The 72,089-nt window shown below is 39.1% G+C and overlaps 2 long non-coding RNA genes across 2 annotated transcripts; both read right to left on the minus strand.

The window, feature by feature from the left end:
• Positions 1 to 10,583: 10,583 nt before the first annotated feature.
• Positions 10,584 to 27,974, minus strand: LOC149319693 (uncharacterized). Its single transcript, XR_016279892.1, has 5 exons — positions 27,927 to 27,974; positions 27,088 to 27,289; positions 24,219 to 24,297; positions 21,563 to 21,669; positions 10,584 to 10,747 (listed from the first exon to the last, which is right to left on the minus strand). It is a non-coding gene; the product is annotated as an uncharacterized LOC149319693 (long non-coding RNA).
• Positions 27,975 to 31,563: 3,589 nt separating this feature from the next.
• Positions 31,564 to 37,635, minus strand: LOC149319694 (uncharacterized). Its single transcript, XR_016279893.1, has 3 exons — positions 37,531 to 37,635; positions 32,639 to 32,753; positions 31,564 to 31,652 (listed from the first exon to the last, which is right to left on the minus strand). It is a non-coding gene; the product is annotated as an uncharacterized LOC149319694 (long non-coding RNA).
• Positions 37,636 to 72,089: the final 34,454 nt, after the last annotated feature.

Below are 72,089 nucleotides of genomic sequence, written 5' to 3' on the forward strand. Positions count from 1 at the left end.
CAGGTAAGCACTAACTTTGCTATTCAATCATGTCAGCATATACATTTAGACAGCACATTTATGCAAGGAGCTAAATAACTAATAGCTGATCCACATCCTGCTTAAATCAAAGTACTTGGCATTTAGCCGATCCATGTGCTGTGAGTGACTTCAATGGAACTGAATCAGCTTAAATGTGAATACTTACCTGGACTGGATGGATCTGGCTGAAGATAGGTAGGAAAAGATTGCTCACAAGCATGCGGACTCTTAATGTTTCACATAGCTGTTTATCACTGTCATATCTCAGTGGCTCCTGTATCTAACTGATTAGACATAGCAAATTATACCAGTGACCCTTGTTGAGATTCTTGCTATATTAAAATCCTCAGACTGCTTTACATGAAACTTATATATACCTTTCTGATAGGGATATTTTTCCTCAGTGATGTAAGAACTTAAAGAACCTAATGTACTGAGCACAAAGGTATAGACATGGTTCTGTAATTATGGCCCTGGACAGACCAGCCTGAAAGGTCCATCTGGGGGTAGAGTCAGGCGTCACATCCAGATGATGCATACCCTGACACTAGCATTATTGTGTTTTTTTTTTTCCAATGAGTTATGCCTTCTCATTATGTGGCCAAAGTATGAGAGCTTAAGTTTAATCATCTTGGCTTCTAGAGAGATTACTGGCTTTACCTAACAAAATACTCCCTTATAGTGTATTGTACTGTACTGTTAAATGTACCAGTTCCCTGTACTTTATTGAAGCATAGTCCATTTCTCCATTATGTATTAAGCTCCAGCTAGCTAAAACCATGCTTGGCTCATTGTTTAACTCTACCATTGTTGTTGCTGTTTTCTATGTTCCTCAGTAGTACTACTTTTTAAATGAATTCTCCAGCAGCAAAACTGTATCAAAATGTACCATTTGATATGTATAAATAAACACGCACAGACATAAAATTGCACATTTTGTCACTGGAGGATTCCTAATATAAACGTACCACCTCTTGTCCACATGTACCTTCCTACTGTGGAAGATTTTAACAAGAAATTCTTGTTCCTATTTTAGTCTGTTAGTTTCAGGAAAGATGGTTTAAAGAGCCATCTGATCATTTAATTCTCTTCAGAGAAATCCTGATCTCCAAAAGAGTACTTCAGTTTAAAGAGTGTATGTTTGTTTCTTTATCAACTTTGTACTAGAAGTGGGACAAACATTATGATGCTTCATTGATGACCAACCATGAAATAACAAGACCAGATACAATTAAATGGGTCGAATAAGGGCCATTATGTTGACCTAAATCTTATTTAATTAAATTTGGATGTGGAGATAAGCAAAGCAGGGCAGAACAATCTGATTCAGGTCCTGCTGAGTCCCAGTCATCAATCTTTGACCAGCTTTCCATTGGGCAAAACACCAGACCCCACGGAAAATTCAAAAATCATCCTTAGGTCCTGTCACTTGCCTGTCATTTACTGGAAAGCAAACCCAGGGGGTTCCCTCCCCATGTCACAAGACTATAAAAGAGAGTAAACTGCCAAGTCAGTCCCAAGGGCAGACTCCTTCTCCATCCCCCTCCAGGTCCCGTGACACATAGAGGTAGTTCCAGAGTTGACAATTCATCAAAAGGGGTGCCAAGGTGTACACTGATCTAATACATTCTACCCCCATAACCTGCCAAGGGAAAACCTATTTTAGGCATGACCCACAGCCAGTTCTCCAAGTCCCCATTAAATACAGTGTACGGTAGGCAAAAAAGAAAAGCAGGCAGGCAGGCTGGCCGGCTAGCCAGATGAGACACGAAAAGTCTTGCCCAGCCCCAAAGAAACCAGTTTATCTCACACTGCATTGAGGTCGAGTGGGTGGGTGCAAGAGAGCAAAGAGGACACACAAATGGCGAAGGGTATCAAATAGCCTCTGCTCCTTTCATGTGACCAGTGCTTGGCACCAAAGGCCAAGTGCAAGGGATTCTGGGCTCTATTCATGGAGACCATGAAATGCCCACGCTCCCCACAGTGTTCTCGCTGCACAGTCAGGGAAGTGCATTCTGCAGAGTGGCATACAGAAGCAAATTGTCTTATATGCTGTCCAGCCTGCCTTAAGAATAAGTCACCAGATTGTTTGAATGAGAGCCATTCATCTCCCAGTCAGGGAACAAGGAAGATGACATTTCCACCATCTCCCTCCAGCATGTGAGGCAAGGATTTTTAAGGTAGCTCCAAAACCCTAAACACAAACACCTAAAAGAATTGCAAATGATACCTTCCTAAGTATCATTTGTACTTCTTTTGGGTGTTTGTGTTTAGGGTTTTGTAGAGCTGCCTCTTACTTTTACTTATTCAGCACTAATCTCACTTTTGGATAAATTCAGGTTGCCTACCCTAGATTACAACAATACTATTTATAAACTATTTCATTTAATAACCTAAAATCCGTAGCTCCGGTCAACTGATGACTTTTCATTTAATAACCTAAAATCCTTAGCTCCTGTCACCTAAATATTCTCTCCTTATTTTCATTCAGCCAGACTTTTAAATAACTGACACATAATCAGGGCCACTTTCATAACCTAGAGTTAAGGATCCATAACTGATCTGTATTCAGTAGCTGGATCGGGGCCACAGCAACCGCATGCCATGGCCCCAACCTGGCCTTTCCAGGGTGCAAAAAGGAACCACAAATAGCAGCTCGTTTTTGTGCCCTGGAAAGGGCAGCATAGCTGTGGTGCCGCAGCTATATTGCACTCCTTCAGCACTGCGTCATATGGACGTATCCACTGCAGAGTGTGGCATCGGGCACCCCGGGGACAGAGTCAGGGCATGCATCATGTGGACGCAATGCCCTGACTCTGTCCCCAGGTTGGCCTTTCAGGCTGGTCTATACAGGGCCAAAGTCTTGTCTCTTGTCTCACTCACTGATGGGAAATGATGGAAATGTCATCTTCCTTGGTCCCTGACTGTAAGCCGAATAGGTGACTGATTCTTAAGGTGGACTGGTTTGGGACAGGAAAAGTTACTTCATTAAGAAGATGTAACTAAGTAGTCAATCTAGAATCCCAGCATGTGTTTTTAATGTTGCAGTTAGTATAAGTTTGATTTATTGTATTTTATATAAGTTCTTGATTTTGTGTTTATGGTCTAAATTAGGTTGGTGTGATTCTTTGTGGAAAGAGGCCAAGAGAACTTTATATTATGGGGCAGCATGCAAATGTTGTATATGAATATGTAAATAACTCTTCAGTGAACATATTCTTCAAGATGATTTCTATATAATGATTACAATCAGATCAGGTGGTGAGAATAGCAGGTCTCTACTGACAACACTGCTAGATAGCACATAAAATCAACTTTGTAGCTGGAACTGTAAGACAGTATGGAAAAGAATAATAAATGTGTAGGTACAGATGTGCAGATGTTTCCTCAGCTTCTTGCCTTTCACAGTCACTGTACAGTTTCTTTTCACTGGGTTTGAAATTATTATTGAATATTACCATTCCTGGTGTTTGTGGTCACTGACTGTGTCTCATGACAGTTTTGCATGCTGGTTGACAATGACTGAATTACTGCCATAAGAAAAACTGTGCCTTTCATAAAACAGGGGCATCAGAAGATGCTTTAAACCACAAGTGAAGAACAACACACAAAGCAATCTATTTTCCTGCTTTCCCTACTTCTTAGCATTCTCACGCAAATTCTAGGCCAAGAGTGGCTTAGTCACGGCAAATGAAAAGGCTGTCATTCGATGGTAGGTGGAAAGCCTACAGGCATAATCCTAACTCCTTGATCCATTGGTTGGAGGGGGTTGGGTGTGGATGCACCCATCTTCCAAAGAAAAGAACAAAGTTGAAAGCATAGCATATTTGCTCTAAAACTGCCTAGCCAATTCCTCAGAAACATCCACAGAGAAATATTGGTGGTGATATTTCAATTAACAGTATGAATGAAAGCTTGTAAGGAAGGAATTGGTGGTTGTAATCTAGGGTCAACTGAGCCTAAAACCAGATGAACTAGGTCAAAAGTCTGTACACTGCTCATCAGGCCCTACATATTCAAGCAACCATCACACTGAAAGCATTGGGAAGTGGGATTGTAAGAGAAATGTGGCTGTCTTCATTTACCCTGTCCAGCATAATCTGGAAGGTTTTTGAAAATGGTGGCAGATCTGCCAGTTCCCACCCAGGACTGATCTGCCTGTGAATCACATACTGTAGTCTTACACTGCCTACTCCGTATTACATCCCAACTATTATTGATTCTTTTTTTTAACTGTAATACTTCATTAAGCTTTCATCTAGTAGTTCTTTGCAGTGGTGTTTGTTTTACTCCACTCAGAACATTTTTACTACTTTTTTTCTTCATTTAATTTGTATCTGGTGAAAAGACAGAAAAAGAATGATTCATTAAAAATGAACAACTAGGACTGAAATGTTTCTATCTACAATTAGGTGTGAAGGCACATCTGTCATTACATATATTTCATTGTACTGTTGAATGGAATGTCTGTATGATCTATGCAACAAGACCAGGGGAAAAAAAGAGGGCAGGCAACTCAGTACATGGTTAAAAACAACTTACATTTTAATTTATCTTGCTTCTTCATCATGTTCTAGTAAAGGAATTATTAACATAATGCAGCTTATTGAAGCAAAGAGGCCCATCTCACACTTAACCATGTGAAAAGGAACTGACATGCTCTACAATTTGGGGTTGAATGTTTAAAAGAAACAAGTGCAACAACAACATCTGTTTAATCCTTGTTTGTGTCTTATAATGTGCTGTGACCTTAAGTTCCACAGCAATTTTGCCATCCTGGCAATAAACCTCAAAGATTTCTTTGAGTAAATACATAGCCATAGTGTTCTGATGGAGCCACATGAAAGAGTGACAGATGTTTCTGACTTTTTTCCCACACATGAAAATAATGTTCTCCTGCCTTATAAAATATTCTCCTCACTGACCTTATGGTGATACTAACAGAAAATAATGCTAATAATAATGCTAATAATAATAATTGTAGTAGTAGTAGTAGTAAATGTCAAGTATCTGTTGCATAAAAAATGTCTGATATATTGTTTCATTCACAGATATCCATCCGTTGCTGTTTATGTACTAAATCATTTATTGGTTTGTGGACTATGAGATACATGAAATGGAATGAATCTCCTGTATACAACATGGACAGAGAAAGAAAGTCCAATGGCAAATATGTGAAGAAAATAAGCATTACAAAAACAGATCTTTTATAAAGTATCACATCTAAATATAATGCTACTTCATCTTATTAATATTATCAGTAATGCCAAACAATTCTAGAATGACTTAGGAGTTGTAGCCTTCAATATTTTGCTTTAAAAATTTCTTGAGGGAGAGAGATCTTGAAGTTTCAGAAAACACGATAGCCATAGGAATGGGGAAATCGCTATGTTTTATTAAACTCATGTGTGTTGTTTGATTGTACATAATTTATGCTATGCTACTGTACCACTCACTGGGTTCTATGGGACTAACTATAATTGAATACTGCAAACACAATCAAAATTTCAGTACACACACACACTATAGCAAATTATATAATAAATATGACACATGTGCACCTTTCCAAGCATCGAGTGAAGTGCCCATGCAGGACCTGATTGCAGGACTCTTATGCCTAACTGTATTGCAAATTGTATTTGCATGCGAATCTTCAAGTCCTAACTAAGAAATATATAACAGGTGCAAATGCAGTATAGAAATTACAACACAAATATTTTACCTCTCCCCCCCCCCCCGTACACAACTAAAACTTCCACTATATTTTTCAAAATTAAAAGTACCTACTCCTTAACCCTACAAACTCCTGTTCTTTCCATCTCCAGCTCTTCTTCTGAACTAAATCAACCAGTATGGCCTCCTCCTTATGGTCTCCCCACCCACTGGGTCAAACCAATACTAATACGGCTTGCACTACTATTAAAGGCAATGCAGTGGCTCAAGTGGTTAAGACACTGACTGTTAATTGAAGATCAGCCAGTTGGCAGTTCGAGGCCCAGGTGCCATGTGGTGGGGCAGGATTCCAATACTAGTTCCAGCTTCTGCCAACATAGCAGTTCAAAAGCATGCAAATGCAAGTAGATAAATAGGTACCACTTCAGTGGGAAAGTACACAGCACTCTATGCAATCATGCTGGCCACATGATCACTGAGTAGTCAGCTTAGTAATGGAACATGATTTGACAACCTTGTCAACGGGGAATGCCTTTACCTTTAGCTACTAGTATTAAGCATGATTTATATGAAAAGAAAGATATGTCAGAGTGTAATAAGTGAAATAAGAAGAAATTATGTGGGATAAATGCATATCAAATGAAAAGGGCATATGTTATTTGTGATTCGCTAAAATATTCCTACTACAGGTTGAGTGTCCTTTATGTGGAATTCTAAAATCCGAAATATTCCAAAATGCAAAAGTGTCTGCATGGATGCATGAGAATGTGACACTGTTGTTAGGCATTTTCTTTCTTTTTTCTTTTCTTTTCTTTTTTTAATTTCACCTTTCTCCCAGAAAGTGGCCCAAGGCAGCTCACAAATAAAATCATTTTTTTAAAAAAATGATAAAATTTTAAAAGCAATTAAAATTTAACTAAAAATCATATTAAATGGCATGAAACAAATAACTGTTTACAAACCATAACTAGAGCACACACCCACATAAAAATGTCCTTGAATCAATTATATATTAAAAACCTACTTATGCCTGTCGGCAAAAGGAAAACACAGAGAGGGGCAGCCTGGCCTCCGGTTGAAGGGAGCAGTTTGACACACCACCCCAAAGGGGCAGCAGGATGCCACCCATTTCCTAGTAAGATTGGGACCACAGCAACCTCACACCATGGCCCCAATCCATCCTTTCAAGGGTGAAAAATGGAGACATGAAACATGGCTGCTTTTTGTGCCCTCAAAAGGGTGCCTTAGCTGCAGCAACGTGACTACAGTATATGGCTCTCCTTTGGCAATGTATCATATGGACACAGCACCGGATGAGTGCCATGACACCACATGCCATGTGGAGAAGAGCATGGTGTCATGGCACCCTGGGGGCAGAGTCAGGGCAGCCTTTCAGGCCAGTCTGTGCAGGGCTGGAGTTCCAGAGAAGGGGGGGAGCAGCCACTGACAAAGCTCTTTCTTGCGTCCTCACCCAGTGAAGCTGTGATAGTGGTAGGACTGGAAAAAAACTTTCCCCTATAGATCTCAGGACCCTTGCAGGTCTGTATGTGGAGATGACGGTCTTTCAGATAATATAAGTGGATAAACTAGACAAATTATTCATAATGGGTCAGGCTGAAATGTTTACATGCCTAACGTAAATTCTATTTATTTCACTGAGCCTACACTAAGAATAATAGTTGAATCATACATTCCAAATTTAAGTCAGTCAGTTTCAGCCTTGTATCCATAAGTGAGATTATGTACATGTGAGGAATGTATTCCTCTGATTGATTGATTGATTGATTGATTGATTGATTGATTGATTTTTTGCAGTATTATGTGTATACAGTTGCTCCTCCTAACTCGCTGATCTGGGATCTGCACCCTTGAATATCTACAGAGGGGTGACCTCTGCTATTTTCAATGGCATGCGCACCTAAGAGGATTGAATATGCGTGAGCCTCCATTTTCATAGGGGAGGGGGGTCTGGAACGGATCCCCCATGAAAATAGAGGACCAACTGTATATCATTACCATTCCAAACTACTTTTTCTTTAAGTAGAGATCAAACAATCTGAATTTTGTTCATCATCATCATGATCATCATCATCCAGAAGCCCTGGTGGTGCAGTGGTTAAATGCCAGTACTGCATCCACAACGTTGTGAGTTTGAACCTGTAGGGCCAAGGTTGACTCAGACTTCCATCTTTTCATAGGTTGGTAAAATGAGTACCCAGTTTATTGGGGGCAATTAGCTAACACATTTTAAACTGCTTAGAGAGTGTTTAGTTCACTAAAGCAGTATAGAAATCTAAAGTGCTATTGCTATAGGTATCATCCTCATTAAAGGTCCAAATCCTGTCCTATCTAATAACAATTAGAATTCCATCCAAAATTGTACTCTTTTTGCTCAGTGATTAAAATCATCCCAGATGGTCAAAATCATGGATTAACCAGCTAGCTCATTTCCTAATATTGTGAGTTAGAACCATTGCTCTCAAACTGACATTTTCTTATCAGCTAGAAGTTAAACATTACCTGTGACATCATCTTCTGTTCTGTATGTGAGCCATTATACTTTTCTTTTTCTTTTAGGTATTTTGCATATTGAGAAAAAAATAACATACTGTGTGATATGGTAATTCTTTCGTAATGTGGACCACGGATAAAATGCCAGTTGTCATAGCTTATAATGTTCATAGGAAACCATAACTTCTTGAAGATACCTGAGAGAAGTTGTAAAGCAGTCTAAAAGATTTTATTAGCTGCATATTATATATCTTGAGAGGAAACCATAAACTGTACAATCAGAGCTACTTTAGCTTACATAAAGGAATGAAGAAGATTCATTATCTTCTTGTTTTCCTTTGCAAATGCATTTGAGGTTGACCAAGCATGTTAAATAATTTGTTTTCCCCCTCTTCACTAATATAATTGTCTTCTTTCTTCTTAAATGAAATGAATGATCAATAATATGTACTGTCAGTGGAAATACTGACAGATATATATATATATATATATATATATATATATATATATTTGATGGGGGGGAGAGAATTTCACATATACAGACATAGACAGACTGACACACCAGCATATATTTGGTTAAGATTGATAGTTTTCTATCACAGCACTCTAAATGTGATGATGTTAATAACTGATTTGTAAATAAAGGCTATTATACCCTTTAGGCATACAGAGAAGAAAAACTTTGTAAAGACACAGTACAGTGGGCTCTTGGTATCCACTAGAGTTTGGTTCCAGGAACCCCCATGGATACCAAAATCCATGGATATTCAAGTCCCATTATATAAAATCATGTAGTAAAATAATGTCCCTTAATTTTTTTAAAAGGCAAAAATCAAGGTTTGACTTTTGGATTTTTTTTGGGGGAGGATATTTTCAAGCTGTGAATGGTGGAATCTGTGAATGCAGAATCTGTCGATACAGAGGGCTGACTGTGATTCCACTTACAAGTGGAAAGCAAAAGATGATTCTTTATAGAGAAGTAAAAATGAATTTATTGAATATAAAAAAAAGGTTCTCATAATAAGTAGACCCTTTTAAAAATATCACAGGCTATGCACTTTTTCAGTTATCACCTTCTTTAGAGATCAGAAGTGCTGTGAGGATGATAATAATTATAATAACTAAAATCATAACAATGTTAATATTCCTCATTTCCTCTAGAATATCCAAGGTTATTACACATATAGTATTTTAATGACCTTTACAAAAGTTTTGAAATTAGGGAAGTATTATTTTACTGTTGCACCTCCTGGTGATGGATTCTAGGAGTTGTCATGCCAAAGTGTGTGTTTTTGCAAGTTCTGAATTGTATCTGGGAGCCTATCATCTGTAAGCACGGATAAAGCTCAGTACTTCCACCTCTTTGTAGAACCATCATATATTAGCAAATCTTTTGAATTGTAGAGCTTCAGGCTTCCTAAAGCCATGTGAGATGCTTTGGTTAAAAACCAAAATACACTATCCAGATGTTCTGTCTTTCCTCCTTTGTAGATTCTCTGTATTAAGGGGGGGGGGGGAGATGGAAGGTGGGAAAACACAGGAGGTTTACACATAGAACAGAACTAGACCCATATAAAAGTTTGTCAATGAAAAAAAAATCTTGTTCAGAAGCAACCTTGGTGACTTGGCAGCTGCACCACAATTTGAGCCAGAGTTAGGGTTAAACTAGAAATTCACATTCTTTGCTGGTCGGGCATTAGCACAATGCACTTTCCTTAGAGAGCTTTGGGCCTCAGTAAACAGACTTGTAAATTAATCCTGTATTTACATTTCATACCTACTTGCCTATAGACAGGAGAGAGCACAAATCCACCAAATTATCTGAATCACTTCCAGTTGATTCATATTGATATTTTCTGCACTATACCACCATGAGCAACCAACCTTCATCTGATTTTGGAACCTAAGCAGTTTCACACCAGGGTCCCATTCAAACTACAGAATTATAGCACAGCTGGCAAAGAATCTTGCTTGAAAGCCTGGAGTTCTACTGCCAGTCAGAATTGACAGTGGGATAGATGTAGCAATGGTCTGGCCCAGTACAAAGCAGTTTCTTATGTTTCCATGTAATTTTATTTAAGAAAGCTGAAATTCTTTAAGGCATAGGCTGCATTCACACTGCATAAATAATCCAGTTTGACACCGCTTTAACTGCCATGGCTCAAAGCTATGGAATTCTGGGAAATGTAATTTGTTGTACCACCAAAGTTCTCTGACAGAGAAGAGTAAATGTCTCACAAAACTACAATTTCCATAATGCCATAGCATTAAAGTGGCATCAGACTGGATTATTTCTGCAGTGAGGATGCAGTCATAGAGGTTCACTATGGAAACAAAAATTACAAAAATAAAACCAAGAGAATAAATACCTTAAGTGTAAAAAAGTGAACAGCAGAGAGCCAGCTTGGAGTAGTGGTTTGATCATTGGACGAGGATGCTGGGAGGCCAGGGTTCAATTTCAAGCTCAGCCATGAAACTTACTGGGTGACTTTGGGCATATCACACCCTCTCAACTTCAAAGGAAGACAAGGGCAACCCCACCCTTGAAGAAATTTGCCAAGAAAATTCCATGATAAGTTCATTTTAGGGTTTCTATAATTCAGAAACAACTTGAAGGTACACAACAGCAAGAACAACAACAACAACAACAACAGCCCAAAACAGATGGGACAGAAAGAGAGGCATGTAGCTGCACCAGCACCAATCGCGCCGGGGCTGCAGCGATGGCACATACCCAGCCCTGATCCAGGTTGCTGCCACACTTCTAAACAAGGATGCTGGAAGGAGCAGATCCTATCCACCCCCTCTTGGCCCTGTTCTTCCTGGATGGCATATCATCAGCATGGCTTCTGGCCACATTCGGAGCGTACATCTGAACGCTATGCCCAGAATGTGGCAAGAATATGTATCATTTGGCCCATGTGTTTCAGGACTACATGAGGCATGTAAATAGTAAACCAAGTGAACAGGGTCATAGACTGACAGTAAAAGGAGGGATGAGAAAAAATAGAAACATTTGTAATTTCCTTCTAGTTCTGAAAGCTTGCTGAAATCCTTCCCTTGAATGTAACAGACAACTAAAGATGTTTGCTTGGCAAGTGCCTTTCTACAGTGCACTGGTACTTTGTTATGTATTATGATCTAGGCTGGTTGGTTAGTCTTGTGGGGATGAGGATGAAATAAATGGTTTTGTCTTTGGTAGGAGTTTGATTTTTGATTAGTTCTATCAGTGGCCCAATTTCTACATTACTGGCAGAAATAAGGGGATGATAACACACTGATTGCTTTCTGAAAATCTGATATATGCCCATGTATTGAAGGGTTGACTATAACTACTCTGAATTTCAGCACTGTACAGTTCTGGGACTGGTGAAGCTCATATTGCTGTTTCCTTCAGAAATTACAGGGGGGGGGGGGAACCATTCACCCTTAAGCTGCAGGATACTGCAGCAAAAATAAAACAATCAAGTTTATAATTCCATGACTCTGAGAACTGGTGAATGGCCAAAAGCTAAACTTCAGTTTAAAGTCTTTACTAAGACATGAAGAACAGCTGTTTGGAGCATGACGCCTCAGCATGAATTACCAAGAAAGGCATGCAGTATCTGCAGAGGTCATGCTGGGACAAAGGCCTCCCTTGACACTAAGCACTTAGGCCCACATATATATTTTCACCATCTGTCTCTGCCCACCAACAATAAATTCACTAGTTTATATTATGTATTGTTTATGTATGCCTAGTTCTTCTTAGTGGTCATATCACTAATGCCAGCTTCCACATTGACATCAATACAATGTTCTGGGCCAGGAGAAATGTGGTAGATTCATACCCACCTGTCTATGTCTAGAAATCGATGTTTCTTTATGTAACAGATACTACCACTCCACTTTGCAGTATATACCTATATTCTAGAAAATATGTGCCTTTGGAAGGCACATATTTATTTTCATGATAGGAGTTATTAGCTGAACATGAAAATATAGCCCAAACTCACATTCATATTAGGAAAGTTGCACTTTTTTTCTTAGTGCAAAAGGCACACTATTTTACAAGCTGTTGCATATCTATGCATACAAATATATACACAATAGATATGGGTTAATCACGTTCAGTTTTCACTAAGGTTCTCAATTTTCAGCTGGTAAGTTCTGTCTGACTGAATTCTCCATAAATTTTTAATTTTATTACTCTAGTTGAAAAAGTATATCAATTTTATCCATATTTTCAGTTATTTGTCATTTCTAGACAATGTTTTTCAATGTAGGTATTTTTAGTGTACTTTTAGAAATCTATGCAAAAAGCACAATTTGTGGAAATATACATTTTTTCTACACACACACACTTTTCATCCATTGTTATTCAAATATATGCAAGAATTGATGCTTTTATTATTTTATTTTATTTAGGCTACTTTTAAGTTTCAGAAAAGTATATCCAATGGTTCCAGTTTGTGTTCATGTTCAGAAGGTGCACCCACTGAGATGCAAACTGAATGAATTTTCACCCACATGTAAGGTGGAAGGTATCTCTGGAAGAAACAGTATGGTGTTATTAGCATCTACCAGAACCTACTTACATATAGCCTTGAAACTCAGCAGGAAGAAATATGGAGAGATTATTTACACCATATTGGTATTAGATCTCTGCATTCTTTACAACATATTTGTAATAGAAGTATCTAGAAAAAAATTGATGTTCACTCCCTGAAGTAATATCTACAGCAAAGTACTGATGTTGTATTTACCCATATTAAAAAATTAAGGCTCAGAAAGTATTTTGTATATCTTAATGAACCAGCAGATATGCAAAAAAAATTTCAATGAACAAACAACAATGAATTTATTTCTTCTCTAATACATTATTTCTTCGTAAATATAAGGAAGTCGAACTTCAGAAGACTGCTATTAAATCCACAATTAAATAAGTTTGATGAATTCCATATGCTCTATTTTTACCAAAGGTAAGAGATCTTTATGTTGTATTTAAACTTTCAGATTGTATCCACTTCAGGCATGTACAGCGCACCCATGCCAACTGCGGGCTTGCCCTCTCTAGTTTGAGCTTCTTCAGAGGGCAAGCCCTGGCTTTTTCAATGGGTGCATGTGCACATGGTGGTGCGAGGGGGAGAAAGAAAGGGACTTATGGCCCCACATTGGAAACAAAGGGACTTATGGTCCCACATTATCTGCTATCCACGGGGGGGGGGGGGGCTGGAGTTTTATAATTGTATATAAAATTCTTTAATGTTTTTTCTAGTTATGTAGTAAAAATAATCGTTGTCATGTTGAGTAATACATTTTTACTTTAAAATGTAATAATATAATATAATGTTTTGCTGTTTATTACCACCTTGAGTCTCTGTATTGGGAAAAATCCAGGATACAAATAATAATAATAATAATAGTAATAATAATGTTATTAATTACTATTGTAGTTCCAATACCCCTAATGTAGTTACCACTCTGTTTATATAATTTTTAAAAAGTACCTGTTTGTTTTCCTGTTTCTTAGAAGTGGAAAAAAAATAGAAAAGAAGGATATATTTGAGCAATTCAAGCCGCTGGCTATAGTATTCCTCATGCCCACATAATCACATCAGGAGATGTCCCAGAAACCTGGAGGAGAGCAAATGTTTTCCTCATCTTCAAAAAAAGGAAAAAAAGAGGATCCTAACAATTACCACCCAGTTATCTTGACATCAATAGCAGGAAAGATTATAGAGATCATTGAACAGAGCGTCTGTGAACATTTGGAAGGGAATGCCATAATCACAAAAAGGCAACACGGGTTTCTGAGAAACAAGTGATGCCAGACTACCTTGATCTCTCTCTCTCTCTCTCTCTCTCTCTCTCTCTCTCTCACACACACACACACACACACACACACACACACACACACAACTACCAGCTTTGTAGATGAAAGGAATGCAGTGAATGTAGCATATCTTGATTTTAGTAAGGCCTTTGACAAGGTCCCCCATGAGATTCTTGCAATCAAGCTATTGAAATGTGGTCTAGACATAGCAACTGTTAGATGGATTTGTAATTGTTTGACTGGCTGAACCCAAAGGGTGCTCAACAATGGCTCCTTTTCATCCTGGACAGAAGTGACCAGTGGGGTGCCACAGGGTTCTGTCCTGGGCCCAGTGCTATTTAACATCGTCATCAATGAAATAATAGAGGGCATGTTTATCAAATTTGCAGATGACACCAAATTAGGAGGAGGAGCTAATACCTCAGAGGAGACGATCAAAATTCAATTAATAGATTTCTATAAATAACTATTAATAGATTGGAAAGCTGAGCTAATTCTAACAAAATGAACTTCAGCAGGGAGAAATGTAAGGTACTGCACTTTGGCAGAAAAAAATGAAATGAATAGTTATGGATGGGGAACATGTGGCTTAAAAAGACTACATGTGAAAGTGATCTAGGAGTTCTAGTATACCACAAATTGAACATGAGTCAACAATGTGATGTGGCAGCTAAAAACGCCAATGAAATTCTAGACTGCATCAACAGAAGTATAGTATCTCGATTGAAGGAAGTAATAATACTACTCTATTCTGCTTTGGGCAAGCTTCACCTGGAATACTGTGCCTAGTTCTAGGCAGCACAATTCAAAAGAGATGTTGACAAACTGGAGTATGTCCAGAGAAGGGCAGCCAAAATGGTGAAGGGTCTGGAAACCATGGCCTATGAGAAGAGACTTAGAGAGCTGGATATTTTAGCCTGGAGAAGAGAAGGTTAAGAGGTGATATGATAGCTCTGTTTAAATATTTGAATGAGTGTCATATTGAGGATGGAGCAAGCTTGTTTTTCATTGTTCTGGAGAATAGGACCAGGAGAAATGGATTCAAATTACAGGAAAACACATTCTACCTCAACATTAGGAAGAACAACCTGACAGTAAGAGCTGCTTGAGAGTGAAACACAAGCCCTCAGCATGTGGTGGTGTCTCCTTCTTTAAAAGGTTTTTAACAAAGGCTGGGTGGCCATCTATTGAAAGTTCTTTAATCATGTTTTCCTGCATGGCAGGGGGTTTCCTTCTTTGGAGGTTTTTAAAGAGAGGCTGGGTGGCCATCTGTTGGCAGTGCTTTGATTCTGTGTTCTTACATGGCAGAGGATTGGACTGGATTGCCCCTTTGGTCTCTTTCAACTCTATGTAGTTTATCACAGCGGGGACTATTGGAAGTATAAATGGTGATTAACCCGTGATAATCCTGCAATTGCGCTAATGGTTTTCACACTTTATGTTCAAAGTGATATTATCCCAGGAATAACCCATTATTATCATGTAATTGCACTAATAGTTTTCTCACCATGTCCAGGTGAAATGTGATTAAAGTGCCATTAACCCATGAATAACCAGGCAAGACACAGCAGCAAATCATTCACAGGATTTTCCTGTGAATGACTTTTTGCTGTTTATTGCTTTGTTATTCCCTGGTTATTCACAGGATAATGGCTCTTGTGTTAATCTCATTTTAATCATGTTTTAATGTCAATTGCACAATTTTCTCAGGTTGATCACTGTTTAAAGTCCCAGTTTCCCCCCATGTGAAGATTGCTAATATTCTATGAGTCTATAAATCTACTGCAGGGCATTGATCTTTTAATGATATAATCATGTAACCTTAAAAGTAACTGAAAGCAACAGAAGAGACATGAAGTTATTCCTTAAATTCTTAAATTATAATCTTAATATAACATAGTACTTACGATATTAGAGAAAGAAACTAATTGCACATAATAGCAATTTACACCCAGTTACGTTCAAATGCTGGATTCTATTTAGCCTTTTTGTGTTATGAACTAAATGCTACTTATGGCTGGCATATTGTTAGTGACATCACAGACACAAGTCAACCCTTATGCCCATACTTGTATCTTTTTGATTAATGTAGAGCTTGGTATTCCCTTCCTGCTCCATATTGACCAAAGCCCCCACCCCAACCTTCTGTGGAATCACTGTAATTCTCTCCATGGTCATCCCATTCCAGGTGGTGGAGCAGTTAGCCATTCACCAACCCTTGGACCAACCATACAGTCGCTTTCACACACACACACACACACACACACACACACACACACACACAGCCCAAAGACACACCTTCTGTGCCTGGTGAGAGCAATAGTGAAATGAAAAATCATTTTGCTTGAAATGATTACAAAACCATGAAATTATTACTTGGGCTGGAATAGCTGGGCAGGAAAAAGCTATCTAAGCCATCTCTGTGATCTTATAGTGGTGTCTTGAAATCTTTATTTAAATTGTGGCAAGCATTCTGCTTTTTTCCCCCCTGCAATGCTTTGGAGGTAAGGGAAAAACACACACACAAATCTAAGGGAGGAAAGACTTTCATCAAAAATTCTTAATGCGGACTGGTGTGTGTTTATCTTAAAGCATGAAGTACCTTATAGTTTTTGCTCATCCTCTTCCTCTTTTTAACTATTTTTGAAGTCCTCCAGTTTGCATGGGACTATTTGAAAGTTTGAAAAAGCAAAAGAACAGCATGTGGCTCCTTCATCTATTTAAGGTAAAATTGAGCCTTCCCCTCCATAGCTCACTAAGAAATTTCAGGGAATTTGTCCACTTCCTTGTAAAAGAGGCAGAAAAACTGATACTCTTTTTCCTTCCTCCACTTCCCCTATTTTTGGGGGGCCTGGAAGGGAGAATTCTATATAAGTAGGAAGTGGAGATCTTCACAAGCTTCTGAAATGAAAAATGAAGTCACAGCTAGAACAAATGCATCACTGGATAGCTATAACATGGATATTTTTAACTAAAAAAAAAAAACAAAGGAAAAATTGAAGGAAAGAATCTTTTAAAGCATCCTTAAGGCTCAGGAGAAACTGAAGAGATCTGCCTTTACTGTATATATAGAGGAAGATGTCACACAGTTCAACTAGTCACATGTTTCCCCAATAAAAGGCTGGAAGTGAGAATAGAGTTTGGATTTCTAATCTGTAATCAGCCATCTACATCTGCAGCTTTGCTTTTTGTGGATTTGATTATTCATGAATTCAGTTAATATATTCTCTCTAGGAATCTCTTGGTTCTCCAGCATAACCCTATATGCCAGTGGTTCCCACCCTTATGGTCTCCATTTATTTTTTATTTTAGACTCCAGAACCCTTAGCCAATTTGGCCAACAGTCAGGCATTATGGAAGCTGAAGTTCAAACCACACAGAAGTCCAAAGGTTGGGAACCACTGCTATATGCAATGTCCACCAGAGGTCATGCTGAAGGACCCAGAGATTCCTAGAGAGAAAACTTCTCTAGACATTGGAAAGTTCTTCAGCAAAATTCTGTAGTCAACTTTCAGTGCATTTTGACCATATTGTTGATCTGGAGAACCTAGAGAGTCCTAGAAAAGTGTTTTGTCAGGTAAAAAAAAGTGTGTTTTTATTTGTGTTTTTTTCCACTTTCACTGGGGTCCTATGTCCCTAACCCTAGCAAATGTGGAGGGCCCATTGTATACCTCTTCATCAAGGGTTCTTAACACATAGACAGATAAGCTTATTGCACAGCACTTGGAGGAATGGGAATGGAACAGAATGGAATGGAACGGGGGAAACGTGTTACTGCATGGGAGAATGCCGCTGATGCTGCAGGGAGTCCCCAAGCTGTTCCCCAGCCATTCCCGATAGCCGATTTTGAAGGACCATTTTGAACCATTCTTCAAAATTGGCTGCCATGGAATGGCTGGGGAATGGCTTGAGGACTACCTGTGGCATTGGTGGTGTTCTCCCATGCGGTTTTCTCCCTGTTCCATTTCGGTTCCTCCAAGTGCCATGTGATAAGCTTAAGAGACACACACACAATGTATCTCATTTTCATCCACTCCCATTTTTAGTCTGAACTTTAAAAGCTATATCCAAGAAGCTACTTTTTGGATAGGCCTCAGCAGCTTCAATAGTTGTGGAGCTATAGATAGCTATGACAATTGATTTCTGCATCACGTCTTCTAAGACAGGGGCCACACCACCTTGAGTCCCTACATTGTGAAAAAGGTGGGATATAAGAAAAGAAAATAATAATAATATTTTTTTACATAGGAGATAAGGAAAACACTACCTCTGCTTCATATACAGATTGAAAGTGGCAGCATTTTCCACTTCATGCCACTTCCATGTCAATGGGCCAGTGAATCCAGTCCAGTAGTCCAATTTTGAACCTGTTATCTAAGAGACTACTTTAACTGCCCTGACTCCGTGCTAAGGAATCCTGGGAATTATAGTTTATTGTGGTGCCAGATCCGGAGGTAAATGTCTCACAAAACTACAGTTACCAGAATTCCTAGCATTAAGCCAGGGCAGTTAAGGAGGTCTCAAACTGGATTATTTCTGCAGTGTGTTTTGGACCTAAAATCCTGAATCCCTTTGCAGGTTAAGGTTGAAACACCTTAAATAGTACCTTTATGGTTTGCAATAAAACCAAAAGCTCATGATAATTTGTCACAACTGCACACAAATAAAAGGGCTCTTCTCCTTTGTTTTTGAGCAAAAAACCTATCAGAGTCACAGCCTTTTACAGGCACAGAATATTTCTCTTGACAGAACAGACCAAGGGGTACCTGTGCCCTCAGGCTTCAGACCATGCCAAGTGGCCCAGATTCAACAATCTGACGTACTATTTCAAGATAAGCATGAATATGTACATTTTTAAAAGGGCTAATTTTATGCACATTTGCAAATTAAAATGAGTTCCTCAGCCTCAGTTTTACAGCTGCTTGGATCTCAGCCTATCCAAGGCCACTTCACCTTTGTTGGCAGCCTCCAAGCCAGTGTCTCAGGTGAACACTGGGCCAGACAACACTTTTAATTAAACATGTATACTGCCATGGATAAATATATTGCTTCAGTAATCCCATTAAATTCAAGCCTAGATTATGTATTTTATTTTATTATCAATAGCAAGACAACACTGCATGTGACAGATGCAAACAGTGACACAATGTTTTTCCCCTTTTTGTGATTATTCAGTTTGCTGGTCCTTTCCTCTCTGTGTGTGGGCTTGTTTTCTCTATTCCTGGTCCAGAAATAGTTTTAATTTTTATACATTTTTAGACATGCTGCAGTGTCTAAAAACCAGAATATTCTGACACAAATTGGTCTAAATCCTACTGTTAGTATGTGGATCCACTGAATCAGTGGGATTCACCTGTGTGTGGATCATTCCATTATTGATGCAATGTGTCTATTTTATATGGGGCTAACTAACAGGATTATTCAAAGATATAGCCGTGCTAGTCTGTAGAATCAATACATAGAGAGATCTTGTAGCACCTTTGAGACTAACTGAAAGAAATTGGCAGCATGAGCTTTCAGAGACTTCAGTCGACTTCCTCAGATGCATTATGGTTAGAGGATTACTGTTTGACTCCTTCAAAATTCACACACACACACTCCAGATAAAAGGGGGACTACAGTATCCAGCCCTACCAGCTGTATATACAGTATTGAAATAAAGTGTTGGCTGTAAGACTTTTGAAACAATAGGAAACAAAGGAGGGCATGATTTGTTTGTCTTAAATAATTATTTAGAAAGAGGGATTCCAGTACATGTAGCTTCTCATGAACAGATGAAGAAAGCCAAGCCTATAGTCAAGAAGTTTCCATTTCTAAATTTAAGAATTCCTTATTTTGATGGAAAATTTAGATGGGTAATTGTCTCCCTCAGTATGCTGGTTGTACTCATAGGCTGATTACTTATCACCTGGTCCTGAAAGTCCCTCCAAGTAGAAATATTATGGACAGATGGTACTTTCAGTCATAATGAGATATACATCTCTTTTTGATTGCCTCTCAGTGCAATCTTAAGCATATCTCACTTAATTTAGTTTGGCTCAGTTCCAGCCAAGTGTAGGATTGCACTCATATTCAGTCAAATTCCCGATAGTCATGCATAGCACAGTTGAGTTCATTTGCATGACTTACCTTGTGATATTCTTTGAAGGAGGAGTGAAGATAGAAGGAAGCAACATTAACAACCTAAGCTATGTGGACGACACCATAATATTAGCACAAGATATTCAGGAATTAGAACAGTTAATAAGATGAAAGTGCAAAGTCAGGTCTGACGCTGAACATAAAGAAAACAGAAATAATGACCACAGAAGAAATACAAAAATTCAATCTAGACAATGAGAAAATTGAAATAGTTAAAGCATTCCGATATCTAGGATCAAACATTGACCAGAATGGAGACTGCAGTCAAGAAATAAGAAAAAGACTAGGAATGGGAAAGGCAACTATGAAAGAACTGAAAAAGATACTGAAAGACATACAACTGAGCATTAAAGTCAGAATTGTTCAGGCCATTGTACAGTGCACCCACATCATACACAGGCATCTTTTACATGACTTCAAGCTTATGCTGGAAGCCCTGCACCATTCAATGAATGGTGTGCAAGCCCATGGCACTTATGCCACCATGCTGCCACATGCATGTGCCCCATTATCCACAATGGGATTCGAGCATAGGTGGAACTTGCCTTACGTGGTGGGGTCCAGAACAGATCCCCACATAAGGCAAGGGACCACTCTATACCCAGTTACCATGTACAGATGTGAGAGCTGGACAGTGAAGGAAGCACACAGAAAGAAATTTAACTCATTTGAAATGTGATGCTGGAGAAGAGTACCTAGGATACTGTGGACAGCCAAGAAAACAAACAAATGAGTTCTTGAACAGATCAGACCAGGGCTCTCACTGGAAGCTAAGAAGATAAAGCTGAGACTATTGTACTTTGGCCACATAATGAGAAGGTGTGGATCACTAGAAAAAGCAATAATGCTAGAAAAGTTATGGGGTAGAAGAAAGAGAGGAAGACCACAAACCAGATGTATAGACTCAATTATGGGCAGGGGCTTGCAGGATGTGGGCAAGGCAATGGAAGATAGGGTTTCTTGGAGCTGTCTTGTCCACAGGGTCACCATGAGTTGGAACCAACTCGAGGGCAGCTAACAACAACAACAACTGATGTAGAATATCATCATTTTTGTCTAAAATATGAGATTACTACCTGGATTTGGAATTGATCGCCAGAGAGAACAGATACATTTCTTGGAGTGAAGGAGCCCTGGTGGTGCAGTGGTTAAATAGCTGTACTGCAGCCACTCACTCACAAATCACAAGGTTGTGAGTTCAATACCAGTCGGGGCTCCAGGTCACCTCAATCTGGAATCCTTCCATAGGTCACTAAAATGAGTACCCAGATTGTTGGGGGCAATTAGCTTAAACTTTGTAAACTGCTTAGTACATCGGTAAGTGGTACAGAAATGTACTTGCTATTACTGTTGTTATTCTTTCAATACTATACTCTGAAATACAAAACATATCACTCCTACCTGGATTTTCTATTTTCATTCCTTTTTAAAAAATCTCCTGGATAAATGATAAATAGATAAAACAACTCCTCATGCAGGGCTCTTTAAAGGTTATCTTTCATCTCCCCCTGCAAACAAAAAAGTTAGAACATTTACTATTTTGAACCTATTCCTGCTGGCCTTTTTAACAAGTAATGCATCAAGGTAATAATGAGCTCTTTCAAAACACAAACACAGAGACTGCATCTGGAAAAATGAGCCCAATGCACACTTGATGCAAGGTGGGGAATCTCCATGTAAGTCTACAAACTGCCCCATCTTATCATAAAACATCAGAAAAAGCTAATGAAATCATATCTCCCACAGCTGTAACTAGAGAATAAAAATTATAGGGAAGAAAATAATTAGGAAAATTGAAACTTGAAGCAACATTTACTAGTCAGAAACCTACATCACAGAGCAAAAATTAAAAAGCTTATAAAATGCTTTCTGGTGTCATATCATCAAACAGAGCATTCAGAAAAAGCTGAAGTCACAAAAATAGCAGAGCTCTGTGCATACCAGTATATATTCAGAGTTACTAGTCAATACATAAACAATATTCCTGTAAATCTTAAACTAGGTATAAAATAACACTGCTGCTGGGAAATTGCACTTCGAGAATTCAGGGTGAAGAAATCATAGATGAAAAGCTGTTCTTGGATAATAGCAATGATAGCATCATTGATCCTAATACTGAAGCAGAAACCTGCAGGCAGAACTTACAGAAAAGAATTTCCTGACCTAGTAACAAACTACTATGCATGTTCCTGACATCGCATCATAGTCAATCCACTCATGCCTAGCATAAGCAATTGTCATTTCTTAATAAATACTTGGTAAAATGAAAACAGATGCAGTTCATGCCATCAAACTTTAAATGTGTTATTGTGGAAAACAACAGGACTATATTGGGATTTCTCAGATGTATAGTTTCAGACAGGTGTCTGGAAAAGATTAGAGAAATTCTCAGTAGACGTTTCTGGGAGCAAGTAACAACTGGACACTTAATGTGATAATAATGAAAGGAAGTCTCTTTCCACCTAAATGGTTGTTAGAGTTGTTAAATGTTATCAGGATTATATGACCAGAACAGAGAATGTTTATTAGATGGACAGTACAGTCCAAAATGTTTTTACACAGACATACATCCCACTGGGATCGATGGGACCAACTCCCAGGTAAGTAAATATAGGATTGCAGGCTTGCAGCCTGAACCTTAGTACACTAAACTCAAGTTTGGCACACAAATCAATAGTATGTCTACCTTTCTAGTCTTCGAAGAACATTTAGGAATAGATCAAAACTAGCAGAAATATAATGGAGTCTTAATACAAGTTCGCTCTGTCTAGATTACTTTAAATGGGTCTATTACTATATTGTTGTTTTTTTCTACAGTGACTCCTTGATGGGAGTCTGGTACATGATAAAAGAGTGCTGCTGTTTCCTAAAGATTTTGGACAGTTTTTTTCTTGATGTCATAGTAGGTAACTTTCAGAAGGTGAGTCTTCTCAAAGCTAGAAGGAAACGATTCCTCATTTTCCCCTGCCCCAGTCTGAAGGAGAGAAAAAAGGAGCTGAACACACTTGGAGTTAAGTTATGTGGTGAGGAGCTTTGTGGTGGCTTCAGCAAATCATCCTTAGCAAGCTGACACACTATCAGAAAATCTGCTAAAACCTGGAGATAAACAGTTGGGTAAGGAGGTCTGTCTGTCAATAAAGATTTTCACATGAGGCTGTTAGTGTTCTTAAATTGTTGCTGAAACATTACTGTGTCCACTGTGTGAATGTAACTATTTTGAAATAGTTTTATAATCATTTATTGCTGAATTCTGATATATCAACGTTTTAAGAACACCAACAGTCTCATGTGAAAATCTTCAATGTTCCCATTATAGAATCATAGAATCATATTTTTTTGTGGGTTTTTCGGGCTATGTAGCCATATTCTAGAAGAGTTTCTTCTTGACATTTTGCCATAGAATCATAGAATCGTAGAGTTGGAAGAGACCACAAAGGACATCCAGTCCAACCCCCCTGCCATGCAGGAACTCTCAATCAATCCCATCAATCAAAGCATCCTCGACAGATGATCATCCAGCCTCTGCTTAAAGACCTCCAAAGAAGGAGAATCACCACACTCCGAGGGAGTGTGTTCTACTGTCAAACAACCCTGTCAAGAGATTCCTCCTAATGTTGAAGTGGAATCTCTTTTCCTGTAGCTTGCATCCATTGTTCCGGATCCTATTCACTGGAGCAGCAGAAAACAAGCTTATTCCCTCCTCAATATGACATCCCTTCAAATATTTAAACAGGGCTATCATATCACCTCTTAAACTTCTCTTCTCTGGGCTAAACGTCCACAGCTCCCTGAGTTTTTCCTCATAGGACATGGTTTCCAGACCTTTCACCATTTTAGTCGTCCTCCTTTGGACGCGCTCCAGTTTCTCAATGTCCTTTTTTAATTATGGTGCCCAGAACTGGACACAATATTCCAGGTGGGGCCTGACCAGAGCAGAGTAGAGTGGCACTATTACTTCCCTTGATCTAGACACTATATTTCTAGTGATGCAGCCTAAAATCACATTGGCCTTGTTAGCTGATGACCTTTTCTTTTACTTCTTGCTGGCTTCATTTACCTGGATTACCTACTTGCTGTTACATGCTAGATGGGCAGATGACCATACTCCTGTTTCTGTCTTCATCTTGGTGGATAACCTGTGATGGACATGAAATGGATTAATTACCCAACAGCTCTTGCACTCCATCCACCTGATAAAATCAAGTTTCAGCTTCTCATGATTAAATAAAACTATTGGCAGGTGTTTGTTTGTTTGTTTATATTTACTTACTTACTTACTTACTGCATTTCTCCCAGTACTGGGATCCATGGTCATTCACAAACATGATTAGAAAAATGTACAGCTAAAACAGATTGGCTGGGATCTTGTTGGTGTCATGTACATATGTAAGGCCCCCTATACATGCAGTTGTACTTTTTTGGCAACTGTATAATGGATTTATTCAGTTCATGGTTGCATAAGCTGAGTGCTACATGTGTAACCATTTCAGATGTTCCTAAATCTTTCTCTTTTTTTTGTCCTAACTAGGCTAAATATTTTGAATCAGTTGGATTTTATTATGTTTTGATTCATTTAATGGGACAATACGGTTAACTGACAGGATTACAACTATGTAATTGTGAGTGGTGCATAACTATTCTTCAGTTCTGTCAATGTACTGTTTATTCACTGGGATTCCAGAAGCAGCAACTGTGCATTCCCTATTTCATATTAGTACAATAAGTAGGCACACTGTCAAATACAGATGCAATGGGACAATTACATAGTGTCAGTAGTCAGCATATGTGGTATAGTACAACCATTATGTAATTGTCCCATTGCATCTGGAAGGGAAAGAATATTGATAAAAACCAATATAGAATCAAGACAAACAGTGAATTGATTTTTGAAGGTTCTTGTGAAATAATAGAAAACTCAGAATGAGTCTGACCAAAAGCAGGCTAACATATATCCAAAGGTGTATGGTGAGGCAATAAAGGTGATAAAAAGCCTTTCTGGCTAACAGTATTGCTTCTGCACAGAACTGTTCAGTAGAAATGTTTTGAGTGGCCAAGGGCGGGTTACGGGGTTGAGACGGCCATGGTCGCCTTGGTCGATGATCTCCGTCTGAGCATCGACGGGGGAAGCGTGTCCCTGCTGGTGCTCTTGGACATCTCAGCGGCTTTCGATACCATAGACCATGGTATCCTTCTGGGACGCCTGGCAGAGGTGGGGATCGGGGGCACTGCGCTCCAGTGGTTCCGCTCCTACCTCTCCGGGAGGTCCCAGATGGTGCAGCTGGGAGACGTGTGCTCCGACGAGAGGCCCCTTAAAACCGGGGTCCCTCAAGGGGCCATTCTGTCTCCCATGCTATTTAACATCTACATGAAACCGCTGGGAGAGATCATCCTGAGACATGGGGCGCGGGTTTATCAGTACGCTGATGATACCCAAATTATTTTCTCTATGTCTCCGACTGATGCAGTGACTGGGGATGGCGTCTCCCCTCTCGTGGCCTGTCTAGAGTCAGTAATGGGCTGGATGAGGGAAAACCGACTCAAGCTGAATCCAGAGAAAACGGAGGTACTAGTGATAGGTTCTCCTGGTCCAGGAATGGAGGTGGTTCCACCTGTCCTGAACGGGGTCACGCTCCCTGTGAAGGACTCCGTGCGCAGTCTGGGGGTGCTTCTTGACTCGTCGCTTCACCTGACTGCTCAGGTGAATGCGACGGTCAAGAGCACCTGTTATCAGCTCCGGCTGATTCGCCAGCTGCGCCCATACCTGGCCCAGAGGGACCTAGAAACTGTTGTACATGCTCTGGTAACTTCGAGATTGGATTTCTGCAATGCACTCTACATGGGGCAACCCTTATACCAAACTCGGAAGCTGCAAATGGTGCAGAACATGGCAGCCCGGCTGGTCACTGGTGCTCCCAGGACCAGCCATATAACACCGGTTTTAAAAGATCTCCATTGGCTGCCCATTCGCTTCCGAGCTCAATATAAGGTGTTGGTAATTACCTATAAAGCCCTAAATGGCTTGGGCCCAGGGTACCTAAAGGACCGCCTCTCCTCGTACATTCCGCCTCGCACCCTCAGAACGACTGGGCAGCAGCTACTGAAGGTGCCTGGGGCTAGGTTAGCCTCCACTTCTCGGAGGACGTTCTCCATAGCTGCCCCAGCCCTTTGGAATGCGCTGCCCACAGAGCTCCGCTCGTTTACTACCCTGGCCCAATTTAGGAAGGACCTTAAAACCTTCCTATTCCAACAGGCATTCCCCAAATAAATATCCTGTGGGCCTCCCTCCTCTTTCGTGGCCAAGAGGTTGGGCTATGGGGCTTTTTTATTGTTGGTTTATGTGTAGTTTATTTAATGTGTATTTTAATGTGTTGTATTTTAAAGTGTTGTAAGCCGCCCTGATCGGAGGAAGGGCGGCATATAAATAAAAAGTTTATTATTATTATTATTATTGTTACAATCAAGTCCAGAAGAGAATGTAAGCACCCAACAGCTTGTTCTGAAGAATTTGTCCACTATTTTGCAGATAAAATCATTTGGATTCACTCTGACTTAAGAGCTTATCATACGTGCATTTAACCTGACCACCTTAACAGGATGCGGGCAGGAAATACAGCATGTAATTTGCTGTTGATTCTGCCAGCCTAGTGCAGCTTGGCTGTAGCTCAGCTCCCAAACATGATTTGGAGGCCACTTTTCAAAGCTAGGAGCTTTCCAAGTTGGAAAAGCGGCCGCTGAAGCATATCTGGGAACCAGGATGCAACTGGGCTGCACTTTGCTGGTGGAATCAACAGTGAATTACATGCAATAATTCCTGCCTGCATCCCGCGTCCAGGCTACATCTCATTAGGGTGCAGTCAGATTAAATGTGCATGCAATAAGCTCCTTAGATGCCAGCATTGATACAGTTCCAGTCAATGTAACCTTGCCTCCACTTGTCCACTGTTAACGGATACTCTTCAGTCTGTGCAGTCTGATGATGTGGACAAGATCCTTGGAGAGATGAGAGACACCACATTTTTACTAGATGTATGCCTTTTGTGGCTAATTAAACAGGCCAGAGGAGAGATTGTTGAGTGGATAAGGGAAGTGATTAATGCCTCTTTCCAAGAAGTCTGGGTCTCAACATGCCTAAAGAAAGTTATAATAATGAAATTAGTTAAATGTTGTTTTCAAATTATATTTAAACAACCCTATATTAAAAACAACATAGGGATGTGTGTTCAGGAGTATAGGACTTCAATTTAAAAACCCTTTCCCAACAGCAGCATCAACTAAATGAAAAAGCAAGATTCCACATTGTGGACTGTTTGGGAAGTGAAGATCCTTTCACTTTTTTCTCTAGTAAAAATTGTTCTCATCTCACCACTACTCTGGGATTTGTTGTTGTTGTTGTCTGCCTTCAAATCATTACTAATTTCTGATGACCCTATTCTGCATTTTTCTTGGGCTGAGAGAGTGAGACTTGCTCAAGGTCACCTATGGGGTTTCCATGAGGAAAAGAAATCCAAATATACATAATGGGATATTATGACATTTTCAGGGATCATTCTTAAAATGGTATTTGTGGCTTTATAGCAGTCTGTTGTGTGGCTGCTTTCTTGTCAAAGCGAGTAACCATCTTTTATAGAAGTTAAAATACTTCTATACTTTTATAGAATTAAAAATACAATTCAAGTAGCAATGGGGAGGAGTCTGTTGTGCTATTGTCATATTTATTTTTTCTGAACATTAAAACCTTCTTTTATCCCCAATACCATTATGTTACCTTATTTGCTGCTTTATGTTTTTCTGCTGAATCATATTTTCCTCTTTTCAAATACTCTTTGTAGAAAATAAAAATTGTATTCACAGAAATACATGGTAAAGAAATAGTCGTTTCAGCTAAAATGACTAGTATTTTCTAGGTGTGTATAGTGGGAGGAGGGAATCATGATGTAAACTAGCTAAGATAAGGGGCAACTTAATTTTGGGTTAGTTGAGAGAAATTCAGAAGGGTACATTTACTGGCAATATTAAAAAACAGAAGCACTTAATTAACTACAGTTCCAGTCCATGTTACAACAGTAAAAGGAACTGTCCCAGCTTTAAAAGTAACTACATATTACCTTTTAGTTACATTTTTAAAAACATCTACTGTAAATGCTACAAGCTACTAACCTGTGATATAAACAACCTACTCCTCCTGCCCTCACTAACACCTTAACATCCATCAATACAATACAAGGTACAGCATGAACCAGTGTTTGATCCATATGATGTTTCTCCATGATACAATAAAAGCACACCAGTGTGGCCTTAATGTACAACTTGATAATAAAGATATAACTCCCATATCACCTGGAACACCTTGTTCTTTTTTTTGTGTGCAGAAAACTCAGGTTGCAATTGTTCATGGATATTACAAGTGGAAACATTCTAGACATAGTCAAACAAACATTGTTTGTTTGTTTGTTTGTTTGTTTTAAAACTTCAAGGAGGGAGCAGAATACATTTTTCCAGGAGAAGTCAATGTCGTGTGAGGACTGAACCCTTTCCTGCCTGATCTACATCAGTTTTTCTCTTCCCAGATCAATTATTGCCCTGCACAAGAGTATACTAGTTGTCATTTTAAAAATGCAGGAGAATATAAGTATATTGATACTGGAATAATTTACATTTTGAAAAAGATTTACACACACACTATCTAATAATAATAATAATAATAATAATAACAACAACAACAACAACAACAATACCACCACCCATATTTCAAACCAAGAGGTAGACTGGTGCTTCTGACAGGAATAAGGAAAAAAATGCCTACTGGACCTTCCTGAGATACCTCTTATAGGGTCAGAGAGGTCTGGCTAGAGTTGATAAAAAGGACAGACATTCAGTTATTTAGATATTAAAACCTGGCCTGACTCTCAAGGCCTAGTCATTTCCCCCTGTTCTTCAGTAGAAAATCTCAGTGCTGCTTTGAAATATTTTTAACTGCATGCAGCTGGCTCCTGTTGAGTAAGTGTTATAGACTATTTTCTTCCTGCATATTTCTTCTGCTGCCCTCATCCGCTCTCAGACTTGCGCAACTACAGATTGAACGAGAACTCAGCAGAGGTTGCTGCTTTGGGAATTAGTAATATTGCATTACAGGATCCCTGCTTTGTGGCTTTCCCTATCTTGCCATTAACCTTCCTGGCTCTGATCCCCACCTTCCTCACATTCTAAGTGGTTAAAGCCACAATCCAGTCTCCTTTCTTGGTCTGAGGTGCATGTGGGTTCTATCACTGTTAGCAGAATGCTTAGTGCAAGCATTTTGTTTCCACAGTTCTCCTGATTCATTGACTGATATAAACATTTCTATCCCACCCTATATCATGAGACTAGCATACAATAAAATCAGTTTAAGACAATTTGGGGGCAAGAATAAAAAATAAATAATTTAAGTACTCTGCAAGCATATTAATTTAATCATTTAGGGCAAATTAAAACTGCTTTAATACACTTGTAGAGATTTGTACAAAATTGTTAGACCCCAAACTTTGCTATCTGTACAATTTTGGTTTCACATTTTCAGTTCTATGTGTATATGTGGTTGTAGTTCTTGTTGTGTCTCTATGGTGGTGAGGAATTGTATTTTATAAACCTTTTCAAGACTAGTGTGACTTCCGTTGGGTCTTGGGGGTGTAAAATGGACTTCTGGCTCTCCAGAGCTTATCTAACACTGATGTATATGATGTTCCAAAGTTGTATCCAAGATTAAAACAGACCCTGGGGCTTAAATTATATTCTGGCAAAAATAATGACTGGTCTCCTTTCTTGTTCACGTAAAGGTGTAACTGCCAGTTTCAAATGACTACTGAGAATTTGCCAAACTGAAACAAACTCTGTAGAAAAGAAGCCTGATTGCTGCTGTTCTATTTATATTTGCCTTAACCATTGTCTAAAGATGCTAGAGCATATGCTTAACATCTTTCAGTTGGCAAATACATATAATAGCCAGGCAGCACAGGGGTGATTATTGCCTGACAAGATAAAAATGCCAAAAGCTGCTTTCCACTAGAATAGTAAACTGAAGAGCATCCCAAGACTCACATCAACAAATAAGCAGCAGGAGCTATGGATAAAATGAATCTTGCTTCCATAAAAATGGTAAAAGCAAAGATGAGGAAGCAATTAAGGCAGACTGTTTTTCCAACATGGTGCAAGGCAGCATGCATGGATAATAATCTTAAAAAGGAGAAAAATCAGATAATTGGGAAAGCTGCTAATATTATTCTATATAGTAGCAATAATGAATGCATAGGAAAAGAAGTAGCGTGAGGAAAAGTATACTAGTATAAACAATGTTGATCCAAACATTATATGAATAGGAAAACGTGAAATGTCATAGAAGAAATAAACTAGAATTTTAAAGTAATCCTGGGTCATATTTGGAAAATCTGTCCATCTCTCTGCCTGAATCTGCCCGAAATGAGGCATCAAGCAAAGGTGTTAAGAACTATACAGGGGAAGAAAAATGGAAATATTAGTCATAGACCTGTATTTTGTCAAGATGTTATTGTTGTTCTCAGTACAGATATTCTGGATGGGTATTCATGAAGGCAGGCCCCTCTTCCTCTGGCCGTATGTGTACTAGGAAATTCTTCAAGTCCAGGAAATAAAGTTTAAATTTTAAATAAAATTTAAATTCCATTAGCAGTGTAAAAAAAAACTTCATTTGAAAAATTCAGTGTTCTCTGCCTAATAAATTCAGCTTTCTCTGCCTTTGTAGCCTCACAAAGGATGATGATAAACTGGATCTCATAAGTGGAGCTTCAAAAGCTTGCAACATGTATATTGTGCATTTTATTTGTTCCAATAAAGGTATCACTGTTTTGTGGATTTTGGATGTTACTGTACCTTGCTATATGGTCAACATGGCTATGCCTGAATATATTTTCTAAAGAAGAGACAGTTAAAGAAGAAGTGTTAGGTGGTCAAAGTTTTGGACATGGAAACACTGAAAAACTGCATGGTGCTGGCAGTGGAAGGCACTCTGATTAAGAGACGAAGCAGAGCAGAGAACCATACAGCTAAGTCTAACCAAGGCACCCTTCTGTAGACAGTCACAGCCTGCTTTAGCTTTCAAGGAACCATAATAGATCCCCTAATGGCATCCCCAAGGTTCAGAGTTAAAGTGATGTGCTGAAATGTCTTCCAGTGTCATCACCCCACCAAAATATGTAGTGATCTAGGCTGGCACAGGAAATATACATTTTGTGGTCATACATTCCTCCACTTCATCTCATCCACAGTTGCCCACATAAGTTTCTTATGGATGTGGGAGACTGAGAATTTCTGCTAGGTAACTCAGTTCCCTCTCCATGAACAAACTCCACTTACTTTCTACTCCCTTTACCTCACATCTTGGTGCTTTCCTCCTCTGGTTGTGTTGGATATATAATCAGGCTTTTCCTTGTTTGTGCCTGCATTCAGCTTTCTTAATCAGCCCAAATCACTTTGCACGGTGCTGTTTCAGTAGAGAACAAAATTAGAGAATATGGAGGCAGGGAAGATTATTTGTTAGAAATACAAGCCTCCAGCTTTACCCAAACATTATGTTTTTCAACAGAGCTCAGAAATATGAGTTAAATGGACATATTTTGTATATCATTTTTTCTGTTTACATATATCTTCCTTCACTCTTCCTTTAATTATTTTATGCCCATTTATAACGGGGATAACAAGGTCTATATGAGGTTCTTCCTAGATAGCACAAGGAAGCAGAAGCAATCTTCCTGACTATGAATTGCATCTAAGATCCTAGATCATCTTGATCATCATCATTAGTTCTCCTAGTTGATTTATTTTTTTAAAAAGAAAACACCTTTTACAGAAATCCATGTCCAGGCTGACCTATGGGCTATTGTGTTCTTTGTTCTCAGATTATTAATTTTTGCTATGTTTCCAATTTATGCCTGTCATAACTTTGTTGGTGAGCTTGATCCATTTTTAGGGGAAATGGATACCCCTTCCCCAGATGTGGGCATCCCATGAAGTCATCTTAGAGGTGAAGACTTTCAGAAACATGTCCCGCTCAGGCACCATTGAACTTCCTTTACTCCCAAATGGCAAGCTACCACATAGTGGTTTGCACTCACATGAATCCCATAGCCTGCCACGCCTGCCTTCCATTCCCTTTGCAACATGAGGACTTTGTTGCTGTAACCAAATAAATAAATAAATATTCTGACCTCCCCCCTCCAGCCATGTCTTTGTGATGTACTGCATGCTATCACTCCATACCTCTTCACCACTAGGGAGCATCAACTGCATTGTACTGTATTGGGTTTTAATGTAAAACATTTCATGCCCTGATCCCTTCTAGAGTGTGAGCATAGTGTTTGCTAGAAGTCAGCCAGTGACTCATGTCTAGTCCAGAGTACACACTACATTCAAAGGAAGTTTGAAAAAGCATGTTGTGTTTTCAAGTTAGAACAATAGTGGCATACTCACAGTGGCAAACTTAAATATTCAAATTCATCAGTGTTCCTAAGCAGCCTGTTGCAAAGAAATCATGTAATGAGCTTTTAAAATCCCAGGTTGTTCAGTACTTCCGAATGGACTGGAACTGTGAAAGACGACAAACAAATGAAAAGGCATCCATGGGTGGTTGATTTCTTGCTGAGCCAGGTGCTTGGGTGGTGAGCCACTTAGCATAGCTTCCACATTCTGAAGCTCTAACATATTTATTCTTAAAGAGATTCATTAAACATTTAGCAACAAGGAGAGAGAATATCATGAGTATCATAACAATATTAAAGATTATAAGAATGGAAGGATCAAACTAGAACTGAAGGACAGAGAAAGTAAAAGGACAAAAGACACTCAGCATCAGTCAATTTAATGTCTATAACAGACATTACTTAGCTTTAATGTTTTATTTATAGCAAAGGTTAGAACACTTTATAATAATATAAATGCCATCATCACTACAGGGCTTCAGTTTTCTTTAGTTTTGCCTCTTCCTGGTCAGTTACACTCTCATCTGTTTGTGCCTCCCAGATGGCATTGCTGAACTCCACCTCAGTCTTTTTAACCTATTGTTTTGGGTTATTTTATTTCATTTATATCCTGCCTTTCTACCAGAATAGGCCCAAGGTGGCTCACACCACTGCTTAAAATGAAGTGCAGCCTAAATACAAGGATTATATTTAAAAGGATTTTTAATTAAATAAACAAAACCATTAAAACTCACATTAAATACAAATAGTTGTAAACCTATGAGAATAATTTAAATAGTTTTAACACCATCAGAATAAAGTGCAGCATGCAGACTCCATTAAAAGGCCCTTTGGTAACAAGCAATTGATTGCCAAAAGCCAGCCTAAATGAAAAGGTCTTTGCCTACTGGCAAAAGGTAAGTAGAGCAAGCCAAGCCTCCTCTGCCAGATTTCCACAGATTTCTCAGAGCAGATGCTAAGGAACCCCTTTCATGTATCCTCACCAGCCATGATTATGACAGTAGTAGACTGAAGAGGAAGTCTTCTCCCCAGGATCTTAAAACTCAGGCAGGCACGTTCATATACTGAAATACAATCTGTGAGATAGGAACTTACAGGTCATAAGACCATCACTTTGAATTGTGTCCAATACAAAGTAGTAGCCAATAAAACTATTGCAACTATGTTTCTTATAACCAACCACAGTCCTCACTGTGGAGAATGTAGTAGAAGGAGATGGAGATAAGTAGAGATATAGATGCCCTTCTCTCATCTTGACTCCAAGATTTTCTCAACAATTCTAGTTCTTCTGCACCTTCTTGAGCAACCATAAATTCTGATTCACTAGACATTTATGTCCATTGTTACTAAAGCAAATGGATTGTCTCATAGAATAAGGGTAAGAGTTTGGTGACTACATGTTATGAATGGTAGCCAATGTGGTATAGTGGTTTGAGCATTGGAATAGGACTTCGGAGAACAGGGTTCAAATCCCTGCTCAGCCATGGAAATCCACTGGGTGATCTTGGACAAGTCAAATTCTCAACCTTAGAGGAAGGCAAAGACAATCCACCCTGAATAAATATTGCCAAGAAAACCCTATGATATGGGTTCACCATAAATCAGAAATGACTTGAAGACATACAACAACAACATTACAATAGAAATATTGTCTAATCTAACTGAATATTAGTGAAACTGTGTTCTGGCCTTCCTGTCCTGGGACATCCTAATGGGTTTCCATTTGAGCATGTTCCTGAAAAACTTGTTAACTTGCCAAGCCAGCCATAACACATCAGCTATTGTGGCCTTCCAAGTACACTCCAGTCTCTCCTGTTTGTTGTTCCTGACTTGTCTGTTCCCAAGATGAAAGTTGAAAAGGGATGGAGCAGTCTGTGGTAGGACTTCAGTAAATAATCCCTGGAAATATTTAGGGCCTCTAGGGCAGTAATGGGTGTAATACTCCTTTGATCTCCAGACATAAAAACTGCACCTTATGGCTATATGCTCTTTAAGCAGAGACATATGGCATTCCTTTGTAGTTTCTTTGCCAAGCATTGTTTAATTATCAATATGAAAGCTGAGGGGTGAATTTTGTGTCCATAACAAAAATGTCTTCAAACACAGTGCTTATCCTACTTCCTCCCCACCCTGGAAGTGAATGGCATCTGGGGACATGCATTAATTGGACTTTTAATTCTGGTGCTCCCAGATGAAGTTGGTTGTAGATTTTGTTTCCTTATTACTGGAAGGAGTCCCAGTGTTAAGAAAATTATAACAACTGTCCTGTTCACATTTATTTGGGATTAAGCTCCACTAAATATCATGGAGCTTACTTCCAAGTAAAGGATTGCACAGGATTTGACTGACTAATATTATCAGCACATTTTCAAATAAAGAAACACTATCTTAGGAAGCCTGAACGTGAAAAAAGTTTGCAGATATATTACAGAATTACTGGTGAAATCTTTGGAGGTGGTGCAGGTTAAGATGAACGTCCCCATAAGTAATACAAATAAAGACATTTAAGGCCCTGAATATACAGTCAGCCCTCTGTATTCATATATATATATATTTATTCACTGATTCAACCATCCGTGGCTTGGAAATGCTCAAAAACAATACAAATTCCAAAAGCAAACCTTGATTTTGCCATTTTATATAAGGGACACCATTTTACTATGCCATTGTATTTAATTGGACTGGAGCATGTACAGATTTTGGTATCCATGGGGCCTCTGAGAACCAAACACCATCAGATACCAAGGGACCACCGTGTGTGTGTGTGTGTGTGTGTGTGTGTGTGTGTGTGTGTGTGTGTAGGTATACTCACACTGACCTACCAGTTGTATCAACCTTAGGCCAATGTGTTGCTCCTACAATTTGTTCTTGGGGAAGGGGGGTGGTTTTTAACTTTTATATATTTTGATTAGATAACTAGTGTGGTACAGAATTTTGAATGGTGGACTAGGATTTTGGGAAACCAGGGTTTAAATCTCTGTTGAGCTATGGAAATTGAGTGGGTGACCCTAGGCAAGTCAAATTTTCTCAGCCTTAAAGGAGGGCAACTGCAAACTTTCTTTTACAAAACCTTACAAAAAAACAAAAAAAGCTCTCAGAAGGTTGCCAAAAGGCAGAGTCAATGTGAAAGCACATAAAGAGAGCAAATATTTTTCATTGTGAAAGACCTATATTATTATTATTAAAAAATCATCAAAAGTTACAGTCAATGTCTAGTTTTATAAAATGAATCTTTCTCATTTATTGCTAATTAAATACACATTTAATGTTTTAATAAAAAAATATGGTGGTAGCAATAGTAACGAAGGTAGTGGTTATGTCCAGAATCATAAAGTCAGCAGAGACTAAAAGGGCTATTCTGTCCAACCCCTTGCCATGTGGGAAAACATAACCAAAGAACTCTCAACAGATGGCCATCCAACCTCTCTTTAAAACCTTTGAAAGAAAGAGAAACCACCACTATCTGAGGGAGTGTGTTGTGCTGTTGAACAGCTCTTATTGACAGGAAGTTCTTCCTAATGTTTAGGTGGGCTTCCTTTTCTCTTAGTTTGAATGCATTGCTCTATGTCATAGTCTCTGGAGCATCAGAAAACAAGTTTGCTCCTTCTTCAATATGAAATACTTTCAAATATTTAAAGAAAGTGATCATATCACTTCTTAACCTTCTCTTTTCCAGGCTACACATGCCCAGCTCCCTAAGTCACTCTTCATAGGGCTTGGCTGTAGATGATTTACCATTTCGGTGTCCTTCCTCTGATACATTCCAGCTTGTTAATAAACTTCTTGAATTGTGGTGCCCAGAACTGGACACAGTATTCCAGGTGAGGCCTGACTAAAGCAGAATAGAATGGCAGTATTGCTTCCCTCGATTTAGACAGTATGTTCCTTTTCATGTAGACTAGAATCACACTGATGATGATTGTTTCTTTTGTCTCCAGTGTCAGACAATAAACTTAGTCCTGAACAATATATATATATGTCAGCCTGGGAAAACATGAACATATATATATTTATATTTTAAACTGTGATTCTTCTGGTATAATTTTGGTCCAAATACTGGAACTTAAAATTATAAGGTAAGGATGATTTAATTTTTTTTTAAAAAAATGCTAATTTATCTATTTGAACACTTGATACTTAGAAAACCTGGCAGGATTGGTCATGGAAGATAAAATGCTGATATTTCAAACACTCCTGCTTGCTTCTGCAAGCACTGAACTACTTTATAACATAGGCTAGGGGAAAACTTTACTGTGATGAGTTGAAACTAAAGCAGCAATTGCTGCTATGGGCATAAAATTGGATCAAGTACTTTCAAGGATAAACAATTTTTAAAATGCAGTCTACTGCTATAGAAAAACATTTAACATGCTTGGGGAAAGACTTTCAATAGCACATAACAGCAAGTGTGACCATTGGTTCAGTTTCTCAAAAGCTTATTGAAAGTAAACAAGATTTTGTAGTATAAGGCGGAGACACTGCTGAACAGTTCCCAGGCATTTGGGAGGATAACAAAAAAAGAAACAATTTTGATCATGGACCACATTCTGCTTTATTTTGCATGAACAAATCTCCCATCCACGCAATCAATGACTTCTCTCTAGTGAATGGCTTTCCTAAGATAAATTTAAATTTATATAAATTTGCATAGGTTATAAGTTCACCTAACCATTTTTCATATGGGCTGGGTGATTACAGGAGTCGTAGTCTAAAAAATAACTTTCCCTAACTCTTGCTTTTAATGTTGAAGCTGCATATTTGCAAAATAGGAAAGGAAAGGTAATGGTGCGGCGGGGGGGGGGGGGGAGGGGTGCTACTTTAATGCAATGATTACGGTTTATAAGGAAGCTTATAACTTGCCATGAATGGCACAGCTGCCCTTACCATAGGACAAAGTGAGGTGGTCTTCTCAGTCAGTAGGTACTGGGAGTTGGCTAGAGGCTGTTGAAGGAGAGAAGTGCATGCCACACAGCCTGTTCTTTGTCTCACAAGCTTTCCATGACCTTCAGGTTCAGTGAAGGAGCCTGTTCCATACTCAGCACCAAAGAAGGTTTCAACTGCCCATCCAATCTGTTTTTGTATATGCAATGGAAAAGGACACCATCTTGTTACTCATGACAGACTATGAAATGTCTTGGACTAGTTCTGGTGAACATTAAAGTGTTCTTAATCCTTTTAAATATTAAGTTTTTATTGTTTTGAATGTTCCAGGACAATAAAGAAGGAGGAAAGGAAGGGCCAATCCATCACCTATCCTGTTGTCCCTGGTCCTTCCATTATCATTTGACAGGGAAAAAGAGGGAAAGGCCATGTGAGCCCAAGGCATTTGGCTACCTTGACCAAAGATTTCCCTGTATTCTGACCTTGACCAGAGCAAAAAGTGAACCTCACTTCCACACTGGTGAGATGACACCATTCTTCCATTTCCTGGAGAACCGTGTTAGTTTAGAAAGTGCACATCAGCTCCCCCAGAAACTCTGCCTGTTGGTACCACACCACTTCTCCCTCATTCCTGGTTTCTGCAGTGTTAGATGGATAACTCATTTTGCCTAACAGTTGGACTACCCCTAGCATAGGTGTGGCAGTGGTGGGGAGAACCTTTTCTCTAAGCCTGTGAAGAAGAAGAAGAAGAAGAAGAAGAAGAAGAAGAAGAAGAAGAAGAAGAAGAAGAAGAAGCCTCAGATTGTTCAATCAATAATTCAAGATTTTTTCATCTCAGGGTTGAAAACCATGAAGTATGTCTGAGTTAATTCAAAATAAATGTGATAAAGATTGAGGGAAGTGCTTACCTGTTATGTTCCTTGTAGGGATCCCTGAGTGAACACTGCCTTCCCTCCTGCAGAGAAACAAAAACAACCTCTAGTTTTTGCATGGAAGCTTGGAAATTAATTTAATTTGGGCTTGAACATACGAACAGCATAGTCCTATGAGAGTGTACTTATATGCTGTTTAGAATTCAAAGGGGCTTCCTGTCAAGTAGGATTGCATAGGTTTGCAACTGAAGAGCTTAGCATTTGCACCTTTCACATGCCAAGCAAAGTTCTACTTTTCTGATAATGTATTAACAGAGAATATTTTCATGACCTCTCGTTCACAATGCTTTCCTTTTATATAGTCCAATTGCAATGCCATATAACTTGTTTTTAAACTATTAATCTGAAAATGTTTCTTTACAATGGCATGTGCAAATCTGAATAATTGTGCTAGTTACAAGGGAAAGACGACTTTATACACATGATCTGGAGGCCAATTTCTTCCTTTAAAAATGTACATATGGAGTGATTTCATATGCAAACACTAGATTTGTATGTACAGATACAAAGGTAAGTGTCTGTCTGCATTGTGTACAATCTCATCTTAGCCTTCTGTTTCTGAAAACGTGCCACTTCAAATACAGTGTCTCTCAGTTGTTCTGAGCAGTCCCTTTTAACCCCAAACAAAATATTATGAAGCAAAAATATTGGAAGGTTTTGATTTATTTATTTAATTCTTAAGGATAGCTGAATGATATTCTTTGTAAACTTAATCGCTGTGTTTGTCACAATTTGGCTTCCCTTTCCTCTATTCTCTATTCATAACAGATGCTGGAAGCAATTTCATTGAAGTTTAGAAAATATGGGATTACGGTCAGGGTTCAGAAGAGCACTGTGAAGTTTGACTTATTGTCTTAGTCATAGTAGACCATGTTTAACACTTCTGCCTGCGACCGTTATGAACATTTGATTAGAGGTACTTGCAAAATAAGCACCTGTGATGACTGGTCCTTCAGTCATCTGGGAACTTCTTCTGAACCATAAGGGGTTAATCTGGGAGGAGGAACATGCTAATGAGAGATGACATCACATGCTAATGAGCTGTGGCATCATAGCTGATGTAAGGTCTAACTGACCAATCAGAGAGTAGGACCGCGAGATTCAAGAACTTTCTATGGGAAATCTTTAAAAGGCCCTTTGAGGCCATGCGCTCCTTTGTCACTCCCTTGATCCTCTCCTGAGGGGGAACCAGATGATGTCTCTTGGAGTCTGGGGGACACAGACTCAGGAATGCAGGTAGAGTTGGCAAGGAGCCAGCTCCCTGATTCCAAGAACTCAAAAGGACTACAAATCCCATCTTCCGTGAGTAGTTAGGAATGTGTTAGCTAGTGCGTTTAGGCCTTTTGTTATTTTCAACAATGGCTTGTCTGGAATGAACTCTGTAACTATGTTCTTTGACCTGCAAGGCAAGGAGGCTTTGCAAGAGTGATATAAATTCTCTCTATCCTATTCTATCCCTTTTTAAAATAAACTTCTTTCTTAAAAAGCATCTGCTATCTCTATGCTCCTATACACGTGCCTAGGCTCGGCTACTGGTTGTTCTGGGTTGGCAAGAAAGGAAACTAGATCTCTCTCTCTCTATTCCTCACAAGTCCCAGTGTGTGTGAGGAAGGGGTAGCTGTGGAGCTACAATAAAAATATAATTATAATTCATTCACTGGGTGGTGGCAGTGAAAAGTTCTTTTTGTAAAGGGATCCCCTGAGAGTAATAGTCACGCACAGGGCTTTGCCCTCAGGGATCATCACATGGTTGGCAGCGGTGGTTTTCGGACTGTTGGAAACATTGCTTGCTGGGGCAAGAGTGTATTCCGCTTTTGGAGTTTGCTTTCAGTGAGATGCTTTGAATAAGTTCTCTTCTCTCTTACTCTCTATCTCTCCCCACACTCTCTCCCTTGTGCTCAACTGACGAAGGGAAAAGGAGAAATAGTGTTGGCTTTCTTACTCTCTATGTTCCTCTATTCTTTGCTCTGCACCCCTTTATAAAGATTGGCAGAAAGGATAAAAAGAAACATGTTTGTGACAATTGGATCCACCTTCACTGTAGAAATAATGCAGTCTGATTCCACTTTAAGTGTGAGTGAGTGAGTGAGAAGATTTAAAGGCTTCTCAACGCAGTGTAAATGCTCAGCCCCCGTGCACCCCTAGTTCGGGCCGAGGCTGGTGCAAAGAGTCTGTCTGTCCTGAGGGGCCTGGTTATAAATACGTTAATTGCTGGAGAGAGTGTGCTATAGCTTCATCCTATGGAATCTTAGGATTTGTAGTTTTTTCAGTGTGGTGTAATGGTTTGAACATTGGATTGTGTCTGTGGACACCAGGGTTTGAATCTCAGCTTGGCCATGGAAACTCACTGGGTGATCTTGGGCAAGTCAAACACTCTCAGCCTCAGAGGATGGCAATGGCAAACCTTGCTCTGAACCAATCTTGCCAAGAAAAACCTGTGATAGGATCGCCTTAGGAGACATCGTCACCATGTCAGAAACAACTTGAAGACACAACAACAACAAACAACGAGATCTTTAGCCTTCTCTGCCAGATTGTTGCCGCTCCACAAAACTACAAAGCCCAAGATTCTGTAGGATGGAGCCCTGGCAAAATGGTGTCAAACTGCATTGTTTCTACAGTAGTGTAAGCCATTGTCACATTCAACTTTCCCTGCTCCAATGTAAAAGGCAATGCTACATAGTGTAGGGGACTGAAGTATCATATATACCACAGGGCCTAGCAAAAGCCCTTTACCTACCAGAATCTGCAACTAGGCACTTTGGTCTTAGCACCAGTTCTGGAATTCACCCTATGCTACTTTCTGTTCAGAGGAAATGTCCTCTCCTGGAACGATTCAGTGATGCTAGAAAGAGCCGACGATTCCCTGATGATAAGGTCGCATGTCAGGCTTTCACACACGCATGCTTCCTCAACATTTGAGAGATGATTTACCAGTGCTTTAGAGCTGGTATGAAAATTTTCAGAGTAAAGATGACACAAAAAGAGGTTGAACAACAATTGAGCTCAGAAGAAACATATGAATCACAGAATTATACTTTAAGCAAGTGTCTTGTAAAAATGGAAAAGGAATATCTAGATCATGTTGTCATGTATACAAAAGACCTGCTAACATCTCTAGACATAGCTTTCCAGCATACCTGTGATGACAGAAAGACAGAGAGGCAGTAGTTGGACAACAAAAGACATCAACCAACCAAGAAAGAAAATCCAGTGGAGAAAGCAAAACCAGAGATCATGATAACCTACATGGAGAACTTGATGACATCTGTAAGAAATGAGTTGCAGTGTGAGTGAGAAGATTTAAAGGCTGCTCAATGCAGTGTAAATGCTCAGTCCCCTTGCACCCCTAGTTTGGGCCAAGGCCAGCGCAAAGAGTCTGTCTGTCCTGAGGGGGCCGGGTTATAAATATGTTAATTGCTGGAGAGAATGTTTAAACCTTCTTGTAAATAAAGTTTCATTCCTGTTTCAAATAGAGGCTTGTTTAACACTTGAGTAATTTACCACGCTACTGACATTTACAAATGGGGAAACAGTTTTACACCCATAAGTTGGTGTTCACAAATAATGTAAATTGACTGTCACAGATGGTGGTAGCGGTGGGATAGTAAACCTCATTGTGCTGTCACATGAATAAAAGAGTGGGGTGAGTGGGACTCATCGTGTCACTCTCCTTACACCAGGAGGTAAAGAGCTGTTTGTTCAAACAGGCTTTTAAAGAATACTTGCAGAGAACCTTTTTATGGGGCATGTCTGTTACTTCAAATTTTTGACGGTTTCAATGTGATGTTTTTAATTGTGTTTCCATTTGTATTGTCAGGTTGTTAGCTGATCTTGTTTTAGATTTCTGTCACACATTGGGAGAAAGTCAGCACAGAAAAGGAATAAATAACAATAAATAAATACAACATTTTTTAAAAAGTTGTGAATTTTCATTTGTAAGGTTTGCCCATTCCCTGAGGCAGGCTCCACACTCACATGAGGAAGGCATTCCTACCTATAAAATCATTTACAACAATATATAAACAGTATATTCATTTAAAATATATCCCACTCCACTTGGAATAAGCAAAGCATGAACAGAGGAAGAACTTTGCTGGATCATATCAAAGATATACTTAATCCAGCATTCTGCTTCCATGCTGACCAGCCAGTTGCCTATAGGAAAGCAATAACAATGGATCTAAGTATCGTAACACTCTCCCACTGATGTCCTTATCAATTGGTATTCAGAGACATAAGATATTTACACTATGGAAATTTGATATGGATTTTCCCAGCAGTGTCATGGAGTGTATAGTTTGGTGACAAAGGATTCTCTGTCAGAACTTTGAATACTTCATGAAACTAAAATCCCCAAGTTTATGTAGGATGGATCTATGACAGCTAAAGTGGTGTCAGGCAACTCTAAGGAGCTAACAGTGTGATATGCTAGTATTAGCAAACAATGACTAAAATATTACAAAGTACAAAGCCAGCTATTATTTCACTTGTGATTCTAAAAAAATTAAGATCACATCTAGGGAGTAAGCCAATTCAACACAGCAAAATGTCCTTGCTAGTAAAATACTTATGGCTGTGTTGTGGGAAAAGTGGTCACATTGTATATAACATAGCAGCAGCAATAGCAGCTTAATTTATATACTGCTTCATACTGAACTAAGCAGTCTCTAAGCAGTTTTCAACTATAAGCTAATTGCCTCCAACAATTTGGGTACTCATTTTAGTGACCTCAGAAGGATGCAAGCCTGAGTTGAGCTTGAACCCTGGCTGGTATTGAACTTGCAACTTTATCATAGAATCATAGAATCATAGAGTTGGAAGAGACCACAAGGGCCATCCAATCCAAACCCCTGCCATGCAGGAAATCCAAATCAAAGGATCCCTGACAGATGGCCATCCAGCATCTGCTTAAAGACCTCCAAGGAAGGAGACTCCACTACACTCCGAGGGAATGTGTTCTGGTTTGTGAATGAGTGGCTGCAGTACAGGCATTTAACCACCAGGGCTCCTAAACAGCTCCAAAAATCCATTTAATATATAGTCTTCAAATAGAGGATGTATCAGATATTAAATTGATAAGAACGGATTAAATCTTTTATTAGAGAATGTTCTGAAATACAGTTTAACTTAAAGCAATAAGTAATACATATCAAGTCCAAAGAATGCAATTGCAAATAAAAATATATAGTAACATAGTAATATATAAAGAAATTAAATACAAAGCAAATTTCATTCCTAGGATGTGTTAAATTATTAAAATATATTTTAAATAAAATAAAGCATACTAAGGAGACCAAAATATATATCCTTTACTTTTAAATCACCGATGGCAATCACTAATATATCCAAACAGTTGTAAACCATAAAAAGAAAGAAAAAGAGAAAAAGAACTATAAGAGAGGAAAATGAAAGTGAAGAAGAGGAAGAAAAGGGGGAGAAGGAGGGGGAGAAAAAGAAGGAGGTGGAAGAAAAAGAAAAATGAAACCTCACCGTTCCTTCTCTACCAAAACCACAGCTAGTTCCTCATACTGATGATGGCCCGAGATATGCTCAATGTAAATATCATGGGAACATCTAATGGTATCTGACACCATTAGCTTGCACATGAGTTTTGCATAGTGCTTTCCCACTCCGCAAACTCTCAGCACAGGTTCATTTGCTGGATCCCAGGCACCCAGGGCTCCAACAAACAATATATGGACAAAGACCTAATACCCCTTTTGTCTCAGTACATCAGCCAGAGGGGTGTACTTTTGATTTTTACATTCTCTGACCTCCCTCATGGCTGACTTCCTGTTTTCAAAAGGGATGGTGACATTCACAATAGTAATCTTCTTGTGATCTTCATCTGTGATTACTATGTCAGGTCTCAGCTGACTATCTGTCCCAGGCACAGTTCGATTTAGAGAGATGGTGCCCATTGAAGCTGGGACAGCTTTAGCCAATCGATTCATCACAGCATCATGCTGATGTTTTCAGGCTGTTAAGTGTGGGGGACAGAGCACATGTGGAAGTGCCTCATTTGGATGGCCACAACAATGGCAACGTTTATCGTGGTTGCCAGTTTTACCGGCACCATTGAAAGGCACAACAATTAGGCGGGCTCAGCAAACAAATCGCCAATCAGAAAATTGGGTGAAATCTCCATGTGGTATAAAGTAATTGCTTGAAACCCATTGCGATGTCACTTCAAAGACCTTGCCCTGATCGGGCTTGCTCCAAAGCATGATGGTATATTTCTCCCTTAGAAGTTATTTCAATGAACTTTCTAACTGATGACTTGTTTTATGGGAGAAACTTTGTACTTCTGGGGGGTTCCCTTTGGTGACAGTGAGCTGAGGACCCTCTTCAGCAGCCCACGTCCATTGTCAGCCAATAAGTTTGTTTAAGCAACAGGTTGTGTTCCAGATACGGGTGAAGAGGGATCTTAGCCAAAAGGCCAAGAAACAATTCTTTCCTATTACATCAGAGAAACAAAATATAGTATATAAAGACACATGATGAACCAGGACTGAAATAGCACAGCTGAATGACTAGGATAACTGATAATAAGCTTTAATGGCAGAAACAAACTTATACAACATGCCTCACTTAGAGGAACCACCACCCACCACGGAACACTATATGTCACCAATACACAAAGCCACAGAACAGATTATCCAGGAGTATAACAAAGATCAAATTAGCATTAGTATCTCTAGAGCTCACAAACAACATCATAAAGCCAGAGATGAGGTCTTTGGGGCTGCATATAAACAAGGAGACTTAAACCATCCCTTTCTTAATTTGAAAATAAAGATTTATTTATAAAAGATGTGTGGATTAAACACACACAAATCTATTTCCATGGAAGTACAAAATCTACAATGCATATTGTAGTGAATAGAACTGGTAAGCAGCTATATAGTAAGAACAGAAGTAACATTTGAGAAGGCAGAATCAATACCCTTTAACAAGAAAGATCTCCTTTGGCTTTATATTAACTCTCTGGTGAGACAGTCATAAACTTGTTAATGTGCTATTTCTTCAGTTCTTTTTAGCCAGGCCAAAGATGCTGTTTGTGTAAGCCATGCTCACTGAAGAGAATATTTCCAATATTTTCAAAATTAAAAATTGAAGACTGCATGAAGGATTTGAAATATCTGGTATAGTTTGTAGGTGCACAGCAACTAAACCCAAAGGCAAATTATTTAGCCAGACTGGACCTTAACACTTCTTGTTCTTCTTAACATGATGAGAAGGGGGCAGTTCTAGTGACAGCTGGTGGCTTTTGTGTCAGCGGAGTGGTAAATCCATTGTAGGATTTCATCTAAATTTGAATTAAGCTATACAAGGTTCCAAGCTTTGTCCCCCAAACAGGTTCTGCATGTAGATAGCTCATTTAAAATTTAGAGTTGGGAAGGTCCTAATACCCAGAACAAAGTCACTGCTTCACTGACTTGGCTCTAGATATCACTGAGTCAACTCCAGATATTCGCTAAATGTGTCACACAACATTTGTTGGCTGAACCTGTATTTTACTTCCATTCATTCATATGTGGTGATGTCTCTTCTGTGAATGTGCAACAGAAATACTTGAAATAAGGAAAGACAGCATGACCAAAAGCTGTGTGCAGCAAAGAACCTCTTTCTTATGTATGAACTACTGTATATACTCAAGTATAAGTCTAGAAATTTTAGGGGGGGGGGGGAATTGATCTAAAAAGCCCGAGTCAATATCCATGGGTCAATATAAGTACTATACTTTAACTCTTATTTTAAAAAGGAATCATTCCTTGATGAAAGGCAAGAGCATAATCTGTCCTGGAATCACTAGCCCCCTCCTGCTCTCTCATCCATCCAGCCTTTAGTGTGAGCACAAACAGTTATGCCTGTTGGAATTTTGAAAATCTTTTGGCATTGTTTTCCTCTGCTTTGTCCTTTGCATCCCTTGTTACATGACCCTAAGTTTTACCCTCAACTTATCCACAGGTCACTTCAAAATCTTTAATTTTGCCCCCTGAACCTGTCCTCAATTTATACATGAGATTGACTTATAAGAGCTTATTGCACTGCCTCCTGTGACCGACTTACCTCTTCTAAATTTGACTCAAATTTGGAAATTAGGTTGATTTTATCACACTGTCTTTTCTCTCAAAATGGCTTCCTGTTGCCTCCAGTGCTGAATTTGGGTCCTGTGAGCCACCAAAGTGACTTACAAAGCCCTAATTCAGCACTGGAGACAACGGGAAGCCATTTTGAGAGAAAAGTCAGTGCAATAAGATGAGCCAAATTCAGAAGAGGTAAGTCAGACACCAGAAGCAGTACGATATGCTCCACAGTCAAGTATATATGGTATTTCAGGATGCTTATACCCCATGAAACTTCTGCCTTCTCTTTTAAAGGACTGAAACATGCCATTATCTCTTTTATTTTTCTTTGATATTATTAACACTGGCAACTTATTTCTGTTATAAGAAAGATGACACAAAAGTAGGGTAAATATGTACTCATGTACGGCTAGATAAGATCAATGCACCTAGAGAATGTAGTATTTCTTTATATTCAGTAAGGAATGCCAAACCATAATGTTGTAATGGAAGGCAAGGGCAATAAGATGCTCACAATATAATAAAGATGTAGGAACAAAAGACTTCTGAAATGGAGCTAAGGAGGTTGTCTCTGAAAGCAAGATACATGTCTTCTGAACATTGTGGTTGTATCCTGAGGAAACTCTTAATCATTATTTTTCTCTTGCTATACCATAAACCCAGAGAGGATCATATGTTAGAGCTGGCATGAGTAATGCATCGTCCTCCTGATGTTCGACTACAGCTCCTATCAGCCCTGACTAGTATAGCTAATGCTGAAACATTATAGGAGTTGTAGTCTGATAACACCTGAAGGGCCTCATCTCTACTTTAAAGCCAGGTTTGTTTGGCAATGTGGTAACAAATGCAATATTCAACCATATTATATTGTTGCTATCAACACATAAGGTGTAACAATCTGAGGTTTACCCCCATTTCACATAGTTTTGTTCAGTGTGATACTATACTTCAGAGTCACCTTCTCGTGGTTGTTTCTATGACAAATTGTCAGTACTGATTACAAGTTACCCAAGCGATCTCAGGCTCCTTCTATGTGGTCCTCCAAACGTTGGTGAATTACAACACCCATTGATGCTGGTCAGCATTGCCAGCTGTGAGAAATGATGGGAGCTTTAGTCCAATAACCTCTGGAGACCCAATTTGTACACTTTTACCCTACAATTATTCTTTCATTACATTGTCAAGCAAACCAGTTCCATGTGTATCTCCAGCTTAATAAGCTTCAGATAATGGTATTGCTGGTCAAGACAGACTTTGCCATTAGGCAGAGAATTCCCCATCCCTGGCTGTTCTTCCTAACCTGTCAGTCATTTACCTCAGTTGGAAGATAAAGATCCTAAACTCTATCCTGTTGTCCTTAGGGTTGGAGGATGATGCTATGATCATCACTGAAGCATGATTCAACTAGCTTTTCATTTAAAGGTCTGTCTGTAATGGAGGAGGGTACACCAGCTTATTATTTACTTCAAGTAAACTTTCTTTGACTAGCCCTCTGTCAATGAATGGGAAATAGCCAAGAGAGATAGAAGTTAAGTTGGATGGAGAACTCCTACAGACTCTCCCACACAGAATGAAGCCTTAATATAGTATATTTTGTAGACTCTAAATCAGGGGTGCCCAACCTGGGGTGCCCACAGCCCCAGGGGTTGTGAGATGGAATTTCAGGGTGTGTAACAAAGAGTCGCCCTGAGTGATGAGTAATGAGTCATCACTCAATTTTTTCTCAATAAATTGGAATCTAATTTCTCAATTTAGATTGGCATTTTATGTTGAAAGCTTATTTATACAAGTTCATTTTGTTCACCCATGGTACTGTATGTGGTTCAATTGTAGTTCAAAAACTAGAAGTTAGACTTCTTCATCTCCAAGTGTGATACTACTTTTGTAAGGGGTAGAAACATGAATAAAACATTTCCTAGGAAGCGTGGGGCATAAAAGAGCTTGGGAATCACTGCCCTAAATGATTTATATTACAGTTAATAAGGAAATGACATCTTATCTCAAAAAATTACCACCCATTCAGCCTGACATCAATATCAGGGAAGATTTAGAGCAGGTTGTTAAACCGAGAGTCTGTAAGCATTTAGAAGGCAGTGCCATAGTCACAAAACGTCAACATGGGTTTCTCAAAAACACGTCTTGCCAGACCAACCTAATCTCTTTTTTTTATATAGTTGCATCCTTGGTAGATGGAGGGAATGCCATGGGTGTTGTGTATCTTGATTTCAGTAAGGCCTTTGATAAGGTCCCCCATGATATCCTTGCAAAAAAGCTAGGAAAATGTGGATGAGACAATGCGACAGTTAGGTGGGTTTGTAAATGGTTATCTGACTGCACCCAAAGTATTCAACAATGGCTCCTATTTATCCTGGAGGGCCCAGTCCTGTTCAACATCTTTATCATTGACTTGAATGAGGGAATAGAGGGCCTTGTACCTAACTTGGAAGCTACAACTGGTTCAGAATATGGCAGTGAGGCTGGTCACTGAATGTTCCAGGACCAGCCATATAACACCTGTCCTACAAGATCTACATTGGCTGCCCATTCGCTTCTGGGCGCAATACAAGGTGTTGGTTATTACCTATAAAGCCCTAAATGGCTTGGGCCCGGGGTACTTGGAGGACCGCCTCTCCCCATATAATCTGCCCCGCACTCTCAGGTCAACCGGGAAGCAACTGTTGAGCGTTCCAGATACGAAATATGCTGCGACTGCACAGAGGGCATTTTCTATCTCGGCCCCGCAGCTCTGGAACTCTCTTCCCGATGAGCTCCGCTCGGTTACCTCCCTTGACCTATTTAGAAAGAGGTTAAAAACCTTCCTCTTCCAACAGGCTTTCCCCTAGTCGTTGTAATATCTGCTTTCTCCCCGTTGCACGTTGCACTCACACTTTAAGCTAGCTAGTTGTTGTGTGTTTTTACTTTTTAGCTTGTACTTTTTAACATTGTTTTTAATTGTTTTTTATATTCTCTAGATTGTGTCATGACTGCTGTTTGTAAATTGTACATTGCGTACTTCTGTGTAACCCGCTTCGATCTACCAAGGAAAAGCAGGCTATAAATAAACGGTTTATTATTATTATTATTATGCTTATCAAATTTGTAGATGACACTAAATTAGGAGAAGTTGCTAATACCCAAGAGCACAGAATCAGAATTCAAATTTACCTTAACAGATTAGAAAGCTGGACCAAAACTAACAAAATGAATTTCAACAGGGAGAAATATGAAATACTACATTTCTACAGTCAAAACGAAATGCACAGATAAAGGATGATTAAGACCTGGCTTCATGGCAGTACATGTGAAAAGGATCTAGGCTTCTAGAAGTCTCAGTGGACTACAGGCTGAACATGAGTCAGCAATGTGACGTGGCAGCTAAGAAAGCCAACGCAGCCCTAGGCTGCATCAATAAGAGTATACTGTGTACATTGAGAGAAATAATAGTGCCACTCAATTTTGGTCAGACCTTACCTAGACTATTGTGCCCATTTCTGGGCACCACAATTCATGTCCAAAAGAGGGTAACCAAAATGGCGAAAAATGTGGAAACCATGCCCTAGGAGGTGAGGCCTTGTGAGCTGGGTATGTTCAGCATGAAGACGAAACTGTTAAGAGGTGATATAATTGCCATGTTTAAATATTTCATAGAATCATAGAGTTGGAAGAGACCACAAGGGCCATCCAGTCCAACCCCTTGCCATGCAGGAACTCTCTATCAAAGCATCCTTGACAGATAGCCATCTAGCCTCTGTTTAAATATCTCCAAGGAAGGAGACTCCACTACACTCCGAGGGAGTGTGTTCCACTGTCGAACAATCTTTACTGTCAGGAAGTTCCTCCTAATGTTGAGGTGGAATCTCTTTTCCTAGAGCTTGCATCCATTGTTCTGGGTCCTGTTCTTCTTCTAATTTAGTGTCATCTGCAAATTTGATAAATATGCCCCCAATTCTGTCATCCAGGTCATTGATAAAGATGCTGAAAAGCACTGGGCCTAGGACGGAACCCTGTGGAACCCCACTAGTCACTCTTCTCTCGGATGAAAAGGAGACATTGTTGAGCATCCTTTCAGTTCGGACAGTCAACCAATTACAAATCCATATAACAGTTGTGTTGTCTAGCCCACATTTTACAAGCTTGTTTGCAAGAATGTCATGGGGAACCTTGTCAAAGGCCTTACTGAAATCAAGATATGCTATATCAACTGCATTCCCTTCATCTACCAAGCTGGTAATTTTATAGATAGATAGATAGATAGATAGATAGAGAGAGAGATAGAGAGAGAGATATCAGATTTGTCTGGCATGACTTGTCTCTCTGAAACCCATGTTGACTTTTTGTAATTATGGCATTGCCTTCTAGATATTCACATACTCTCTGTTTAATGATTTAAAGAGATGTCATCTTGAGAATGGACCAAGCTTGTTTTTTGGTGCTCCAGAGACTAGAATAAGGAGCAATGTATTCAAGCTACAGGAGGAAAGATTACAGCTCAACACTGGGAAGAACTTCATCATGGCAAGAGCTGCTCAACAGCGGAACATGCTGCTTCAAAGTGTGGTGGAGTCTCCTTACTATGGAGGATTCTGGGCTGGAATGGATGTTGCTTGTGGTGTCTTTATGATTCTATGGCATTTTACAGAGTTTGGTGGATTCTTCTTTATTTATTTAGTTATTTATTTCATTTTTATGCCATCTTTTTCCCAGAAAGGGACCCAGGGTGGCTGACAAGATAAAAACATTTGCAAAACTTTTCAATAAGAATTTTAAAATAGTTAAAATCATCTAATTAAAACAGTATAAAATTAACATAAAAACATACAAAAAGTATATAAAAACTTAAAAACCTATCTAAAGAAGCTACTTATAGAAAGTACTCCCCATATAAAAAACCATCCTGTCATGATTTTTATGTTAAAAAGCCTGCCTAAATAAAAACATTTTTTGCTTACTAGTGAAACTCTCCTTCTATTCTGGTCTTTGAACAGAGGTCTGGAGTATATTAGTTGTCTATTCCTGCATGGTATGGGCTTAAACTAGATTGCGTTTGTGGTCCTTCCAATTCTATGATTCTATGATGCAGTTTTTATGTGATGTTGTGAAAGGCAGTTTAAAGAGGAAAGCCGTGCTAGATAAGTGTAACTAAGTGAATGAGAGTTATTGCCCTTTATTTGCCATAGGCTGGTAACATCTAATTTTATTTACTGATACTTGCCAGCTTTGCCATGTTGGTCCTGAATTGTTTCTTAAAAATCAGAACATTGTGTTCAAAGGTCCACTAGATCTATGTTTTATTGTCCATGCTGTGTAAAACCTGAAAAGAACCAAAGTGTGTCCACAAAGGTATGAGGACAGGAGTGGGTATAAAGAAGTGTAAATGCTAGGAAATGTACATAGAGAGATCTTAGATCACATTTGACACTAACTGAAAGAAAGAAATTGGCAACATGAGCTTTCATAGACTTCAGTCTACTAGGAAATATCCACTAGGAAATGTGTGTCACTTAGTGTAAACAAAGCATTAATTAGTAGCAAAATGACCATCCCTTTGCCCAGCCATCCTTTGGAATAGAAAATCTCCATAGGTATTGACTTTTCAGTGTAATAAAGAACCATGCTGAGGAAATTATTTATAGAATATTCATTGTTGTGGTTATTTAATAAGATTATTCTTGCCTTTTAATTGTTTGCTTTTTATTTTAGCTGCTTTGAAATCTCTTTTAAACCTAAAAATATAGATAGAAATATTTTAAAATAAAATATTAGGTGAAGGCTTAGTGTATGAAGTAGTTCCATGTTGGATACCAGTAGCTTGAAAAGTAGCTGCATCCCACCTAGTAAAATCCAAGATCACAAGTGAAATCATATTGTAAAGGTGGAATACCTTTGATATGGTAAAGCATTAAGAAAAGGAATAAAATGAAGCAGCTAAAGTCAATGGAAGTATTTATTTAAACCTGGATTTAGCATTTTTGCTGGTTTTTATTTGTATAGTGTGGCTAAACTGTTTTCTAAAGGATAATAAGCTTATCCCTTAGGAACAGCTGGGAATTTAAAGTGAGTTCCAAAGGATTCTGGCCTTGCAAGAGGAACAATTTTGCATGCTCCAAACATAAATGTGACATTATGGCTAATTCCTTTCATTTCAACAGGGCTACCTACACCCACAGTTTTTTTTCCTGATCAGCTGATCAGGTCAACCATTTAATTTTTTTTCAAAAAAAAAATGAAGTTTCCTAAGCTCACCCCATATAAAAAAATCTTCCTTAGTTAGCACTAGTTAAGTTTTCTCAGAGTATTATATGTTTATTGCAAAACAGATACTTAGGTCAATAAGTTGTCTGTATAGAAACCTTGTACTTCTATCAATGAGAACAAATGTCACTTTTCTCCCCATGCGGGACACACTGTATTTTGACTGTGTTAAAAATGTCAGCTGCAAAACAAGAATTACAATGTTATGGGAATACAGATAGTAATAACATTGTTTTCCATGGCAGCTGAAGCACAAATGATTCCCTTCATAAACCCCATTTTTCCCTAATAAAATCAAATTTTCACATGTCCACTCTTGTTTGTTTTTATAAACAAATATATAAATGAGTAATCCTAGCAAAAGAAGGAAAGCAGAAATAAGGAATTTAAGAGGGGGGGATAGAGAGAAAAGAACACTCTGTTTTGACATGAGACATAGGGATGGTTTAAGAAATATATTTTCTCCATAGAATCCCTACCTACTCTTGAGAGAAGAAATGCAATGTGTGAACTTGATTGAATTGATATATATTCCTATAGAGTTCCTGAAGAAGAAGAAATCAGCCCTGGTCACAAGAATTGTTTTACAGTTCACAGAATAGTTGATTAGTTCTATGATCTTCTGATCAGCACATTCAGAGAGGCCTAAGAGGGGAATGTTCCATATTTGCCAGCTTAACACTAAAAATTTTTAGTTGGCACTCAGAGAAGAAAAGTTGAGGAAACAACCATATTACTTTATATTCTGAAGAACATAGCAACAGAGACGAGACATTTCCCCAGCCTCCATGGCAACACCATGCACCACTGCTGATGTGGCACATTGATTATGCCCTCATATTAATCAGCCATAGAAGGAACCATTCACCAACAATATGAAATGACTTGATGAGGCCACCCTGTCAACATTTGACTGACACAAAGGTTTCACTGGTACACATTGCAGCAGCGAAGAAAGCAAACCAACCGCCGACAGTTCAGTGATGCCTTCAGATGGAAGTTAGTTGTTTTATACCTCAGATTGATTTAATTATGTATAGAGCTGTGGTGGTTAGAGCATTGAACTAGGATTGGGAAAACCCCAGGGGAAAGTACCTGCATAGACACAGAGCTCACTGGGTAATCTGCCTGCTAGTTACCTAGTGTATCTCCTCGACTGAATTTTATGAGACTGGCAAGGAGAAGAATCCTGGCACTTCCTTGGAGGAATAGCAAGCTATCAAAGTAATACATTAATGAATAATACCACAAACCTACACAGTTTGTAAACAATTTCCCTTTTCCTTAGAGAAAAGACAGAGCATGAACATGAAAAGAGGAGAACAAAAACAGTTGCTTCTTAATATCCATAGATTCTTTGTCCATGGATTCAACCATCCAGGGTTTCAAAATATTCAGAAAAAATATATAAATTCTAAAAATCAAACCATTATTTTGCCATTTTATATAATGGAGACCATGATATAAATGTATATATTTAATTATTCCATTGCACTTAATGGGGCTTGAGCAGATTTTTGTATCCATGGGGGTTCTTGCAACCAAACTCCAGCGGATACCAAGGGCCCACTGTATGTCCTCACTGCAATCAATTATGCATGTGTGTATAAAACTGCAATTAGTGAGTTTCAAATTGAGTCAGCATGGTGTAGTGGTTTGAATGTTGGGCTATGACTCTGGAGACCATGGAAACCCACTGTGGTAGCCTTGGGCAAGTCATACTTCCTCAGCCTCAAAGAAAGGCAAAAACAAACTCCCTCTGAACAAATCTTGTCAAGAAAGCCCTATGATAGATTCACCTCAGGGTCATCATAATTTGGAAATGATATGAAGGCACATAACAACAAAAGTTCATATTCCAGTGAGTGATTGTGTCTCAACAGGTATCAGACAGAGAAGTGACAGGGAAATTAGGACAAGCTATATTGAAAAATAAAACTATATATTCACATATAATATAATATGAGTTCACCAGGCAGGTCCAGTTCCATCAGGGCTAGCCTGAAGGAAGGAGACTCTGCCCTCCATAACTGCCATCCACCGGCCTGAGAGGGAGTTCACCAGGAAGGTCCAGCTCCATCAGGACTAGCCTGAAGGAAGGAGACTCCGCCCTCCATAAATGCCATCTGCCGGCCTGAGAGGGAGTTCACCAGGCAGGTCCAGCTCCATCAGGACTAGCCTGAAAGAAGGAGACTCTGCCCTCCATAAATGCCATCTGCCAGCCTGAGAGGGAGTTCACCAGGCAAGTCCAGCTCCATCAGGACTAGCCTGAAGGAAGAAGACTTCACCCTCCATAGCTGCCATCCGCCGGCCTGAGAGGGAGTTCACCAGGCAGGTCCAGCTCCATCAGGGCTAGCCTGGAAGAAGGAAGAGCCCTCCCTCCAATCCATCTGCCTTGGTCCAGGCCTCAGAGGGAGAGAAGAAACACTGGACCTCATCCCCTTTCCCTCCACCATTCCCTTCTCCTTTTGTTTCGTGTCTTTTAGATTGTAAGCCTGAGGGCAGGGAACTGTCTAATTAAAAATAATAATTGTAAGCCTGCCGGAGAGCCATTAGGGCTGAAGGGCAGGGTATAAATACCTAAATAAATAAATAAATAAAATATAATAACATAGCATAATTATAATGTTAGAGGAGTATGCATGATAATTAAGTTGTTTTTTCATGTCAGCTGTTATGATCCCCTTCTTTCTATATGTAGAAAGAACCAATTGAGCAAACAGATGATTGATAACACCTGGATTGACATCAATACAGATGAAAAGAATCTGGCTGTTTTTGCAGATCACAACCTGAACATGATTTGGCAGTTTTCATCAGGAACTAAAAAAAGCTAATGCAGTTTTAGGTTGCATTAATAGAGAAACAGGACTTTATCATATCAGGCTCTTCTGCTAAAGTCATGTTCTTTTAAAAATAACTCTTCTTTATTTCACTTTCACAATGTTTCTGGTATTACAGCCTTCGTTCACACTAATATCTTATTACACACAATATTTGGTACTGTCCACCCAATACTGCCCAGTACTGTCTAATGTGTACCTAGTTTGGCACACACAAAGAGACACCCCCTAAAGAAATATAAATATAAATGTGTTTTATCATTAAAAAGACCTTTTTTTCTTGGAGGGGTACTTCTTGATCCAATATAAACTAATCTTTGGCAAATGAAAGCAATTCATTTGCCAGTGATTAATCCAATCTCCTCAAATAAAAAATTCCTTTGTTCCTGATCACAAGCAGGCAAAGGAAACCTAAGCAACACATAAAGCACATCCACTGACCACCTAAAATCAGTTGATGGCAGAATTGTTTTATCACACTGCAAATGGTAGTACAGTGCACCCTTTGTTTACGCAGGGTATCCGTTCCTGACTCCCCCGTCTAAAACAAATAACGCGTATGCTCAAGCCCCATTTAAATGAATGGGGCTCATGCATGCAGCGGTGCGGTGGCGGCCCATGCCAGAGGTGTGCACCCCATTCGTCCCTATGGGATGTGCCATCCCTCCCTGCCCACGGCTTTCAGTGTATGACGCAGGCACACTGTACCACTGAAGAAAGAACATTGTTCATGGAGTCTTTGTGTGAATGAAAAGAATTGCCTGCCAAACATCTTCCCCCAAGATAACAACAGAAAAGTGGTGATGTCATGTGATCAGTGAGCACAAACAAATATAGGAATACCCTGAATGTGGTAACTATAATTGCAAATAGCAATCAGGTTAGTGCAATTGGTAATTGTATTAAAGTCACGTGATCAGTCCCAGCAAAAGATGTTACTAACCAGCTGTTCTTGCAATTTACTCCCTTGTATGACAAAGTCCATATAGTGCCTAGGTCATTAGAAAGAATGGTTCTGGTTTGGTTTGGTAAGGCTGTACCTAGAATAAAGGTAAAGGTATTCCCCATTGACAAGATTGTCAAGTCGTGTTCGACCATAGGGGGCAGTGCCCATCTCCATTTCTAAGCCAAAGATCCAGCATTATCAGAGACTACTCTGTGATCATGTGGCCAGCATGATTGCACAGAATGCTGTTTATCTTTCCACCAAAGTGGTCCCTATTTATCTACCTGCATTTGCATGCTTTCAAACTGCAAGATTGGCAGAAGCTGGGATTAGAGATGGGAGCTTACCCCATCATGCGCCACCCAGGCCTCAAACTGCCAACCTGCCAATCTTGCAATCGACAGAGTCAGCGTCTATATCATTTGAGCCACCACATCCAGGTACCTAGAATACTGCATCTATATCTGGGCTACACCATTGAAGAGACAAGCCAGCAAACTGGAATGCGTCCAGAGGATTGTGAAGAGCATGGAGACTTAATTCCTATGAGGAAGGTTTGATGCAGTTAGTACTTTCAGCTTGGACAGGAGGTGTTTAAGAAGCAACATGACAGCCATCTTTTCTGTATTTGAATGGTTGTCACAGAGAAAATGAAGCAAAATTGGTTTTAGAGGTTGCTGCACAGAGCAGAAGGAAAAACAATGGGTGCAAATTAAAAGAAAGTCTTTAGAATTAATAATAGGTTGAACCATTATTATGCTGGCAGAAAATGTTTGGAATATAAATCATAATGAAACCAAACTCAAATGTATTGTGAAAATCTTGGTAATTGAGGCATTTTAGGGTTTACAGCACTCTCTGTTGCTTGAAATTATACTGAAAAGGTAAGATAAGATTTGATTAGACATAGAATGGATTAAGCCATTCAGAACCAATGTGTACAAAGGTGATAAAGTAACTGGTATGCACTTAAGAAACATTTGGATTTAAGACAAACAGATTTTGGGTGGTGTGTTATTATAAGAACAGATTCTTTCCAGATGCAGCAAGACTGGCATATTCAACAAGAAAGGGAGAATGGCCTATAATAGAAGATATCTAATGTGGAGGTTAAATTAAAAAAAAAAAAAAAACAGCCAAAAACAAATGTTAAAATAAAAATAAAAAGTTTAGAAGTATGCGACTCATATGCTTCTTCATCTAAAATCAATTGTAATTGAACCATTTGGCTCTCTTTCTTCCACTGAAATTATAATGACTCCCTGCTATCTAAGCATGTGAGACTAATAATAGCATCCATCCTCATAACTATACTATTAAGGGAGAAGATGACAGCAGGAGCATGAGAGAAAGAAACAACAGTATATGTAAATCACCCAGTCCTAGCAGAATGAGAGAAATGTAGAGTTGTGAAACAAAGGAGAAACATGCACTGTTCCAAAAGACTCCTGCATGGTAGGAGGCATCATTCTACACGGTATTGTAAAGTACCAGCATGAAACCAAAAAGAGAATGGTCAGTTTAGACTACAATCCTACATACACATTTCCTTAGAAAGACAAAGTTTTTTGTTTTTTTTTTTCTGAGTGAAATGCATAAGATTGTTCTGGTAATGAGGTTGCTATTTTATCCATAATTGTGATCAATGTAGATTTCAACAAATCCTATAGGACCTAGTTAGGCATACTGCAGACAGTTTGAATAGTAACAGAAGACAAGAGAGCCATGTTTCATTAATATGATATTTGAGATAAATAATATCTGAGTACAAAACTGAATACACCTAGCATGGAAATAGTTTTGGTGTGGGTATTGGTATGTACATCTACACAGCAAGTACATACTCACATGAACAAATATGGATAGAAAGCCTGTTTCACTCTAAAAATAAACAGTGGAAAGTCAGTTCTAGGTATATATACTTTTAACCAGGCCAAGTCTAAAAATACATATATAAACTCAGCATGTTCAATATTCAATGCAACAACTTGCATTGTCTTGTAAGAACTGACCCTCAGGTTCCAAAAATGCTAGAAAGTAATGGAAAAGAAAAGCTACAAAGAAAGAATACATAGAACATACAGAAATGTTATCTGACTACCACTGAAAAAGAGAAAGAGCATGGAAGAATGAAGGTCATAAAGGTATGAATCAGTTTATTTGAAAAAGAAAATAAATAAAAGAGCTGGTGGAAAAGTAAACAAAGCACATGCTGTAAACAAAGAACGGACAACAAAAATGCAGTGTATTTTTTTTAAAAGGTCATATTTGTAGAATACAACATTTTATTCCCAAAGACCTGTAAGGTATCAGGACTTCATAATACAGGGTAAAATAACAGGGTAAAATATTTTTAAATCAAGTAAATAATAAATATGTGAATAATATGAGGGGTTTTTAGGATTTGTATTAATGCATTTAAATAATTGAATTATGTTAATTAGAAAGGGTTCAAGCTGATTCACCATGTGCAAAAAGAATATAATGACAATATGCTTTTCATTACCTGAGACTGCCACCTGAGTAGAATTTATCTTACTTTAAATTTTTGCAAGGCCTTATGTGATAGTATCTACTATAGCAAACATTTTGAATTAATTGCTGCATTGTGTAAGTTGCATTGATTGGCATACTGGTTTGAATGTTGGACTAGAATACTGGAAGACCAAGGTTCAAAGTCCTGCTTAGCTATGGAAGCTCACTGTTTTCTCTGTCCCAGAAGAAATTCTACCAAGAAAGCCCCATGATAGGTTTGCGTTAGTGTTGCCATAAGTCTAGGGTTGCCATATCCTGCGGGGGGCGGGACTTTCCCGGTTTGGGGCGGGTCCCTCCCCGGTTTGGCCCCGCCCCCAGGATCCCCCCCGTGACGGACACCAGGCAGGGAAAGGGTCTCGCCTTGGTGAGGCCCTTTTCTGCTGCCTTGTCGCCTCCTCCGCCGGCCAGGGAGGCGGCCTGGCAGCGGGGAAGGGTCTCGCCTCGGTGGGGCCCTTTTCTGCTGCCTTGTCGCCTCCTCCGCCGGCCAGGGAGACGGCCTGGCAGCGGGAAAGGGTCTCGCCTCGGCGGGGCCCTTTTCCGCTGCCTTTCCTCTTCTTTCTCCTCCTCCTCTTCTTCCTCTTCTTCTTCATCTTCTTCCTCCTCTTCTTCTTCATATTCTTCTCCCCCTCTTCTTCCTCCTCTTCTTCTTCTTCCTCCTGTCCTCCTCCTACTCCCCTTCTTCTTCATCTTCTCCCTCCTCCTCTTCTTCTCCACCTCATCCTTCCCTTTTTCTTCCTCTCTACTTCTTCTTCTTCCTCCTCCTCCTTTTCTCCTCTTCCTCCTCCTCTTCTTCCTCCTTTTCTTCTTCTCCTCTTCCTCCTCCTCTGCTTCTTCCACTCTTCCTCCTCTTCTGGTTTTTGGCCAGAAAGGGAAGCACATTTCTGCCATCTGTCTAGGAATAATGCCAAATGTCCTCCATTTTGATCATGCCTAAGAAACATGCATTTATATGAAATTTTTTTAAAAAAATCATCAATTTTTTGCGTGTCCTCCATTTAAAAAAATGTGTCCTACATTTGAAAATTTTGTCCTACATTTGTTCTACATTTGTCCCGGTTTGGAGGTCTTGACTTATGGCAACCCTACATAAGTCAGTAGACTCAGTAATGCCTTGAAAGCACACTAAATCTGAGGCTAACAATTAGATTTTGGCAAATGTCTTTCAGAGGGTTAAAATGTGCGTAAAGCAAGGCACATAATTGAAAAATGTGTATGATTAAAATGGTGTACATTTAAAAATGTGCAGAAAATGCTTTATTCCATGTAAAAATGCAATATAATACATGTACAATATGTACAGAAATAAACAGACTGTTGACATGTGAAGTCGAAGGCTTTCATGACCGGCATCCATAGTTTTTTGTGGGTTTTTTGGGCTATGTGGCCATGTTCTAGAAGAGTTTCTTCCTGACGTTCCGCCAGCATCTATGGCTGGCATCTTCAGAGAATGCTTGCCTGGAAAAAGTTGGGTATATATATACTGTGTGAGCCTGGGAATACAGGAGTGATTTACATGTGTATTGTTCTGTGCTGATGGTAGGCCTCAGACTGGGAGGCTAATGCAAAAGAAGATCTTACATCTTCTCCCCCCACTACCTGCCATAGACAGGATACAAGCATATGCTTAGTACCTTTTCCCCACCAGCCTTGCCAAAATGGCACTCACCTCCTTTTGCAAGTCCCCCAGGAGAATTAAATTATCTTCCTCTGATAAATGGTCCTTTGAAAAAATATTTCAGGATGTGGAAGAAAGTGACTCAAATCCCAACCCAAGGTGTTCCAGCATCCCCTATCTGTAGGCAAGGTCCAGACATCTAGGACCCCCCTCACTTGGTGGGGCAGAATGGGTGGCCAGACAATGGACACCCAAGGCCATGTGTCCATGATGAATTGAAAATTGTGCAAAGCTTCACAAATTAGTGTCTTTGCTGTATTTCCAAAAAGATGAATTACCAACACAACAGGGAGTAGTACCTGTATACTCCTCAAACAACAAGGGCAGCAAACAGCCCAATCTCAGGCACCTTCTTCCATGCCACTCTAGTGTGGCAACACAACCCAAACTGAGCTGCTGCTCCCCCTTTTTTTTCAAGAAGAAAGGCATGTGTGGGGGCAACAAGTCTTTAAATAGGTTCCTCTTTTACTCCCTGTCCATGACATTGCTTGCCCCCTGGGCCAAGCATAGAATACCCTGGTCTCCACTCCTACAGGCCAGCAAGAAACCTCCCCTGCAACAACAGTCATAACATGGCTTAGAAATCAAAATACTACCTACAAGATGATCACCTGTATCAACACACACACACACACACCAACATGACTGCTACCAATAGGAATGTATAGCATATAGTGTATCTTTTGATGGCCATCTGTCTTAGAATCATAGAATCGTAGAGTTAGAAGAGAGTGCAAGGGCCATCCAGTCCAACCCCCTGCCATGCAGGAAATCACAATCAAAGCATCCCTGACAGATGGCCATCCAGCTTCTGTTTGAAGTGCTCTAAGGAAGGAGACTCCACTACACTCCGAGGGAGTTTGTTCCAGTGTCGAACAGCCCTTACTTTCAGGAAGTTCCTCCTAATGTTGAGGTGAAAGCTCTTTTCCTGGAGCTTGCATCCATTGCTCCGGGTCCTAGTCTCTGGAGCAGCAGAAAACAAACTTGCTCCCTCATCAGTATGACATCCCTTCAAATATTTAAACAGGGCTATCATATCACCTCTTAACCTTCTCTTCTCCAGGCTAAACATCCCCAGCTCAGGTATGCTTTGATTGACAGTTCATGCATGGCAGGGGATTGGACTAGATGGCCCTTGTGGTCTCTTCCAACTCTACACTTCTATGATGCTGAATGACAAAGAAACTGGGACACATAACACTAATGTATGCATTAGTTAAAGAAAAGAAGTATATTCAATCTTGTATTCAGAAAAATGTCTGATATTTGTAAACATTCATATTCTTTTAAAATGTATAGCTTTGAGACATGGAATTTAACTAATGGTCAATATGGTCAATCCATGTTAACAGGTAAGGAGAACAAAATGTATGAAGAAAGGCTGGAGGTACTGGGCATATTCAGCTTGGTAAAGAGAAGAATGAGGGATGATTGCAACCTTTAAATACCTCAAAGGCTATCACAGAGAGCAGGGTGCAGGGTTGTTCACTGCTATCCCGACAGGTAGGTGCAGATATCATGATTTTAAGTTACAAGAGGGTAGACCTCAATTGAACATTAGAATAAACTTCTTGACAATAAGAACCATTCAGCAGTAGAATTAATTGTCTAGAAAGATGGTGAGTTCTCCTTTTGACATCTTCAAAAAGAGGGTGGACAGATATATGCTGTGGATGCTTTAGCTGGAGATCCTGCACTGAATAGGAGATGGATGACTTATGAGGCCCCTTCCAGCTCTATGATTTGCGTTGATAGTTTGATTCTGCATTTTCTTACTGTTGTCAAGAGACTTGTACTCACAGGCTGGAAAGATAAACATTCTCCATCAATTGTTCAATGGTCTGAAAATTTCACCACTTTTTTTATTCCTTGTTTTTTTTAATTGATTTCCCTTTTTTGTAATCATACTTTAAAAAATCCAATAATAATAAAATATTTGAGAGAGAGAGAGAGAGAGAGAGAGAGAGAGAGAGAGAGAGAGAGAGAGGTGTCTCCTTAGTTCACCTGGACTTTTAAAACAAAGCTCAAACCAACATTCTCAGCAGAGGAATTAAGTCTGAATTCAGCTGCACCCATGCAACTGAGGCCAATTGATATATTCATGTGTATAAACAGATTTTTTCAAGGGTTCATTGGATAAGCTGATCACTGTGTGGTGGTGGCAGGACAGTGTTGTTTTAAAGAGAGCAAATGAAAGCCTCCTCTTAAATCCCACTTTGTTCAAGGGCATTGTGGTAAACAGTTGCAGCTGCCACATGGAAGGTTGCCTCCACTGGCAACCACTATTGCTTCTGGAAGTAAAATGTCTGTCTTAAGCATCTGCTGAGAAAAACTCTATGTACATGTTCTTAAACTAACAAATAAAGATTAAAAGCTTGCTACTGTTCTACTGCTGTCCTGGTGACAATGGCAGGCCAACCACCATCATAATACTCCATAATAAAAGTATGCTTCTCCCTTATTGCTGAAAACCGGGTTTGTTCAGTAAGTGAAACTATAGGCATTCATTCAAAAGCCAACAATGAAAAGATGGTAAATGGGAGGGAAAAGGGAATTCTCCTTCTTTACATTTTTAAGTGACTGTATCTCAATGTTCATCTGACTTATTTAATACTTGGATAATTTATATCCCCTTCACTGATGAAATCTTCCCACAACATTTTATAGTAACAGGACAAATAATCATTTTTTGCTTTTATTAAAAACAGAATAGGCATGGTTTTATCATTGAAAATGCTTCTTACCTTAACAACAGAGCCACTCCCACATCTCCGTAATTACAGAGGCTACAACACAGCTAGATTTATAAGACTGTTAACTTCCAGAAAGTGCCAGAAAATATCTAGTGTAAAAATAAGCTATTTTTTAAAAGACAAGAACAATTGAGGCAGACAAAATGTTCAAGGAACAAAAGAGAATACTTAACAGCAGCTGGCAATAGTAGGTTCAGATTCAGTTCACAGCTGAGCAGATGAAGTGCCAAGATCAGTGGAAAAGAAGAATAATGGCAAAAGCAATGTCAGAATGGACCAAGTATGGGACAAATTTTCATCAAATGAAAAAAACAACCATGTCCCAAATAAAGAACAATAAAGATGGCAAGGGTTTAGCTCCTGTGAGGAAAAGTTGAAAGGACTGCATGTTAGAAAAGAAGTGATTAAGAGACAGGTTGGAGATGTTTAGAGGAAATTTGCAGATCTGTCACATATATTTGGAGCAAATTTGTTTCTTTTTTTAAAGGGTAGTACAGATTACAAGGAAAGTGGTTTTAAATAAACATTAAGAACACTCTCTGGTACAAGTAGTTTGACAGTAAAGCAAACAAAAAATCTTGTCAGACTCTTCTTCAGTAGATAGATAGATAGATAGATAGATAGATAGATAGATAGATAGATAGAACAATCAATAGAGAGATTAAAATAGTGAACACATTTACTACATTTGAATGATATCTGTGTTCCCAAATTTTTTAGTCATTCTCTACACATGATTTTTAGACAGGTTATATATCTGCTGCTGATGGCATAGTTCTAATTGGCCTATTTCTGCTTGTGGCTTGTTTAGAAAAAGCAGAGTAAATAGTTAGTGTTTATGCAGCATTATGAACATATGACTTATTAGCTACATTCTAAGGATGAAACCCCATTCCCATTAAAATCAATGAAAGCTGGCCATTTACTTCCCTAGAACCAAGGCAGCATCCATGCCTGGGAACTACTTAGCTAGGCCTCCTTCCGTCCTTCCTTCCTGTACTCGTTAACACTTTTTTGAGGTAAATAATTGTTATTTGTTTTCTTTTATTTTGATCTATCATGATAAAAATTCCCTTTTCAAAATATCCAATTTGGTCTACCCCTAATTGATTCCCAAACTCACCTTCTGATTCATCTCCATGCTGTACTTACAGCATATCGCGTAATCATATTTTTGGCATGCTGTTTTTTATAGCACTATAAATTGGAATGTCTTCAGCAATGACACCCACTCTGTGTGAGCCTTCTAGCACCTCATGTGCTTTCTTTGGAAAAACTCTTGTGCAAATGAGATCCCAAAAGGCATTTGCAAGAACCACCATCTGCCAAATGACATGTTGAAAGCTGGCAAGTTGTTCCTTTTCTCATCCAGTTTCATTTGCCAATGCTTCAACTGGGCATGTATATAACATGAATGAAGCAAACACTTGCATGTTTAAAGGTCCATGGTTCAAAGGAAGTGTCTCCTGCTTTATTTACTTGATAGGTTTCATTTAAGCTATTCAAACTGAGGACAACATTCTGTCAGAGTTAAGCACGTTTCAATCGTGTTCATTATAATTAAAATGTTTTAAAATAAAATTAAAATTTTAATAAGTAAAAGTAAATATATTAACTGGGTCAGTCCCTGTTTTAAATTGCATTTTAAAAAATGCACATTGGATCAGAATTTCATGCTAATCCATGAAAATTTTACTAATATCACCGTTGTTTCCTTGCTTTTTTCTTTTGTAATAATAGGGCTGGAAAACTGAACTGTTTCTGAAGATTTTAAAACTGATGCCATAGTAACCTTGTTTACTTAATGGATCTTAAACCAGACTCCCTTTGTTCTGATGAAATGGACAAATCTGGTTTAAATTGAGCCTGGATCACCATGAAGCCAGTATGCAACAGGAAGATGGAGGGCCTTCAGAAGCCATAGCTTGATGTCTAAAATGTGGTGAGGCGATCTTGCCACCCACCCCACCAATGATGCAAAGGTCGAGCAATTGCCACTTTGCCCTTATGAAGTGAAACTCAGAAATAGGAACCAAGTAAAAACAAGTTAAGCCATTTTTTGTCAGGACAGATTTTTGTCCCTTTGGAAGAAAGGCATGTTGTGAACATGAACAACAAAAAGTCAGAACAAATTTATTTATTTGTATTTTCTAATGCATCCTCCCCCTTTGGGGAACAAAAAAGAACATTGTAGCCTGCATGCAAAACAGGGATAATAAAATATGTTCTCATTAACACCAATGTGATCTTTTTAAATATTGCCCTTCAGTGCATGAAGGGAAACTCATTTTTCATAAAACTGGTATGGGAAAATGTTTAAACTTTCTGTCCCAGCTTGGACAGGCTCAACATGATTTGCTTTAAGTAAATATTTTTTTTAATTTTTTAAAATTTTAAATGTATGCTGTTGTATTTAAAATAATGCATACTTTCACCCTTAGAATTATGAAATCATACAGGTGAAACGAGCTTTTAACACCTCAATGATGCATCAAATCCACTGCTTCAGTACCCCTGATATGCAATAATTCAATCTTCATTTTAATTTGTGCAAAGTTCTTGCAGAGACAACGTTAACATAAAACAACATTTCTACAAGTTTCAAATAATTTGAAGTAGAATATCTTTTTAAATTTAATTCTCCCACTCATCCAAATGCACCTTGACTGCTTCAAAAGAAAACATTGCATTTTCAAACAATTAACTTGAGCAATAGAAAATATGTGAATCTCAGAGTGTTCTGGAGAAAATTGTTCATTGCCCTTTCAGAAATTAAAAAAAAATGAAATAAAAAAATGCAAACACAGAAGCATGGGTATGGAAATTAACAAGCTAGTTCTAATCTTTTTGAATACAGAAACATAAATAATTGTTTCCTCAGGCTCTTTGTCTGACACGAAAACAAACACACACTTGAGAGTTATATTTCTCATTTACTCACCCATGCTTCCTATCACATGCAATTGTATCTCCCATTCACACAAATTTTGTTCAGGTATTCCCCCAGGAATGGACAGTGCATCTGCTGCCAGCCTGCCATAAGGGCAGTAAATCCACTGGCTGGAGGAGAGGTGCTAAAATCCAAAGTAGATTTGCTGCACCCGTGACAGCAAATCTACTAAGGTGCATGTGGTGGTCTTTCCTTCCAATTTACATGTTTCTCCCCAGCATCTCAGCACTAAACATTTTCACACTTAATTAGTTGTCATTATTACGTGCCTTCAAGTTGACTGCAACTTATGGTGACACTATCACAGGGGTTTCTTGACATGATATATTCAGAGGACATTTGCCATTGCCTTTCCCAAAGGCCAAGAAAGAGTGGCTTATCTAAGGTCACCCAGTGGAATTTTATGGCTGAATGAGGATTTGGACACTGGACTCCTGGAGTCCAAGTCCTACACTCAAACCATCACACCAGTAGGAAGTTCTAAAGCAAAGTTCTACTTGTATTTGCTTGAACACAAGCAGAATGTCTCTTTAAACCCTGTCATTCAACATGGTAAGGCCAGTGACTGAGGAGGCAAAAATACAGAGTACAGCAGGATGTTAGATGAGGACACTTTTTAAGAGGCAAGCATAGAAGGCAAGCACTACTAGAGGTTTTGAAGGGAATGCTTTCAGTTTGGAACAGAAATTTGTAGGAGCTGTTGAGTCCTTCATCATCTCCTTGAAGGTCAGAATAATCCTAGGCCAAACCCATACAACTAAGGAAAACTTGTCAGTTTAGTTATTACATGCCCTAAAGTCAGATATTGCTTTTGTTCCAGGAGAGTTTAATAAATAAACTGCAAGCTGAAGCCACTTGGTGTAATATTGCTTCTGTCTCCATACACAACTTACCCTTTCACATGTTCAAGCAAATGCTTCTCATGCACACACATGCACACTCACACATGCACTGAAGCGTCTCAGACATCTCATGAATTGATTGACTGAAGAGGAAGTCATCAGATTGTTCAGCTTTGCAGGGTATACAACTTGTTTATTGTGCACTCTTGAAGAATCTCTCCTGAGCCTGCTGCGATGAGTACAAGTCTAAATAAACTTTATTCTTATACCCCGCCTTTCTGCTGCAGCAATCAGCAAGTCTAGGAGAGAAGCCACCAATCATTAATGGAACCCACTATTCCTTTTTCCCACTGGAGTCCTACATCTTTACATTTCTTTCCAGCAGCCATTTCTTTCTCTTTCTCAGTGTATGTGAGATTGTAGATTGTAGTTTCTGATGTGAGATCTTTGGGCTTGCATTAAAACTGACAGAAAGCTCACTCTGTTTCAAAAGTTAGCTCTGATGTCACAATACACAAACACAAAAAGTGCTGATCATTGGAGGAAGCAGGTTCAGTACAAGGTCACTTTCTGACTGAGACGTATGTTTTTCTCTGAAAACCTCTCTTATATGAAGTTCTTAGAAATCTGTGAATAATATGTCCTAAACCATCAAGAACAAAATTTTACATTATTTCCCACAAAACCTGGACAATTCCTGATACCACAAAACAACCTGTATTATTATTATTATTATTATTATTATTATTATTATTCCTTACTTTCCTAGCCACATGGATTGAGCAGAGAACAGCAACAGACCAAGAAATACACAACATCACTTAAATATACACATCAGTTTAAAAGAACAAACAAGATACAGACATATTAAAACAATCCACATTTAAAACTCATCGTTTAAACTTTACATTTAAAAATCATCTTGGTATGGCCTGACAGAAGAAACTAGTCTTTAATGCTGTTTTAAATTGGGACAGTGTATTCAGCAATCAAATCTCTTCCACCGGGATATTTCATAGTCTGGGGGCAGCTGAAGAAAAAGTCCTCTGGTTGGCAGTTGCCAACCTAGTCCTGGCTGACTATTCCAGAGGACCTGAGGGTATGGGCTAGATTATATGGGAGGAAGCAATCCTGCAAGTTATGTGGACCCAAAACATGTAGGGCTTTAAATGGTAATGACCTTGTTTCTGCAGTTCCAGAGAATAAGACCCAGAGAAGTGGATTCAAACAACATGAAAACAGAGTCCACCTTAACATTTGGAAAAACTTTCTGATAGTAAGAGATGTTTGACAGTGGAACTTGCTGCCTCGGAGTGTGGTGGAATCTCCTTCTTTGGAGGTTTTTAAACAGAGGCTGCATGGCCATCTGTCAGGGGTGCACTGATTGTTTATTCCTGCACTGAATAGCCCTTGTGGTCTCTTCCAGCTCTGTGATTCTATGGAGTTTATCACACAGGGTTTATCCCATACAAAAACAGGATTTAAAATGGGAAAATCCCATAAAAGCGGGATTGTGTTCACACAGTGTTGGGCATTAAAATGCACAGAAAATGGACAAATCCCACAGAAGCGGAATCATTTTCAGACACATCAGGGACAATGAGCATTAACACGAAAATAACATCCACAGAAAGTGGACAAAATTAGTTGCTTTTTACTTTCTGGATGCTCCCGAAAGTAAAAAAAAAAAGGCTGATTTTGTCCACTTTCTGTGCAGGTTATCTTTGTGTTAATGCTCAATGCCCCCGTTGAGTCTGAAAACAATCCTGCTTTTGTGGGATATTTTTAGGACTTAAATCCCATTTCTGTGTGGAATTTAAATCCCGTTTCTGTTTGGGATTTAGGCACTTAGCCTACCGTGTGATAAACTCTTATGATTCTATGAATCCAAACTTTGTAACTTGCCCAGAAACTAATAGTTAGCCAGGGGGGTAATTTTAGTTTTGGTGTATTGTGATCACTTCTGGGTGTACAATCTGGCCACTGTATTTTGAATTAATTGAAGTTTCCAAACCTGGTACAGAGGTAGCCCATTGTATAGCACATTGATACTTAATGATTGGATTAGTCTCATAAATGAAATTAATATACTGTGCATTATTTGGTGACACTAAATATTAGACTACTAATCATTTAGAGACAGATATTCAAAGGCATAGCATGTTAGTTTGGATCAGTGCCTCATTTAGTCTCAGAGATGTTATATGATCCTTTTGCACAGAGATTGCTATTAGTTACATTAGTTACATAATCGAATGGAACTATAAAATTAATGATTTATTGATTCATATTCATACTAGGATTTTGTTATCTAATTATAACAGGTACACTGTGGTGACATTTTCATGGTAAAAAAAAATGAAAGAAAATGCATGTGTGACAACTGCACTACTTTCTAATAATATACTACAGACTGAAAGACCACATGATTTCAGTCTTATGAAATTACACCAGATACACACACACATTCTTATACTTCTTTTTTCATGTTTTGCTAGCCCTGTTATTAACTTAGTTGGAAGTCATTCACACTGAATGTAGTCTGCTTATGAATGTCCCCACAGGTATATTTGTTCACCAGAATATGTGTTAGCTATGTAGAACCATTATTACTCTCTGCTCAGGTTCATGTTGTGACACTGCTGCCTGAGTCAGCCTGTCAAGCAGCACAACTCTTTACTTCAGCTACACTGGCAGTGAAAATCTCAGGTGGAAGCTAAAATGTACTTACTAAATTTTAATAAAGGGAAAATTGGAAGGGAAAGTCTCACAGAAAAAAAATTCAGCTTGCTTTTCTCCACATTCATTTGCAGGATATTCTTGAAAACATCAGCTGTTCTTCAACAGAATGTCCTAACTCTTCAATATTTAATAGGACTTCTATTCTTATTGTTTGCATTTCCTAAAATTTCCAGTGCATGCAGGAATAGACTTTTAATTAACAACTCTAAAGAAAAATACAGTTGTATAATGGTGAGCATTAGATGCTTTGTTTGTCTGATTTAAACTGTGCAATTTTCATATAACTTTAGCTTGAATTGTTCTTTTCAGTTACTTCAGTTTCCATTTTAGAATTTGACTGGAATTCATGGATTCTGTCCCTTCATATATTTTATCAGCCAAGAAATGAACAATTGTCTTTTGAGACAAGTGAACTAACCAAAGGAAGAGAATAAGTAAAATAATAGGTTTTTCAAGACCGAGTGCCCAAACTCAGTGGCATTCCTACACTGGATGTCACTAGGTGCCAGGTGTGGGACTTCCAGGGGGTGGGACTGCAGCTGAAACCAGAGTTCCAAAGCACCCTGCAGAAATAATCCAGGCTGAGACTGCTTTAACTGTCCTGGCTCAGTGCTAGGGAATCCTGGGAACTGTAGTTTATTGTGGCACCAGAGCTCTCTGACTTAATATCTCACCAACCTACAAATTCCAGAATCCCACAGCATTCAGCTCTGGCAGTTAAACTGGTGCCAAACTGGATTATTTCAGCAGTGCAGATGAAACCCCACCACCACCTGCTGAATAACACTATTTTGTGGATTTGGGGTGTTACTGTACTTTGCTATATACCAACAAGAGTCAGCATGGTGTGGTTTGAATGTCGGACTATGGGCTCAGGAGACCAGGATTCGATTCCCTGCTTGGGCAAGAAATGTCAGGGATTTGAAGGGTTAAAACACAGCACACAGGGAAATGCTTGATGTGTGTGTGTTTGGCAATGAGCATTCAGCAGAGTGGCAAGGCTGATCAGCACAGCTGAAGCTCATTGGCTCAAGGACACTTCAGTGTCCAAGTGCACGTAGCCATGGATGATGAAACCATATGTCTAGATTGCACAGGAGACACATGACATGGTTACACACCTGAACTCACTGGGTTTGGGAAACCACATGGTCTAGAGGCTATATAAGCCCAGGGGTTGCAAGGGTGTGGTGTGGGTTTGTAGTAGGAGTTGGATTGGTATGATTTGGAGTTTTAGAGATCTAGTTTTGTATAATAGCACTGTGAATAAAGAGCAATTTGGGAGACTTAGTTTCTCTGGTGGTTTATCAGAAGAAGCTACAGCATCAGTTTGCTGTGTGACCCCAGAGGTTCCTGCATTGCTGCAGTTCCTGGAAGACATCCAGTTGCTGTCATCCCAATTGGACTTTGGAGCCACGCTTTGGCTTCTGGAGATTGCCAGCTCTGCTCCAATGGTCTGATTTAACCCAGAACTCATTTGAGTTGCTGACAGTGGTTGTTGGACCCCAGCAGTTGCGCTGACAAGAAACCCACTCACTGACTTTGGGCAAGTCACACTCTCTCAGCCTCGGGGGATGTCAATGGCAACCCCCTCTGAACAAATCTTTCTAAGAAAATCCTGTAATAGGTTTGTGTTTGGGACACAAATGTGGTGTAGAGGTTTGAGTGTTAGATTAGTCATCTGGGAGATCAGTATTCAATCCCCCATGAAGACACAGAAATTCACCAGGTAACCTTGGGCAAATCACATTCTCAAATCTACATTTGTACATCCTACATTTCAAGCTTCAGTCAGGAGGAATCTCAAAATGTCCTCCCTTTTGAGCATGACTAAGCAGCATGATAATATTCATATTAAGTGTTTGTAGCTTAAGTTTTATATTAAGTGTTTTTAGTCCAACATTTTTCTTGAATAGCCATCATTTTGTGGTGCCTTATCCTTCTCTGCTCATGACTTACATTTTATTCTGCATGTCTGACAATTTGCAGGGCGTTCTCC

Source organism: Sceloporus occidentalis, unplaced genomic scaffold, assembly GCF_023333645.1.
Source record: "Sceloporus occidentalis isolate IW3139 unplaced genomic scaffold, rSceOcc1.0.p SCAF_2, whole genome shotgun sequence".
Taxonomy (NCBI): Eukaryota; Metazoa; Chordata; class Lepidosauria; order Squamata; family Phrynosomatidae; genus Sceloporus; species Sceloporus occidentalis.